The sequence below is a fragment of the Rhinolophus hipposideros genome, assembly GCF_964194185.1.
Source record: "Rhinolophus hipposideros genome assembly, chromosome: 25".
Lineage (NCBI taxonomy): Eukaryota > Metazoa > Chordata > Mammalia > Chiroptera > Rhinolophidae > Rhinolophus > Rhinolophus hipposideros.
In genome coordinates, this window is record NC_138071.1 from 14,332,290 (window position 1) to 14,398,026 (window position 65,737).

General features: G+C 39.1%; 1 protein-coding gene and 1 pseudogene across 5 annotated transcripts; one reads left to right on the plus strand and one right to left on the minus strand.

The window, feature by feature from the left end:
* Positions 1-9,323: 9,323 nt before the first annotated feature.
* KLHDC10 (kelch domain containing 10) lies at positions 9,324-60,520 on the plus strand. 4 transcript variants are annotated; one of them, XM_081038586.1, is made up of 10 exons: positions 9,329-9,499; positions 32,789-32,875; positions 46,416-46,637; positions 48,064-48,218; positions 49,372-49,520; positions 51,160-51,244; positions 52,101-52,167; positions 52,711-52,758; positions 54,563-54,702; positions 55,308-60,520. In XM_081038586.1, exons 1-10 carry the CDS (start codon positions 9,424-9,426, stop codon positions 55,515-55,517), a joined length of 1,239 nt encoding a protein of 412 aa, XP_080894712.1. In that variant the 5' UTR covers positions 9,329-9,423; the 3' UTR covers positions 55,518-60,520. The 4 variants fall into 4 exon arrangements, with proteins under 4 accessions (XP_080894711.1, XP_080894713.1, XP_080894712.1 ...); XM_081038584.1 differs by having other exon boundaries at positions 9,343-9,595; XM_081038585.1 differs by lacking the exon at positions 32,789-32,875 and having other exon boundaries at positions 9,324-9,595.
* LOC308493009 (cyclin-dependent kinases regulatory subunit 2-like) lies at positions 25,595-25,809 on the minus strand (annotated as a pseudogene). The gene has a single exon. The product of its transcript is annotated as a cyclin-dependent kinases regulatory subunit 2-like (transcript).
* Positions 60,521-65,737: the final 5,217 nt, after the last annotated feature.

Here is a 65,737-nt window from a genome sequence, read left to right on the forward strand (position 1 = left end):
AAAATTTATGACATGCTGATTTGTCTCTATTTTCTCGACCCCAATGGCCCTTAATTCTGCGCAGTAATTATACTATACCGCGTTTCCCGGAAAATAAGACCTAACCAGAAAAATAAGCCCTAGCATGATTTTTCAGCATGACATCCCCTGAACGTAAGCCCTGATGTGTCTTTTGGAGCAAAAATTAATATAAGACCTGGTCTTATTTTGGGGGAAACACGGTATTTCCCTAGTCCACTTCCTCTCTCATCTTCATATGTGACTTTTTCTATCTTTCTTCTCAAACCTTCAACGTCTCCACCTAGCATCTCTCCCCCTCCCATCCACAGACGTAGCTTGTTTCCTATTTCACTTAAAAATTAAAGCAATCAGAAGACTTCCACAAATTTCCATCACCTCATCTGTTCTCGAGCATATAGAGTATTGGGATTTTTTAAATTTCCCACATTCTCATGGTAACAGCTAGAAATCAGAGCCAGTTTTAAGTTCAATTGATCAATGATAACTCACTGGAGTGAACATGCTTTTGCAAGCCCAATCAAGGACAACCCTTTGATGCTGAAAATCAATCAGTCGTAAAGAGACTCACTTCAGTAAGCATGCCTCTGAATGCCAACCAATCAACAATAGTTTCACTCAAGTTATCACTTCTACATATGATGTCAACACACTTAGACCCCTGAAAGTTCACCAATCCCTGAATTCCCGTTTCTCAAAATCCAATATAAGATTAGCGGTCTGGTCCGCTTAAAGCCTGTGCCTGACCAGCATGGTTGTCACTGTGTCTAGTAAGCAACGAATTCAGCTTTGTTGTTCATTTCCTATATGGAGTAGTTGTCTTATCATCCTCTGATAATACTTTACCTTCTCTCCTGCAACTAAAGATCAGTGGTTCTCAAACTGGTGCATTTTTGCCTCCCAGGGGACATTTGGCAATTTCTCCCCACTCCTCTTTCCCCCTCTCCCCTTTTGTTGTTGTCTATAGTGTTTATCTTCCTATAACATACTATATACTTCTCTTGTTATGTTTATTTCTCTTCCTGTCCCCATTAGAGTATAATCTGTATAATCTTCTCAAGAGTAGGAATTTTTGTCTTCATTTTTGTATCCAGTGCTTACAATAGTGCCTGGAACAGAGTAGACACTCAATAAATCGTTTTTAAATGAATGTGTATAAACTTTCTAAAGGATTTGGACTTTCTTCTAAAACCCAAAGACAGCCGTTGAAAGACCTTAAGCAGCACAGTAACGTGAATAGTTGTGCATTTTTGGAAACATCACCTAAAAGGCTATGTGAAGAATGGATTGGAGCCAAGAGAGGATCTGGAGTGATTAGGAGTTTGCTAAAGGAACCCCTGCAGAAGATGATGATGGGTGTGGAGACAGCTGGACGTGGGAAGATTCAAGACGTATTTTGGAGCTAGAAACAATAGGACTTGGTAATGGGGTGTATATATATATATATATGGCAAGTGCGAGAATCAGTTTCAGGGGAGACTCTCTGATTTTGGCCTAAACAGCTATGTTTGTATACATTCATGTATTTCCAGATCCACTCAGACCTTGACATTTAGAGAAATTCCCCCCTTCTAACCCCTATTTCTTGGTTTGTTTGTTTGTTTTGTTTTTTGAAGTGAAAGATTGTTCAGGTACTGAAGGCAACTCCATCTTTGCTTGAATTTATTTGAAGTCCTTGGATTTTCTTTAACACCTTTGTGTTTTGTGCTGTGTTTGTAAACTTACATTCTAAAAAGACATTGTGCTTTTTTGGGGGTAAGAGGTCTTCACTCTTAATGTTGCCACCCCGGAGAACAGAAAAATGGCTGTGGGTTAAAAGAATAAGGAAGTCCTGTTAAAAAAATTATAACAATATATCCAAGACACATTCTATAAAAAAGAACAAAAGCCATCTGCAGAATATATTCTGTATAATCCCATTTATGTACACACTAAAATAGAATACCTATGTAGGTTCACATATGTGTATGTAAATACATAGAAAAAGATCTGGAAGGGTGGACATCAAACTGTTAACAGTCTTGGAGTGGGGAGTAGGATTGGATGGAGAGTGAAGGGGAGAGTTTCACTTTTTCTATATATTCTATTTATGGAAGATTACACAAGGATATATTCATTATTTTAAAAATTAAAATTAAATTTAAAGACACAGTATAATTACCCATATGGCTATTGGGCTAATCTTGGGACTATTACAACTTTACATATTATTAATATTATCTTATTTCACCTCTCCCTGCTGAGTAATAAAAAACCATTTCTTAAGAATCTACTTTGTGTAGTAAATATCTCACATTTGTATTGTACTTTATGGTTTGCATCTATTTCTTAGGACTCTAGGGGTAAGTTCTTAGTTAGAATTTTATTGGCTTCAAGTAACAAAATAACAAAGCCAATTTAACTTAAGCAAGAAGGAGAATTTGGTAGAATAGTATTTCTTAAAATTGAGTAATGTTCATTCTACCTTTTAATTTTGTTTATCCTGTTTTAAACAGAAAAAAAAAGCCTCCTCCTCAATGTTGACAAGTTATTTTTTATCGAAATGTTACTTACGTGCATAAATTATTTATAAGCTCCTTACACTTATAGTGCTTATAAAACATAAAATCAGAATAAACTTTAAATAACCATAAACTCAAAACAATTCACATTAGTAATATTAATTTACTCTGATGAATGATGTTGCTTTGCTGAACTATGATTACCAATGTTGGAGAAAAGTAGAAAATATGTCCCAGTTTAACTTCTCTATTTAATCTGCTTCACAAATCTTTGCCAGAGAGCATTCCTTTAACGTCAGTTTAATGAGATGTCACTTGACATCTTCATAAAACTGTCTTGTTCCCTGGTAGTTAAGTTAGTGTTACTGAAATCTTTATCAAATGAGTCCATAAGCCAATTATTGCTGGAATAGGGAATAGGAAGTAATATCTGGACTTCAAGATCAATATTGCAGATGTCAAAAATATCATCTAGTTTTAGCTCAGAACTTTCTGTTAGATTATTGAAGGAAATAAATACACAGATGACTCATTCATATAACTTTAAATGATTGACCATTGCTCGGTTTTTTAAAAATAAATTTCCACTCTTTATTGGACTTGGAACATTAGGACCACTGTGAAACTTGCTTTGGATCTCTTGTTGTGACATCATGCAAACTTCATTTGATATGAGAGTATATTTACATGTTATATGGCAGCCTTTTTCCTCTTCTCATTAGCCTGTAACAATTAGCCTGCAATATATTACTGCATGACATGATGTCATTTTCCTGATGTCAAGTATAAAACTAAATGTATTAAATAACAATAAACTAAAGTTGAATTCTGTTTCAGTCTTTCAGTTATAAAACACCACTAACAATAGCATTCTTTTTATAACTGATGGCTGTAAGACCAAGTGACTTGGTGCTAGAACGGTATTGCATTGAAATCGTAGCCTTAACAAGAATTTAAATCTTTTATTATATTGCTCTCAGACACGCATAATGAGACGTGCTATCATTATTGTGTCAGGTGGAAAGTATTTGGAAAGAGGGGTCTTTTCCGAGACTGTTGTTTATAGCCAGGTTCACCCATGGCAGTGGACAGCCTCCAGTGTAAATCCTCAACCCAATCACTGGAGTGATTGATCTTTGAAAACCACTGATCTTTTTACCGTCTCCATAGTTTTGCCTTTTCCAGAATGTCATATAGTTGGAATGAAATAGTAGGTAGCCTTTTCAGATTGGCTACTTTCATTTAGTAATATGATTTTAAATTTCTTCCATGTCTCTTCATGGTTTGACAGCTCATTTCTTTTTAGCGCTGAATAGTATTCCATTGGGTATACCACAGTTTATTTATCTGTTCATGTATTATAGGGCATCTTGGTTACTTCCAAGTTTTGGCAATTATGAATCAAGCTGCTATAACCACCTGTGTGTGCAGGTTTCTGTGTGGACATAAGTTTTCAACTCCCTTGGGTAAATACCAAGGTATGATAAGACTATGTTTAGTTTTTAAGAAACTGCCAAGCTGTCTTCCAAAGTGGCTGTACCATTTTGCATTCCCACCAACAATGAACAATATTCCTGTTGCTCCACATTCTTGCCACCACTTGGTGTTGTCAGTGTTTTGGATTTTAACCATTTTAATAGGTGTGTAGTGGTATTTCATTATTGTTTTAATTTTCAATTCCCTAATGATATATGATATTAAACATCTTTTCATATGCTAATTTACTATCTGCATATCTTTTTTGGTGAGGTATCTGTTAGCTCTTTTGCCCCTTTTTTAATTGAGTGAGTTATTGTTTTCTTACTGTTGAGTTTTAAGAGATCTTTGCATATTTTGGTTAACAGTCCTATATCAGATACGTCTTTGGTAAATATTTCCTTCCAGTCTATGGCCTATCTAATGAGTTACCTGCCCTAATGTTGATTAAATGTCTGCCTGAACGTTGTGAGGGAGGAGCTACTGTTTCTACAATCCATCCAGTCCTTCAGAGCAGGCCCTTTCAACTTGAATACTTAGAGGTGAGGTGTTTCAAAACCTTCCTGGACCCTTAGTACTCCCTGTTTTTTCTCGCACTCTTGCATTTTTATTATTTTCCCACTGTATTTCATTCAAAAAATATTAGTCATGACCCTCTAAACTGATTTCATGACTTAAAGTTTCAAAAATACTATGGTAGGTTAATTTGCCCATTAAAAAAATAATACACATAAAAGTGTCTGGTTTGTAAAAGGTGGTAAATAAATGTGAGCCTTCAGTCTTCTTTTCCTTGGGCAGCCAAACTTTATCTCAGCTACAATTTGCATTTTGTTTCTATGACATCTATATGTGTAATCCTTATATGTGTAAATGATTATAATTTTCCTAATTAAGTAAATTAAAGACTCATTACTTTAGGCTTCTCAATATCAGTGCTAGTTTGAGCTGAGCTGATGACACGCAGTTAATCACCTTTGACTCTTCACCAAGGAATTTTTATGATCCTGGGTCATAGTAAATATACAACAAGATAACCAATAGTGCAAGAAGTAAACATTTTGAAAGGATTGCTATACATTGATTGCTAACATGGGACTATGACCTATATTTACATAAAACATTATATTTTCCCATGTATTTTCACATATAACATTTCATTGATCTCACAATAACTGAGATGCTGCTAAAGCAAGATATTACTGCCATTTTGCACGTGATAAAACTGGGGAACAGAGGATTACACTTGTGTTCTCAACCCCGGCTGTAGATTAGAATAACTTGGGGAACTTGAAAAATATGGCCAGTGCCTGTGCTCCAGAGATTCTGATCCAAATGGCTAGATGGAAAACATCAGTGTTTTCCAAAATGGCTTCTGGTTAGTCCGATGTGCAGTCAGGTTTGAGATCCAGTGGCTTCCACAGTGCTGACTTTAAGATTCCAAGATGATAAATAAAATTAGATTTCATAATATAGTGAGTACCTTTCAACACTTCCTCAATCCTTTCCTCCCTCACTGCATTAAAGGTTGTAATTATAGAATCTGCTGGAAAACAATTCTGGAAATTTGTTTGAATCATTGTATATATTCAACATTCACAAAATAGAATTTCCTGGAAAATATCCTCAATGCAGACGAGCTAATTCCGACTGACTTGTTTTCTGAGTTAGTGTGAACTGAGCGTTCTTACCACTGGTCATATCGTCTTTATGGGTAAACCTCAGGCTGGTAGAGCTGGTCCTGCTATCTCAAGGCATTACAATAGTTCATTCTTAAAATTTCTATTATGCATCTCTAAAAAATAGATTTTCTTATATACTCTTGATATAATTATCACACCTAATCAATATAACATTAATTCTCCAATATTCTCTAATAACCTTTCAAGTCCAATTTTTCCAATTGTCCTCAAGTTGTCTTTTAAGTTTGATTTGTTCAAGAGGACCACACATATTTTGTTGTAAATTTCCTTCAATCTGGAATTGTTCTTTTAAGAATTACTAAAAAAACAAAAACAAAAAAACCACAAAACTTTATGAGAGAAAAATTCAAATATATATAAGAGAGAGACTAGTGCAATGAACTCCAAGTACCCATCATCCAGCTACACTGAACATCAACTTATGACCATCCTTGTTTCCTCTACATTCTCATCCTGTCTCCTATGCCCCCTTCCTGGATTTTGAAGCAAATCCTAGATACAGCATTCTATCTGTAAATACTTCAGTATGATTCTCTGAAAGACAAGAGCTCATTAAATAAAAATCCACAGTACCTAGAAAAATTAACAATGATTTCTGAACATCATCCAATAGCCAATCAAAATTTCCCATTAAAAAAATAGTTGGCTCGTTCTAATCAAAATGCAAACAAGGCCCAAACACTGCGTTTGGTTGCTCTGCTCTTAAAACTCTGTTAACCTGCAGGTTCCCTTTTCCTTGTTCTCCTTGAAATACAATGTTAAAGAAAACAGGCTGTTTATTCCATAGTTTTCCATATTATATATTTTGCAGATTACATCCTCAAGATAACTATTTAACAAATTATTCTCTGTCCTTTTTATTTTCTGTAAACTGGTAGTTAAAGGTTTGATTTACTCAGATTTGTTTTTTTGGTAAGACTCCTTCATGATGATTGTGTGTACTTCTGTCAGCAGATACGTGATGTCTGGGTGTTCTTTTTTGTTATGCTAGGAGCCATTGATTGTCATGGCCTAGATCTATTATTTCATTAGGGATTACCACCCTCCCATTTTGTTTTCCATGACTTATTGACAAGGCCAGGCTGGATATTGTGGAGATTGTCCCCTGCATATGTTTGATTGTTTCATATGTCGTTTAACTTTTTCCTTTGTCCCCGGAAAGTTCCTGTAACTGGATGTTATAGCCTAAATATTGATTAGATTCAAATTCATGGTTTTGGCATTATTACTTCATAGGTGATATTTTGTACTTCATGTTACATCATGTTAGCTGGTACATATTGTCCGCATGCACTTATTTTGAAGGTCCCTCTCCAAATCATGTCAATACTTAATCAAAGTATACCCACATTCCATGTTAAAAAATTTGGCTGTAACCTTTTAAAAAAGCTTTTAAAATAATTTAGTAACTTTAAATTTAGTAAGAATAAAGCTTACGTTTCGTTTCTGAAAATTAAAATTGATTATATATATAAAAACCTTTATGCGTTGGTTGTCAGTTGATCACTTAATATTAATATAATCTTATTTTTGTAGACTCTTTTTTTCCTTTGTATGATGAGGAACTTCTAATACCTACAAAGGTAGGCAGAACAGTATAATGAACAGTGCTCATGTATTTATCACCCAGCTTCAGCTTATGGTTAATGTTATTTCATCTAGCTCCCCTTCCACTTCTCCTTTCCTGTATTATTAAAAATTTTTTTAATGACGTGTAATTCACACATCATAAAATTCACCTTTTTTTCAAGTACATACTTCAGTGGTTTTTAATATATTTACTAAGTTGTGTAACCATTACTATTCAATGATTTTTAGTACGTTCACAGTTACACAACCTTCACAAGTCTCTTTTTAATCTATAGATTTTCCCCTCCAAATCCCTCTTTCTCCTTGCAATTTTGTTGTTGAAGAAACTTGCTTATTTGTCCTGTACAATTCCCATAGTCTGGATTTTGCTGTTTGCATCTCTGTGGTATTTTTAAAAAATGTTTCTTTGTCCTCTGTATTTTCTGTAAATTGGTAGTTAGATAGAGATGTCTGTTGAGATTCAGATTCAATTTTTTTTTCTACAAGACTACTTCATAGTCACGTTTATGTCCTACAGATGCGTCTCATCTTTTCTTTTGTGATGTTAGTGGGTGGTGCTCAATGGCTTGATCTCAGAATTCATTGAGGGTTACAAATGGTAATGTTCTATCATTCCCTCTTTATTACTTGGACTACTTACTCCAGTAAAAAGCAAATTTCCTTTACTATTTGGTTACTCAATGGTAGTGTTTCTTCAGAAAATTAATCTTTATTAGTTTTGATTTTTATATTTTAGAGCCATAGACTTCTTTTCAGGTCTCAAATATTTTCGTAAGCAATGCGTTATAGTGCTTACTGGGCAAAACACCTGCCCACAGGGGTTGAAGTAGGAAAATAAGGAGGCGGGGTCAGTGGCGACGAGAACTTTGCACCAAGAAGTGTGTATCCTCAGCCCCAGCAGATTTTCTCTTTTTCCTCCGCATCGCAGGAAGTTCTTCCATAGGAAACATCACGGGGAGGGCGGGGGGGGGGGTGGAGAAGGAGGAAAGAAGCCACCAGATCAAAGAACCTTGAAAAGTTTTGTCTTGCGGAATTTATATGCTTTTCCCTTATCATTCATAAACATCGGTGAACAGTCTGTGTTTTCCCACTTTGCACCGCGCTCAGTAAGTTCAAAGCCAAATTTTCTGTTTGATTTTGTTACAATGGGAATTCCTGGTCTGTACGTCTACATTTTTCTTCGACCTTGACGTTCCATACCTGTTCCTGTCTTCGAGCTGATTCAAAATTGCTACGAACCGACGTCGGGGTGTGATTGAACAAAAAACATTTACTGAGCCATCAGTCACCTATGAAAACCCCTTTCTCTTGGCACGCTGCTCGCTGCTGGGTGTTACTTTAAAAATCTTTACTAACGTAATGAGTTAGAAATGGTTTCTCATTGGGGTTCTTCATTTGGGTTCTGTGACTACTGGTGAGCTTGAATTGTTCCATGTTTGTTTGTTAACAAGGTTTTGCTTGGCACGTGGCTTATATTGAATTAGGGAGGAGTTCATCCCGTCGATTTAAAGACGAGAAATGAAACCCAGGAATACCTCCTTACATGTCAGCTTTGACTCCGCCCCTGGATTTTTTTCTCCCTCCAAGAGAGCCCTTTGTGTGTGTCAACGGTCAGGGAAAGGGATCTCAGTCTGCAAAGCTGGCAGGACGCTGTATTGTCCCCACCTGTGCGTATTATGTGCATATCCTATTCCTGATCTCGGTATTTGTGGGTAAGACCTCCTGAACCCTGAACGCGCCTGAAGTACTGGCTACCGCCGGGGCTCTTTCTGCAGGCGTGGCCTCTCTCGCTCGGCCTTCGATTGGCCCGCCTGATCCCGCAGGACTCGACGCGACGCGGGCTTGCCTAGCGCGGTGGATGCGAGCGAGGAGTAACTGCTTCTGCCTTTCTCTCCCCCATTTTTTTTTAGCCATAGCTATGGTTACCACGTCTCTCCCCGCCTCCCTCCACCAGGCAAGAAGGCAACTGGCCATTGGCTGCCTGTCACCAAGTCAGCCAGTCATTGGTCAATGGCGAAGACCGGGCGCTCCCCCTTCCCCTGTCTCCCGGGTCTCTAGAGGAGCCCAGGAAGGAGGCTCGGCTAGTGCCGGCGGGCCAGGGGCTGCCGGGACGCGGCTGCGGCACTCCTTAGCGGGTCATGTCGGCCGCCCAGGGCTGGGACAGGAACCGCCGGAGGGGAGGAGGCGCCGCGGGCAGTGGCAGCGGCGGCGGAGGTAGCGGGGCCGGCGGGGGCAGTGGGGGCAGCGGGGGTCGGGGGACTGGCCAGCTCAACCGCTTCGTGCAGCTCTCCGGGCGGCCGCACCTGCCAGGTGAGTCGTGGGACGTGGTCCTGACTGCTTGCGCACGGGGCGGGAAGGTGACTGCTACCTTTTCTTTTATCTTGGGCTTTCTTTCCCTTGGGAGGAGGAAAGGCCGGCCCCACGCATAGCTCAGGGGCTGGGGCTTAGAGAAAAGGAAAGGTGTCTTTGAGGTCAGGAGGGAAAAGGAGGAACACAGCGACAAAAAGTATTTTTGCTCTCTTGGAAGCTCTGGGTAGAGAGTTGTGTTTTCAAAGGAGAGGCCACTGTCTCATTGACATTCCCAAACGTTTCGCTTCCTCGGTTCCCAGTCTCGTCCTCTTCCGCAGTTTGCTCTCGTGAACGAAAGACATTGGCGCCTACCGGTGGAAATTATTTTTAAAAGGGTGCTGAATTGAGGAGAGAAGAGGGTAGAGCATTCCAAAGAGTGATTTTGGTAAAAACCACCCCGAGTTAGAGTTAGGCATTCTGAAACGAGAAAGGAGGATTGGGGTGGGGGCTTGTTGGGAGGTGGGTGAAACAGAACCAAGAGAATTAGGGAAAACTAGTTGAATTAATAATATTTTGGAATATTCAGAGACAGAATGGACAGTGTGTCTGGATTTGAAGGAGAGAAAATGAAGATCAAGAATGTACTTAGTGACAAAATTGGGCTCCACTACGTAAAAACAGCTGGTTGAGAATTGGAAAAATGTACCCAATGTGATTATTTCACGTTTTGGCCTACAATTCCCTATCTTCGAGTTCAGATGCCTTAAAAGAAAACAAAGACAAATCAAATCGATATGTGTGTGCAGACAATTGTAAAGAGCTACATTTGTAAGTGAATATTCAGTGTAGTAGAAGGAAGACAGGGAAGTAAATACTGCACAGAATGTCAAATATTAATTGGGCAAGCTTATTTTTATCATGAAGAGAACTATCTGGAATGATGTGTTAATCGTTCACCATGTTTTTTTGTGAATAATGTTGAAAATTTTATCAGTGATACATTTGTTTAGCTGATGAGTGTTAAGAACATGATGGTTTTTGAATTGTGTTTACTACCGTGCCTTATATTTCTGAGATGTCAAAAATTGTTATTTGATTAATTTGAGGATAAATTAATTTTGCTTATGAAACAGTTGCTTATGTTTGTGATGAGGTTATTGATGTGTGCTAGAAATGCCCATTAACGCATTTTTATGCGCTATTAAAATTAACATTGAAGCAGTTTTAAATAGTCAAATGTGTCATTTACCAGGAGTTGGGTTTGAGATGATAGTGTCCGACTGGGTATTCTAGAATTGCTAAATATGTGATCTTCAACATGAAAAAGAACAACAAAAACGAAGTCTTTTTTTCTTATCCCAAATTAATAGCAAAAACTTACATTTTTGTGTATTGACAGATTAGAAGATAAATCTCTTACCAAAGACCATCCATCACCAGCTTGCTCTCTACTAATGCAGTCTTTAGGTCTTTGACCTTAGATTAATTATACTATGGGCTTCATGTAGGCATTTCCAGGCTCCAACACCCTGGTTGGTGCACTTGCTCTCTGCCACCACCTGATGGCAGTGGAAGCCATGATTTCTGATAAGGGGCTCCGTTGTGGAGCTATTATTTGTGCATTCCCTCAGCACACAAGGCCAAGAACAGCCGTTTGTCCAGAGATAAAGATAAACGTGTTTAAACTGAAAATTCATGTTATGGGGTCATCAGCTTCTTCTTTCAGCTTTCTTCTTTCCTTGACTGGCACTTCATTCTTCCTTCCCCAAGTAGGCAGCCTCTGTCTTTTCTTCACCCTCAGAATTGGGAACATCTGATATCTCAATATATACTGTGAAATTCTTTCACACCAATGCTTTATTTTCCTAAGTATTGCATTTTAAGCTTCCCCTTCCCCCCTTGATTGAACGATTTTATTTTGAGATATTTAAAAAGATTTTAGGTGATGGGGAAGGATAGAAATGTCTAGGCCTGTTTTATGGTTGACCCTGGAGGTGAAAAAAGAAATTAAGTTTTGTAGCTAACGTTCTCTCTCTTGAACTCGAATGCCGTTTTCCATTTTTCATCTTTTTCTACCAAGACTTCCAGATACCGAGCGCCCTCATCCCTTTCTTTCTTTTTGCACATCTCTATCCAGCCTTTAATGAAACAAAACAAGCTGGTCCCCCTGGAGTGCGGTTTTCGCTCTCTTTCAGCGATAGCATCATTATCCATGCAGTTATGCAAATCTGAAACTTGGGCATCCTCCTTAACGTTTTCCTCTCCCTTGCATTTCAGGTGTAATCAATCACCAAGTCCTATTTTATTTCTGCTCTCACTCCCGTCTAGATGCTGCTGCTATCATCCCTCACTTAGGCCTTCTGCAGTAGATTTCTAAGCAGTCTCCCTGCTTCTACTCTTGCCTGCAATTGTTCTTTTTTTTTTTTAACATTTAGGCTCCAGAGTTAAAGCATTTTATTTTTTTAAAACTTTTATTTATTTAAGTGTGTTTTTCCAGGACCCATCAGCTCTTGTCAACCTAGTTGTGCAGGGCGCCCCTCAGCTCCAAATCCAGTTGTCGTTTTTCAATTTAGTTGGGGGTTGGGCAGCACAGCCCACCTTCCCATACGGGAATCGAACCGGGAATCGAACCGTCAACCTTCTTTTTTAAGGGCACGCACTCTAACCAACTGAGCTAACAGGCCTCTTGTGCAATTCTTATAGCATACTGATCTTTTGCAAGCACAAATCTGTTCCTATCACTGCTTACAATCCTTTACTAGCTTTTTATTGCTCTTAGGATAAAGCAAAAATCCTTAACATGACCTGAAAGGCACTACATGGTCTGGCCCCCCTCTCTCTAGTTAATCCACCTCATATGGTCTTGCTCTTTGATCTTTTCCCGCCTCCTTAGACATATGGCCCGTCTGCCACAGGGCCATAGCACATGCTATCCCGTCATCAGGAACCCTCTTACGCATTCTATTCTCTTTTTTTTAAGCTTTGGATCTCAGCTTGATCACACTGTGTTTTTCAGGAAGCCTTCTCTGACCTTCTGATTTGTTCTCTTCTCCCTATACACACTCATAGCACCATGTGGTTTTCCTTGGTATACTTAACCATTTGTGTGTGATTCCTTGATATACACGATTTGATACTATTGAGATATATACCAGGGGTGCCAAAAAAATGTATACAAGTGGACACTTTGGTCAACGTTGCTCAAGCAGTAGTTCACCATAATCAGAAGTGTCTGGATGCTGATGGTAACCACTTTGAGCACCTCTTGTAATTGCAGAGTCAAACGTGACTTTTATTCATCTTTTGTTATCAGTATATATTGAGTATTACAATTTTAATAGCTTTTTCCTTTCTTAAAATGTGTATTTTTTGACACTATACACACACACGCTATACACACACACTCACACAAACTCTTCAAGTATATATGTATATACACATGTACTTATACATGTACATATATATATATTTTAAATCGTAAATACGTTGGCATTATGTGTAAGTAAGTAGTTTCTTGTGGATTTGATTGATTAGTGTAGTTCAGTCCTCTACAGCTCTGTTGACTCTGGGCAAATGGATAAAAGCAAGTTCTTAAATATAAAAATAGTGGAGTAGACTCTGCCTCTATGGTGACAGCACAAATGATATTTTCTGAGACCTATTTTGAGCAGCTTCTTGCGTTTTTGCTATCTTCTGAAATACAATAGTGATTATCTGTTTGCCCCATAGGCCAAGAAATTTGTAGCTTCTTGGTCCTGGGTTTTTACTAATTCATAATCTCCATTCACAAAGTAAAGAACGGTGCTTCTTGTAGAGTAGGAATGCAGAGGTGGAGCTCAAGGGCAAGGAGATCATGGGAATAATAGAACCCAAGTTACTATTGTGATTTAACTATGTGAGTTTAATTAAATACTATGTACAGTATTAATTGGGAAAACAGGTGAAAAAACCCTGGTTGCTAAGGTAGGAACTGGAAAACTGACAAAGAGGAGGGAAAATATAACAATTGGTAAAACTGGGTAAAAATAATATTGAAATCTTACTTAAAAATTTTAAATGCGATATATGTTCAAGATATAAAATTCAAATAGTACAAAAGAACATATGATAAAAGGCAAATTGTCCTGCCTTTGATCCAGCTAATTGGCTTCCTTCTCTAGAAGCAACCAACTATAAATTTCCTGTCTATCATTTACAGAAAGATGTGGGGGGTGGGAGGGGGAGAGAAATGGTGGCATTTCTTTTGAATGGGCACTTAAAATGTTTACAGTCATGCTAATACAAATGATGATACAGTGAATATCCCTGTACATATATAATTTTGCACATGAGTGAGCCTGTCTTTAGAATAAATTCCTAGAAGTACGATTGTGGGGTCAAAGGATAAATGTGCTATTTAAATTTTGATAGATACTGCCCTCCGCAAAGGTTGTACCAGTTTATGTTCTATCGGTTTTGGGAGTGCTGGCTTCCCATACCCTTGGTAACAGAGTGGGTTATCAAACATTTTTAAATTGCCAATTTAATAGGTATATTATTCTCCATCTTTTCAGTCGGTGTGAGACCATATTTTTTTTATTTATAGCAGCTGCTTATATTTTTTATTCATCTGGTTATATTTTTTGTTCATATCTCTGTTGGCATGTTTAATATGGTTTATAGGAACTCTGTTTTTAGGGAATTTGTTTTTCGTTTTTGATATGTGTTGCAGATATTTTTCGCAATTTGCTATTTGACCTTGTTTATGGTATATTTTTATAGCAGAAATTAAAAAAAAATTTTTTGTAGTTGTATGTTTTCTGTTACTTTAGCAGGGAGAATCTGTTTCTCTTCAATTTATCATATGAATAACCTCTTAGGTTTTTTTTCTAGCTGATGTGCTATTTTACTTCTCTGCCTCACACCCAAACTGTCAGGAAAAATAGACTCTTGTTTTTTTAATAACATTTTTCTCTCGTTAATCTTTTGCAGTCTCTCTTCTGCCTCTATCGTTCTACTCAAGTACTCGTGCTAAGTAACTTCTTAATTGCTAAACCTTTTAGATATCTTTTAGTCTTCATCTTACCAAACTCCTCTAGATTTTGATTTTAACTACCTCCTCAGAAGAGCCTGGCAATACATACTGATTATTTTTAAAGGGTCTGTCTTTAAAGAGCTCTTTTTTATTCTTTTATCTCTTGAACTTCTCATTCGCTTTCCTTTATCTGCCGCTTAAAGTTGGTATCCAAGACTATGTCTGTTTGTTTGTTTTTCTTTCTTACTCTTATAGTTTCCCTGGCTGATATCATGATATCCTGACAACGCGCAATCTGTCTCCAACCCAGACCTCTTTTTCTTGGCCTCTTTGCCAATGGCTATTAGACATTGCCACCCGACTGACTGATGAGTACCTTAAATTCAACATGTCCAAAAACAATTTCTTCATCTTTCCTGCCAAACCTGCTCTCCCTTCTGTGCTTCTTATCCTGACTGATTTAATATCACATCAATTTAATGACTCAAGCCAGAAACCTGGGACTCACATTTGATTGTCCTTTTCCTCACCCCTTATCTAATTGGTCACGAAGTCTTGTCAGTTTTTTTCCTCGCCCTAACTGTCCGTTTTCCCCTTTCTACCTCTCCAACCTCGTCATCGACGCCTGTCATCTTATATTTCAGCTATACAGAAGCATTTGCAGTTAGTTGCCTTAAATTCTTGGAACAAAGTAGATTGGGAGAGATTAAAAACAACACAGTTTCATGCAACACTCCACTGGGTCATGTTTCTGTACATACCATTTCTTCTTCCTAGAGTGCCATTCTCCAAATTGTCTTCTAAGACCCACCCAAGTATATTTTCTGTGGCTTTCTTCTAGTCTCTCTTTTAATGCAAATAGCTTACCTGTATCAGTTACTATGTATCTGACCCTATCCCAGGTGTTTTACAAGCATTAACTTATTTAGTCCTCATTACCTTCTGAGGTAACTTTTTCATCCCCTTCTGTGGTGAGCACTGAGGCTTCCATAGAAGCTACATACCTTGCCCAGAGTTTGCTAACACATGTCAGTTAGGACTCAGCCGCAGTCTGTTAGACTTCAGAGCCTTGCTGTCGTGCTGCTTCTCTGTGCCACCACCTTCCATTGTATATACAAAGGATCACAGTACTTATCCTGAATTTCAAGTATTTGTTTTGAACTTACCTGCTTACTAACGACGGGCTCCTTAAAGGCAAAAATAATGTCTTACAATACAGGATGGGGAATAGAATCACCAATGTTGTAAAGATTCTGTAAGGCGCCAGCTGGGCACAGGACTTATCAGGGGGATCACTTCATTGACGGTGTAGATGCCTGACCACTGCGCTGCACAACTGAAGCTGAAGTAAAATAATGTTGTATGTCAACTATAAGAAAAAAATATATTTATAGTCATGGGAGGTGGAGTATAGTAGCATAAGGAAGAGTCGATGGTATTGTAACAGGTATATAAGATGTCAGAGGGGTAGTAGCTTGGGGCGGATTATTACTTGGTGAGGGGTGTAAATGTCTATTATGTTGCTTTGTGCACCTGAAACTAATAAAAAAAAATAATGTCTCACTCTCTGTCACCTCCTACAGAGACTAGAGCACTGCCCAGCTTACAGTAGGTTTTTAGTAAATGTTTATGAATGAGTTAGGAATCGTCATTGCCTCTAGTCATTCATGCAAGAGAGTTGAATTTTGGTTATCATGTATTACAAAAGTCTAAGTACATTTTTTAACCTAGGAATTTAGGGCATACAATTTTTATATGGTTTTTCCAAATACTTTTTTTTCAAGTACAATTTTATGTTGGGTGTTGTCAGAATCATTGTAGCAGCCTTCTATCTGTGCCTTGATTCCACCCCCTCCTACCTTTCCAGTAAATTTACATTATTATCCCTTTTCTGTCCTGTGTCTTAACTGTCTTAACTTCGCGCTCTCCGTTGAATCATTTGTAGCGTTTGGGCTTGCTCAGGTTTGATCTCTTCTGATCTCTCCCCTTTCTGTCGCTGTCAGAAACAGACCACAGTTGCTGTCTTCATCGCTGGGCCTCCCCATCACGTCTTTGAAGCAGCTCTTGCTAAAGTCACAAATGGCCTATGTGTTGTCAAATCAAGGGGATGTTTTTCAGTCTCCGTCTTCCTTGGTCTCTCTTCTTCTTCTTCTTCTTTTTTTTTTTTTTTGCAATTTTTATTGGGTAACAGTGTGTTTTTTCCAGGAGCACCCACCATCCCACGTGGGACTTGAAATGGCAACCTTGTTAAGAGCAGGCGCTCTAACCAACTGAGTTATTCAGCCGCCCCAGATCTCTCTTCATTTTGAAGCATCCATTTCCCTTGGTTTCCCTGGCCTTGGGTCTCGTTTCCTTTAGACGTACCCGGCCTCTCGTGTTTAGTCTCCGTCAGCTCTTCCTCTTCTGTTAGGCCTTCATGTATTGGAGTTCTTAGGTCTTGGTCCTATGTCTCCATCCTTCTTTTTTCAACTATTTTCAGTATCTTCTTCCAAATCCATGGTTTTTATTTTACAATTCACTTGCAAGTAAGACCACTTTGTAACTTATGCCCACGTGTCTCCTGAAAGCCATGTACTTGCTTTCTCCATTGTCTCCGCTATAACACCTCAAGATCAGCATGTCTAAACACTGAATTTGTGACCTTTCTTTAGTTTAAAAGTGAAAGGGGGCTATTAGTTTTAAACAGGGAGGTGATGTGATGTGACTTGCATTTTTTAAAGCTCCCTCTAGCCGCTGGATGGAGAATAGATTGTGGGAAATGGAAAAAGTGAAGCATAAAGGCCATTCAGATGACTATTGTGTGGCCTCCTAAAAGGGTGACGGGGCGTGGACTAGGGTACAGTGGTGTAGGGGGTGAGAAGTGATTGAACATGAGGTATATTTTGAATGTAGTATTAACAGGATTTACTGTGAGATATGAAAGGAAGAGAGGAATCAGGATGATTCCTAAGTTTTTGACTTGAGCAACTGGATGGATGATGGTGTCATTAATTGAGATGGAACAGGTTGGAAGAAGCAGGATTGTGGGCGGTCAATCAAGAGTTCTGTTTTGGCTCTGTTAAACTTGAGATGCTTATTTGACCCCTAAGTAGAAAATATTGGGTAGGCAATCTTCAATATAAATCAAACTCAAGGGAGACGTCGAGGCTCAAGATACAAAGTTTGGAATTATTAGCGTATAGATGGTGTTTGAAGCCAGTGGACTGGATGAGATCACCAAGGAAGGTTAAATAAAAATAAGGGCAGAAGACTATAACTCTTGAAGGTGAGAAGGAAAGGAGAAGCAAGCAAAAAAGTCAATAAAATAGGAAAACCAGGACTGCTTGGTTTCAGAGAGGCCATGAGAAGAACATGTTTCATAAAGGAGGGAGAGCTTGTCAAATGTGCCTGAGAACTTGAGTAAGACAAGGTTCTAAAATGATGGACTCTGTACTATTACAATACGATAGGTTATCATTGTGGGGATACTAGGCTGAGTGGACTGGCCTGGGGCTCTATTAACTATAACATGGGGAAATATATCCAGAATCTCAATTCACAAACGGACATATAAATTTCGAATTTTAAAATGCAGCCCAATTTTTAATGGCCTGTTTACTTTTTATCTTTCTTTCTTTCTTTCTTTCTTTCTTTCTTTCTTTCTTTCTTTCTTTCTTTCTTTCTTTCTTTCTTTCTTTCTTTCTCTCTCTCTCTCTCTCTCTCTCTCTCTCTCTCTCTCTCTCTCTCTCTCTCTCTCTCTCTCTCTCATTTTTTTTTTAAGGAGGGCACACAGCTCACAGTGGCCCATGCAGGGAGTGAACTGGCAACCTTGGTGTTACCAGCCCCCACGCTCTAACCAACTGAGCTAACCGGCCACCCCGCCTGTATATTTTTTAATGTTCACTTTGTTTATTCTCCGTGAACAATTTTTGAAGCCATTCTTTGGTGTTTTTAACGCCCAGATCGTTAAGACTGTTACCAATATCTATACTGGGCAAGCTTGTAGAACACATAAAAGTTATGCTACTTAAATATGTAAATATGATTTCCTTTTATTGAACTCATCCTTCCCTACCCTTCATAATATTTTAAATTAATTTTTTAAACTGAAGAACACTAAATAAACATGGTAAAATCAAATAGTATGTAAGGGAGACAAAATCTCCCTTCTCCCCTACTAAATCCCTAGTTCTCTAGTCTCTCCCAGATGTATCATCTGTTAGAGTTTCTGGTGTATTTTTCTAGAAATAGAATTTGCATATATGTGCATGTAGGTATACGTTATCTTTAATTTTGAACAAATTAGAGTACAACATAAAGTATTCTTTCTATACCTGTCCTTTTTATTTTCTTTCCTAAAAATATATTTGGGGGTTGTCCTATATGAGCACATTTAGATTGATGTGATTCTTCTTCATGGCTGAAAGTATTACGTTGTATGGACGTACAATAATGTACTAGCCACACAAATGATAGTTTAGATAGTTTCTGGTCCTCTGTTTAAAAACATTGCTGCAACACCTGGTGATAAATATTGCCAACTTACCCTTTAATATCTGTGTTTTTAAAGTTTTCTTCAAGTTATAGAACTTAAAAACTTCCACTTGGATTTATCTTTTTATTTTACTCAACTTTCCCATCCAGCTAGTCTTTAAAGTCCTTCTGTTTTATCCCCATAGAAATATTATTAGCTAGGCACTTTTACAAACTTTCTCTCATAACCCTGTGAGGAGGAGGTACTGTTATTGTCCCCTTTTCATAGAGAAGGAAACTGAGGCCCAGAGGATATGATCTTGTCCAAGACCATACATACAGCTAACATGGGCAGAGCCAGGATTTGGACCCCGGCAGTGTGGTTCCAACGTCCCTGCTCATCACCCCTATGCTGCCTGGCCTCCCCAATTCTTTCTGGGACTGCTGGCATTCAGGCCTTCATGGCCTTCAGCTGGGCTAGCCTGGTAATGTTTTTGTCATTCCCTTTCCTATTCCAGCCTATATACTAACACAAGATTAATCTTCTTTAAGCACAGCTATGATTTTACTTCCCAGATCAAAAGTGGCTTCCTGCTGCATTTAGAATCCAGCCCAACCTCCTGCTCTTCCCTTTTATATTTGCGATACTGTCAGCGAATGTGCTCTTAGCTTTCCCTCAGATGCGATCATTGAGCTGTCTATCAGACTAGATAGTGAGTTGAATGATGTTTTTTTAAGGGTTCTCTTTTTATCCACAGTAGCTCCTGCCATATGGTTTCAACAAACTGTGAACTCAGTTAATGTAAATCAGATGTGTAATTGATCAGACGCGAGCCACAAACATCTTGGTGTCACATAAAACAAATTCCTTAGAGCACACCAACCTGATGCAGGAATATGAAACTTCCTGGGTTTTTTTCCCCCCTCTTTTCCGCCTCCACCCCCCACTCCAGTTCAAGCCGTTGTTTCTCAGTCTAGTTGTGTAGGACACAGCGCCCTGGCCCATGCTGGTATTATGAGCCTTGCGCTCTCCCCGGCTGAGGCAGTTGGTCCCCAGTCATCGGTTGGCTCCTCAGAGCAGCTCTCGCCGGCTGCCGGCCGCTCACGATGGCTGCCGGCCACTCATGCTGACCCGCTCCTGGCAGCACAGCATCCCGCGGCAGCCCTTGGCAGCTCACGCTGAGCTCCGGCTGCTCTCGGCAGCCCAGCTCCAGGGAGAGCCATTGTTCACAATCTTAGCTGTAGAGGGCGCAGCTCACTGGCCCGTGTGGGAATCAAACCGGCAACCTGGCGTTAGAAGCACACTGGCCCAGGGATATGAAATTTCTAATGTGCGCCCCAAACTGGGTACTTTAGAAAGAGGTAATATATTTAGCTTCAAATACACATGCATATGCAAAAGAAATTATTGAGAAATCCTTTCAGGGAGAGAAATAACTTCTGAAAGCTACATCAAATTTTTTTCTGCTAAGTATAATTATAAGTTCAACACTTATCTCTGCATTTATAGAAAAAAATGCTTCCATGCAAATGTTCCTGTGGAATGTTATTCTTTGGCATTTTTATTTCCGAGTAAAGAATAGTTCTTCTTTCTGAATATAATGCTTCATGCAGATGTCTTACTAGAAATCATATCTACTTTGGCAGTATTCATATCTGACATTTTTTAGTTTTGCATTTAAGATATTCTTACTGGCTCTCTACTTCATAACAGAATTATTGTTAATTTTTAGAATAGCTTATTTTTTTAAATATTAGGCTTTTAAAACAACTTTTAAAATATCAGACTTTAAAAATTTGTGATTTGGTGAATATTTTGTTGCTTTTTGCCAGATTTAGTCCAACACAGGCTTTTTATTGCCTTAGGTCAAGTCTAGTTAGTTCCTTGGAAGACATTGCATTCGCCAACAGAAAATGGTGACAAGAGAGGGGGAAATGAGTTCATAAAGACCAGTTGTGTTTTCCCTTGCGAAATTGACTATTTTTTCTAATTTTAATCAAGGAACAAAATGAGTAGTAAAGGAAATAAATGACATTTCTGGATACAAGGATTTAACTAACAGAATTTGAGGATTTCCTTCTGCTGAGGCTTAGTTTTACTTGTTGAAATAGGGAGGTTTCTGTGTCTCTATAGAGCTACCATCTTTGGTGCTCCTTAAAAGAAGGGAGTTTACAAAATTTCAGTACATCAGACATTGTCAAAATATATTGATTTAAAAATCTGTTTTTCATATTTAGTCTCCTAAATCTACATTCACCCAGTACATAGTCTTTTTCTCTCTCAAGGGTGTTTTTAAGGAGAGGTTATTCTCTGAATACTCAGAGTGCAAGAAATCCAGAAGCAAGAAAAGGCCAAATAATGTGGTCTGATTCTTGAGTGGATTTTACTGTAAGTTTTTATGTCAGTATAGTTAGGATACAGCATTTAGTTGTTAGTAAAGAAACTGATTATTTTCTAGGGTTGTAGGAGGTATTCTATACTCATTCTTTTAAAAAATAAAGTTTTGCTGGAGATAAAAAGGAGGGAGGTGATGTTGAATTAAGAAAAACAGATCCTCTAGCTATGATTTACATTTTAAGACAAACACATTGACACAGATCCACATAGAGTACAAATGCAGGCAGTCTTTTTTTAAAATCTTAAACACAGAAAACAACCCATAAGCAATTAAAAAAAAAGTTTTAAAATGAATTTTTTATCTTTTTCCTTTTTCCCTGCTTCTAAAACTCCATAGGATCATAAAATGTAAAAATTGAAAAGACCTTGGAAATCATCTTGCCCTGTCTTCTACCCAGTGTGGGAATCCTTTCCACAATAGCCCTAATCTTTTTTTAAAAAACCTGCATTTTAAAGAGCTCTACTTTATTTCAATTTCTTAGATTAATGGGCCACCTTAATTACTTTTGGAAGAGAACTGTCAAATTATTTGTTGTCTCTAATTATTACAAAGAGTTGTCATAAATTCAGCTGTAACTTCTATGACTTGCTCCCAGTTTTGTTGTCTGGCAGAATATGGAATAAATCTATTTCTTCCATTTAACAACTCTTTCCAAAACAATAACTACATTCTGGGTCTAAATTCTTTTTTTATTTTTTAATCTGGGGTCCGTCAATTCATGAGTCTGTGGCTGGTCTCCAGGGGATTGCATCCTATGTAAAATTGTGAGTATATGTGCATTTTTCTGGGGAGAGAGCCAATAATTTTAATTAGTCTCAATGGAACCTGATTCCCCTCCGGAGTTAGTATGTTAGACTTACTGGGATGGACCTGGTAATCTACTTTTTGTTTTTTAAATTATTGTTATTTTTAATAAGCTTGAAATGCTCCAGCTAGTCCAGCATTTTCAGAATCATTGCACTAGGTAAGTTCTAACATTCTTGGAACATACCTGATTCCATTGAGAATTATAGAATTTTTAGAGCTTTAGAGACCATCTGGTATACATATAGTTTATAGTGTATTTATAGTTAATTCTTCCTATCAAAAGATTAAACTGGTCCAAAAAGGCGGGGTTTTATTTGAAAATTTATTTCAAAGTCTCGACTGCTATTATAAACATTAAGAATGTGATGGTGTTATTTTAAACCAGGAGCGTTCCCAGGATTTTTGTTTGTTGGATTCAGATTTAATATTTTAATCTAACACAGGTTTATGAATTATAATCCATCTTGATTAATTTTTAATCTGTAAAATTTTTACCCTATTTTAAAAAAATATGTCTAAGGAAGGAGAATATAGCTTAGAATTCAGTCATTTGTGAACACTGGTTTCAAATATCACATCTATATTTTGGAATAGTTTGAGCCTAATACAACAACTCCTGTGATTCCTCTGCCCCCTAAAGACAAAACTCCTCAACCAACAAGCTGTTTTCTCAGTAAAGTGATACTTGGACAACTAATAATATAAACCAAATGACAAAGAGCAGCTTAAGATTTGAAAATGCCTCTCAATGGGATATGATTACTTCACTTTTTTAGAAAGAAAGAAGTCTATGGTAGGCCTTTTTGCTACAAATGTCAGAGGAGTAACATCAGAAGAGACAGAGATTAAAATGAAAGAAAACAGAAAAATGAAATATGGCAGGGGAAATTAATGTATTTTATTGAGCAACAGAAATGGCAAGCAACAGCGACGGTGATTTTCATTCATTTACCGTTTATTCCCTTCTTGGGGCTAAAAATATTTGAGTTGGCTTATAAACAGATATATATAAAAATAGATTGTTTAAAACAAACAAACAAACAAACATGGGCTGTGGTTAAAAACTGAAGATATAACATCTGATGTCTGGAGGGTATTAATTTTTGCTCCAAAAGACGCATTGGAGCTGATTGTCCAACTAGGTCTTATTTTCGGGGAAACATGGTAACTGCCTCTGTCTCAATATTGTGACTCACTAAAGATACATTTCCTATGTATATATTAGGGAAATACAGTAGAAACCAGTATGTAGTCAGTAGCTGCTCACATCCTAGCTTTTGAAGGCCCTTAAAAGAATCAGTGCGTGTTCAAGTTGCCAACACAGCAATTGTTCTCTTTTTTTTTTTTTAAATGAAGTGAAGTCCATGTTTATTCAGATTTACTTAGTTTTAACCTAACATCCTTTTTCTGTCCCGCGATCCCACTTAGGATACCACATTGCATTTAGTCATCGTGTCTCTTTAGGCTTCTCTGTGATAGTTTCTGAGGTTTTCCTTATTTATCATTAAAAAAAAGAAAGCTTTTCTATTTTTCAATTACAATTGACTTTCATTATTATATTAGTTTCAGGTGAGCAGCATAGTGGTTAAACATTTATATAACTTACAGAGTGATCTCCCCTCTGGCACCATACAGTTATTACCATATTATTGACTATATTCCCTATGGTGTAGTTTACATCCCCGTGACTATTTTGTAACTGCTGATTTGTACTTCTTAATCCCTTTACCTTTTTCACGCAGCCCCCTCCCATCTGGCAACCATCAGTTTGTTCTCTGTATCTCTGAGTTTGTTTCTGTTTTAGCACAGTTGTTCTTAACCATTTTTTGCTTCCTAAAAACCTAAGGGATGGGAAGTATTAGTTATTCCAGCAGTTGCAATGATTTACTGTGGTTTTTATTCTTAATAAAGTGGAAATATGAAGGTGTAATGGAAGATAATACCAGGAGGAGAGCAGCTTCTTTGGGGGATTGGAAAAGTACTTTTGGTTGAGAATCACTGCCTTTGTATTCATTCATTCATTCATTCATTCATTCATTCATTCATTCATTCATTCTTTCTGTCTTTCATTCAACAAGTATTTATCAAGTTCCTCTAGTAGACACAGTTTTGCAGGTGCCAACTTGAATTGTGACTAAGACTATTATTGTAGAGTGGTTAAGAGTGGTTTGGATCCAAACTGCATGGGTTTGAATCCCAGATTTTTCACTTGCTTAGCTAAGTGACGTTGGGCAAAGTACTTAATCTCTCTGTGGCTTAGTTTCCCCTTCTGTAAATCGGGAATCATCATAGTATCTATCTCATAGAGTTGTAGTAAGGATTAAATGAGTTGTTGGAATAGTCTTGTTGTTAAGGAATGCAGTTGTTTATACACACACACACACACACACACACACACAATGCCATGACTAATTAAACCATAACAAAGTACGATAGAGCACTGTGACTCATATTTTAGTTTGTATTGATTTATGTTCCACTTTGTTTTCAAACGGATTTGAGACAGACCTGAAGCTCTAAGGAATACTCTACCCCCAAGTAGCACAACAGGACTAAGATATGGGTTCAGATCTTGTTTTGAAAGGCAAAAGGCAGAAATTTAAAAATGAATGTATGTAAATGGTAGGAATACATACTCAATGAACATTATTTCTCCTCTGTTTAAAAGAAAGTCCTCTACTTAACAAGTGGGTCACTGCTAGCCCAAAGTGTGCCATTGTGCAAAACTTTTTAAACGCCTCTTTCCAGAAGGCATAGTGGTCTGGATGCATCGGGGAGGAGAGTGGGGGCTGGGTTTAGCCCCCATCTCCACTTACCCACTTGGCCTGGAGCTGGCACAGTAAGCAATCTGCACGACTGTGCAGTGATTCTAAATACAGTATTAATTGTCTTCTCTTTTGAAATTCTTTATAGATACTGATTGTATAAGGCATTAGGACCCTCACGTGGCATAGCCACCTAAGTCAGAATTCTTAGATCGTGTTCTTTGTCAGTAGTTCTTCTCATTATTAAAATGTTTATCATTATTTCAGATTTATCATTTTGGGTTTTTTTTACATGCAACATACAAAGTTTATTTACAAAAGTATCAGGTAAAGTGAAATAAGCACTTGTATCAAGAGAAAAACTGCCTAGAAGAAATTTTATCTTAAACACCTTGCAGTAACCTACTTGTAGCTGCATTTAACTGAGCTCTGTTGCTGTGAAGAATACAGCTCGTGCACAGATATAGATGAATGATCTGTACTTTTTCAAATATTCACTGAATACAACTATATACACATATATCTTACATACACATATACGTTAGACGTGAAAAAGATGTAATTGACCATCCCCAGATATACTTCATTTTTGTTGATCTTTTGGAAGAGGATGTTTAAAGAGAAGAATGTGTGGTTCTGGCTCAGGAATCCTAATGAACCCAGACTCCTTCTCTCCTCTTCAGACGTCAGACGGGTTTTGGGTACTTGTTTGGAAAGTTCCCTGGGTAACATGAGATGTCTATACTCGTAGTACTCATTGAAGTACTTGCCTGAGCAGTGGATCTGCTTGTGGGCCATCCTGCCGGTAGGTGGGCAGTGTGGAGGGGGAGCCACGGGGTAGGAAAAGTGGGCGCAGCAGACCAAATGTCCACGTCTGGCCAAGGCAACCACTCAACTGCCCAGATTATCATTTTGAATGCAGTCTGCCCCATATCAGCATAATCAGTTCTTCCCTTTCGGATGTATTTATTTAATTTTTCATACTTTTTACTTTCAAATATTGTAGATTCACATGCAATTGTAAGAAATAATACCGAGAGATCTATATTCCCATCATCCAGTTTCCCTGAATACTAACATCTTGTTAGTATTATTTTTTTTAAAGATTTTATTGGGGAAGAGGAACAGGACTTTATTGGGGAATAGTGTGTGACCACCTCGTCAAGATATAGAGCAGATCCATCCCTCCTGTTACCTTTGATAGCCACAGCCTGGTAACCCTAATCTGTTCTCCATCTCTATACTTTTGTCATTTGAAGGATGTTATGTATATGGAATCATACAGTATGTAACCTTTGTCGTTGGCTTTTTTCATTCAGCATAATTCCCTCAAGAGCCATCCAAGTTGTTGCACATCGGTAGTTCATGGGTACTGAGTAGTAAGTACGCCATGGTACCAGTTTGTTTAACCATTCATTCATTGGAAGGTTTCCAGGTTTTGGCTGTTAGGAGTGAAGCTTCTGTGAACATTTGTGTACAGGTTTTTGTGTGAGTATGAGTTTCTTTTTTCCCCTGTTTGCTCAGTATTACATTTCATCAAATGCTTTTTCTGCATTTATTGAGGTGATCATATGGTTTTTCTCCTTATTCTGTTATGTGAACTATACTGATTTTTTTTTTAATTTATTGGGGTGACAATTGTTAGTAAAATTACATAGATTTCAGGTGTATAATTCTGTATTACATCATCTATAAATCCCATTGTGTGTTCACCACCCAGAGTCAGTTCTCCTTCCATCACCATATATTTGATCCGCCTTACCCTCATCTCTCACCTCCCACCCTCCTTACCCTCTGTTAACCACTAAACTATTGTCTGTGTCTGAGTTTTTTTTCCTCATTTCTTTGTCTTGTTCTTTTGTTGTTTTTGGTTTATATACCACATATCAGTGAAATCATAGGGTTCTCTGCTTTTTCTATCTTATTTCACTTAGCATTATACTCTCAAGATCCATCCGTGTTGTCACAAATGTTCCTATATCATCTTTTCTTACCGCCGAATAGTACTCCATTGTGTATATATACCACAACTTCTTTATCCATTCATCTATTGAAGGACATTTTGGTTGTTTCCATGTCTTGGCCACTGTAAACAAAGCTGCAATGAACATTGGAGCACACGTGTCTTTATATATAAATGTTTCAGATTTTTTGGGGTAGATACCTGAACTATATTGATTTTTGAATGTTAAAAGTCAGCCTTACATTCTTGGAATAAATTTCACTTGGTCATGATGTATTCTTCTTTTCAAATAACTTCGATTTGATAGTATTTTGTTTAGGATTTTTGTGCTTATGTCTATAAGGGATATTAACCTGTAATTATTTTTAATATCTTTATCAGATTTTTATATCAGGATTCTACTAGTCTCAAAAATGAGTTTCTCTATTTTCTGAAAATGTTTGTGTAGGATAGGTATTATACCATCCTTAAATGTTTAGAGTGAAGCTGTCTAATATTTTAAATTTTTTATGCAATAAAATTTTCTATTGAGATCTGTATTAATCACTTTCTGTATCATTCTTCTGAACAAGACAGAGACTTTACCATTCATCGGCTTTCCCTTCTCCCAACCCTTCTTCTTATCCTCACAGTTATTTCTGTTGATATCATCTGAGATTGTTGTTTTAAATGTTAGGTGTTGTTTTTTTTTTTTTTCCATTAGGTACTTACTTAAATTTAAAGGCTTTACTTGTTTCTCTGCTTATACTTTTGTACCCTGTTTATTATTCTTGGATTATTTTTTTTGTTCTGGATGTATATCTTGGAGCAAGTCTTTCATCAGACATCTAAGGATAGCAAAATTTTTGTGTCCTTGTACATTCCAAATGTCTTAATTCTACTCTCACACTTGAGAGTTTGAGTAGATACAGAATTCTAGGTTTAAAAGAGCTCTGAGAATATCCACTAAGTATACCCAATTGTCCCAGGACCATCTGTTGCAAAGACTATTCTTTCCCCATTGCATGGTCTTGTCCCTCTTGTCAAAGGTAAATTGATCATAGATATATGAGTTTATTTGTGGACTCTCAGTTCTATTCCATTGATACATGTGTCCATCCTTGTGCTAGTATTACACTGTTATGAATACTGTATCTTTGTACTATGTTTTGAAATCAGGAAGTGTGAGTCTTCCAATTTAGTTCTTTTTTTTTTTTTTATTGGGGAAGGGGAACAGGACTTTATTGGGGAACAGTGTGTACTTCCAGGACTTTTTTCCAAGTCAAGTTGTTGTCCTTTCACTCTTAGTTGTGGAGGGTGCCGTTCAGCTTCAAGTTGTTGTCCTTTCAGTCTTAGTTGTGGAGGGTGCAGCTCAGCTCCAGGTCCAGTTGCCATTGCTAGTTGCAGGGGCGCAGCCCACCATCCCTTGCGGGAGTCGAACTGGCAACTTTGTGGTTGAGAGGACGCGCTCCAACCATCTGAGCCATCAGGGAGCTCAGCTGCAGCTCAGCTCAAGGTGCTGTGTTCAATTTTAGTTGCAGGGGGCGAGGCCACCATCCCTTGCGGGACTCGAATTGAACTGGCAACCTTGTGGTTGAGAGCCCACTGGCCCATGTGGGAATCGAACCGGTAGCCTTTAGAGTTAGGAGGATGGAGCTCTAACCGCCTGAGCCACTGGGCCGACCCTAGTTCTTTTTCAAGACTGTTTTGATTGGCTGGGTTCCTTGCATTTCCATATGAAGTTTAGGACTGGCTTGTCCATTTTTATAAGAAAAGAAGTTGCAATTTTGATAGAGCTTGCTCAATTCTCTTTCATTTTTATCTTTTAAAAATGTTTTCTACTTCTTTTTTCTTCTCTACTGTATTCTTGTGAATTTCTTGGCTCCATCTTTCAGGTTACTAATTTAATTTGCTCATTAACTGTATTTTTTCAGTCCTTAATTAGGTTTTTTAGTTCAGTGATCAAAATTTAATTTCCAAGAGTTCCAGTTGATTTCTTTTTAAATAAGTGTTATCTTGCACATCTCTGAGGATATTAATTGTACTTGATCAAAGGTCTTATTCTATTTAGTTTAACTTTTTTTGAGTGTGAGTTCTGTTTGTCGAACGAATGTCCCTTTTTCATGTGTTTTGTGCTCATTCGTCTTTATTTGAGAGTCCTGGTTAGTTTGCCTTCGTGTGAATGTTGGACAGTTTACTGAAGCAGGTCTCCACTGATGGTGGGTAGACTTGGAACGTGCAGTGAGATGGAGTGCACCAGTTACCGGTCTTCTTTACTGTGAGTGTCCCCATTTCTGCCTCGGGGTTAACTTCCACCCAGGGATCTGCCCTGTCTCTCACCCAAGTGTTTATACTCATTGTTTTTCCCTGGGGAGTGACACCTTGTTTGATGTCACTGTTCCCATCTGGGAGCAAATACCTCTCTGTTCTATGATGTTTGACTCAAAGAGGTAAATGGGTAGGGACGGTTGACCCACTCTATAACTTCTGTGCTACCTTCCAACCAGTTATGCTGTAAATTCTGTAAATCGTTTCCGTTCTTCCTACTATCTTCTACCTCTGGACTTAGTTTACTCTGAAGGCTGCTCGGACCACTTGCAACAATACCCCTCTACTCCAAGTATATAGGATCGTGATTTCCTCCTTTCCACTGATTCTATCAGCTTCTCATCTTTCAGTGATCCCTCGTAGTTTTAGTCCACTAAGGACATTTCTTGCTTTCTTTTGATTATGGATTTATTTTAAAAATGCCATTTGTGTTATTTGTGGCTCTTTGGGGAAGGCGAGCCTACAATCTTGATTTTATCAATAGCTATGTCATATTTATAGTGAAATTAATTTAATAAAAAGGAGAAAACATTTAAAAATCTGGCAAAAAATAAAATATTGATGAGATGATTGAAGAAATTATGTTTTTTGTTTTGAAGAGTAGATGTCGTCACAAATGAAGATTGCCAGTTCAAATACATAAAAAAATTAATGCTTCAGTGAACAGAACTTCAGACCAGGAACATATTTACAGGAAACTGGAAAGGCATATATTTGCAGTGTTTCTGGTTTTTCTTTTTCTGCGCTTTTGGCTTCTGAAGTCATTGCCTACCTTATGTGACTTACCTCTATAGAGTCAACATTAGCCTCTGCCTGTGCCAGGCTTACATTGGTTGCTGAGAGCGAAACAGGCCAAAGATGTTTGCCAGAGCTCTGAGAAAACATCAAAAAGGATTTTTGATTACACCTTTGGTTCAGGAATTTTCAATGTTATTCCCCTCAGTGTTATTCTAAATTGGTTTTATGTTTTTCCATTATAAAATAATATATGTCATAGAATTTGGGGATAATATAAAAGAGATGATAACCCTCCACCTCACTCCATTACCACTGTTAACACTTTGGTATGTTTCTTTACAGTATTTTTTTTAATCATAGCTTTGAAACAAAATTAAAATAATATGATATTGTTTTTCTTCCAGTCCAAAAGTAATGCCTACTCAATGAGAAAGCTTGGAAAATAAAGACCAGCACTAAGGAGAAAAAAACAAAATCATTCATAATAACCACCCAAAGATAACTACAATTAAAATTTGATGTGTATCTTTCCTGTATTTTTCATGAATACGTAAAACACTTTTTTCTTTATTACTATGGTGTCATACTCTAGTACTATTTTGTACCTTGCGCTTTTCACTTGCTATGTATTGTGAATGTTTTCTCATGTTAGTAAATATTCTTGTATATACTTTTTAGTGTTACATAGAATATTAACATATTTAAGTATGTTTATTTAGCATACTTACTTAACCATCTCCCTATCTGTCATTGGACAGTGAAAGTGTTTCTAATTTTTTACCATTATAAATAATACCATAGTGAGTATTTCTGTCCCTATGTTTTTCCATGCATCTATGATTGTTTCTTTAGGAATAAATTCCTACAAGTGGAATAGCTGGGTCAAAGGGTATGTACATTTTAATGCTTTTGGTACATAAAATTGTCAAATTTTAAGCTAATCACCTGTTATATTCTGTCTTGTATTGCTATATAATTGTTTTATGTGTCTGTCTTGTCTCCCTAATTAGAATATAAACTTCTTGAGGGCAAGGGAAGTTTCTTATACATCTTACGTATCCTTTGACAGTGTGTGGTTTATAGTGTTGGACTTATGAGTCATCAACAAATATTGTATTGGTTTAAAGCTGTGGTTTTACAGGCTGTTGGATCATAAACCTGTAAATTAAAAAGTATATGTGTTTTGGGGATACACATAGGTTTGCAAATGTTCTATTTTTCCAAGAAAGAATATTAAAAAAACAAAACCAACTGCCATTTCCTACCACCTTCATCTCATAAAATAAAGAATGTGTAACAATAGAAGTTTCTAATCTCTGAAAAAAGGACAGGCTTTTAAATGGAACATTTTAGCTTTTAAAAAACTTGTTGCCTGGTCCATATTTTTCTCATTTTGTGTTGGGCTGCTAAATCTTCACCTTAGCCTAGCAGTGGTCTGTAGACCAACATGTGGGCATTACTGATTTAAAAGGTAAACCCTTCTGCAAAACAGTCCTTCCTCTTGCCCACGAGTCTGTCTTCTCCACAATATTAAGTACACATATACAGGTAATGCCATTTTTAATTACACAGAATTTATGTATCTGTCTGTACAAGTACTGCAGTCAACAAACCAAACCTTGCTGGTGAACATTGAAATCTATTTCCGTTTGCCAAAACCAAAAACTGTATGCTTTCCTAAGGAATTTGAGACAGGGTAAATGTGATGTAGTGAAAAGAAGGCAGGTTTTAGAGTCAGACAGCCTGGGCTTGAATCCTGACCTTGGCATTGCCACTTATGTCTTCCTCAAAGTTTTTTTATATCCCCAGTTATAGCAGTTACTTCACTGTAATGTAATTATTCGTTTAGACATCTGCCTTCCATGCGAGACATGAGCTCTTGAGGGTAGGAGTCACTGCTTTCTTTCACCCTCCTAGAGCCTAGTCTCGGGCTCAAGGCATAGCAGATGCTTAATGCAATGGCTGCTGAATCCATACAGGATTGTTGTCAGGATTAAATGAGGTAATATGTATGAAAGCTCTTTGTAAACTTAAAATTCTGTACAAATGTTCACTGTTTTTATTGCCAATAAGAGCTGTCTTTAGGGAGCTATCAAAACTTTGGGAAGAAACAAAATTAGCCCATTTAACAGTTCTATAATGCTTCACAGTTTTCTTCTGTTTTATAAGAAACCAAGTTTTAATTGGGGTTAATGTGGAGCTAATTAGCTTCCTAGGAAGGCAGATGAACCCCCCACCTTCCATCCCCAGGCCAATAAAGTGCCAAGATATTATTTCACATTTAAAGAATGGTGCGCCCATTGCTTTATCCTTTTAACCATATAACTTATAAAACGATACCAAGCCTGGAAGAGAGCGTGTGCCTACATTATGCCAAATTTATTTTAATCACAGCTTTATTTTGACCTTCACTGACTTTTAAAAATGTCCTAGTTTCTAATCTGTTTGTAAAGGTCATGGTGGATTTTTGCCACAAGATGGCATTGGTGATTATTGAATGCATGTTATATTGACCCAGAATTCCAAAAAATGGTGCACACAATTGTTTGTATTATTTGGGGATGAGTTGAAAACCTTCATCATTGCTTATATATTAATTTAATTTTGTTTTGACTCCCAAAACAGGGTTAAATGCTACTTTACATCACTTCTTTCTGTATTCAAGTATTGTTTTGTTTCCTGTTTTTCTGTCTTTAGAACTACAGTAACTATGTATTATTTGCCATGTGTTGTATGTGTCTGACTTATTGCTGATAATTGTGGTAACAGGTAAGAAGAAAATACGATGGGACCCAGTTAGGAGGCGCTTCATTCAGTCCTGTCCCATCATAAGGATCCCTAACAGGTTTTTGAGAGGTGGGTGATAACTAGAAAGAGATCTATGCTTCCTATGGGTTAAAGGGAACTTTGAATGAATTTTCTAAACTCAAAACTCTGGTTTTTAAAAGTTGTTTAAACAGCCAAAATTGGAGTAAGAAAAGTCTAGAACTTAATTTTAAGCCTGTGTTTCATACTGACCACTGTTGGAATTGTAATTTTAAGTTTTAGGGAGTTAAATCACTTAATGTGCATTAGATGGTAGAAATAAATCATCTTACTGATACCACTATTATTCCCCTATAGCCATATTAAAAAGAACTTTGAAAAATTTATAAAATGTGGTAGTAGGAAAAATAAAGATTAATTTATGTGACTGTATAAAATTGAAAACCTTTGTAAAAAACCATAAAAAATATATAAAGGGGAATTATAACGTGGTTAATATCATGACTATATAAAGAGCTGTTATAAATCAATAGTTTAAAAGCAAATACCCCCTAGAAAAAGAGTAAAAGAACATGAGTAGGTAAAATAACATTTTATCAATTCATTAAAAAGAAAGTTCAATAAATATGAACAAATATTTATTTTCACTATTTTATAAACATGATGATTAAAATAATAAGACATTTTCACCAATTAGATTTGCAAAGAATAAAAATAATACCCAGTGTTGGCAAGGTTATGGGGAAATGAAGCTCACATATTGAAGGACATGTAAATTTAACACAGCCTTTTTGAATTCAATTTGGCAATACGTATCAAAAGCCTTAAAAATGTTCACATCCTTTGACCATGTAATTCTTACTTTTGGAAATGTTGCATTCATTCTATTTTTCATTTTTTCCACAAGAGTGTACTCCATACTGAAAAAAGAAAATTTCACAAGAGGGTTGAAAATTCTGGTTCACACTATTTCTAGATCTAACAAATTGTCAGACAGACATGCTTAATGTTGTCATTCAGACTTTATTAATTTATTAATAAGCCAGTGTCTCATTTTGACTGAAGAGATTATTAAAAAAGAAAAAAACTAGGAAAAAATCTTGCAACTGCTATATATGTTTCTATATCTATCTAGTACCTAACCTATTTTTAGCAGGCAACCTCCAGAGCATGAAAAGAATAAAATCTAGCTTAGGGTCGTGTGCTACCTTTAACATTAATAAATAATTATTGATACAAATTCAGAGGTAATTTTAGTTTTATGTGACTGAAAAGCTATTGTGCACACATGGCCAATAGGCCCATTTAATTCTATAACCTCTTTTTCTTTTTTCTATTTATAAATTAGAATGTTAATTTATTTACAATGAGAAAGCTAATGGGCTGACTAAATTTAAGTATAATTAAGAAATTATTTAATTAGGATATATAATTCAATACAATACCAGTTTTGTACAAATATAAACAAAAAACAAAGGAAATGGTGAAATAATGTTATATCTGGATGGTGGGATTTTATTTTCTTTCGTATATTCTCTTTTCGATTTTTTTAATCATGGAAAAAAGAGATTAGCACAGGTAAGTGTTATACCTTTAGTTAATTTGTAAGTGCTAAATTGCCTCAAACACTGGCTGAAGATGTTTCTCACAATGCTGAGAAGAGTGAGGCGGCAGTGAACAAATGCAGCATTAGCAATGTCAAGGTCTCTAGCAGCCACCTCTAAATCAGTGGCCTTTTCTTAGTTCTCACCTTTGACCTGTTTTGTAGTGTTTGATGCTGTTGACCACCTGCATCTTCTTAAATTTTTCTCTTCTTTTGGGTTACTTTACTGTACAATCCTGGATGTTTTCTTCCTACTTCTTTGATTGTTCATTCTGTTTTCTTCACTAGCTTCTTTCTTCTACCCACTAAATGTGGGTATTGCTTCAACGTTCTGTCCTCTCCATTATCTCCTTTGGTTATCTCATCAGCTTTCACAGACTTAACTATCTTCGTTCGTTCGTTCGTTCGTTCATTCTTTCATTCTTTCAGTATTTCTTGCTTGCCTCCTAAGTAATAGGCACTGTTGCTAGCTGAGTGATCTAGATACTAGAGATCCAGGTAAAGAAACAACAACAGAATAATTTGAGTGTAATTCTTTGTGATAAGTGTCCTGATGAGGTAGTACGGTATGGGAGCATATAGAAGAGGTACCTGGCTCAGCTCATGGGGAGGACAGAGAGAGAGGAGTGGCCATCAGGATGACTTTTCAGAAGAGATGTGCTTTTAAAGGCTGAGTGGGTGTTAACAAGGAAGGGTTAAAACATCTCAAACCACGGGGACCAACGCACTCAAGTAAAGGCAATTAAGCAAAACAGCATGGTCTTTCAGAGAACTATAGCAAGTTCAGCCTAGTGGGAAAGAGTGTGGAGAGAAGAAGCTGGAGAGGGCCCGGATCAAGTGGGGTGCCACCCAAGGAGAGTTTGCAGGATCTGGTTTTTTGGTTTTTTTTTTAATTAGTGAAGCGATTTAATTGAAAGGCCAGATACGAGTTTATGACAGTTATCAAGTTGAGAAATGATGGAAGCTGCAACTAAGGCAGCTGTAGTAGGAATAGAGAGTAGGGAATTGATTTGAAATATAAGGAAGTGCAATTAGATGAGACTTGATGACTAATTGATGAGGAGGAGGGAAAAGTCAAGAAAGCTTCCAGCTTTCTGTGTGGACCATTGTGCGCGTCACCAGGTGGTACCCGGAGGGTGGAAGAGCAGACTGAGGGGGAAGAGGGCAAATGCAGTTTAATCTCCCCAAACCAATAATTGTGTATTCTCGATCAATCAGTCTAAGAGTTATTTTCAGGGAACTGTTCTTGGAAGGCCCGTCTCTGTGTTCTGATGGCACCCTCTGTGTACCTGCCTGTGTCATAGCACTTATCACACTGAATTATAGTCGTTTGTTTCCTGGTTTGTGCCTGCCATAGACTGTAAGCTCTGTAAGGGCAGGGACAGTGTGACAGTACCTTTTATTACTTTATCTCCAGTTTGTAGCGCAGTGCATGTAGTAGGTATAGCATACGTATTTGAGTTGAACTGAATTATAATATTTATAAGGCCACTGTCAGGAATGGGATGGAGCTAAAATTTTAGTACGTTCTCAGCTTCTCTCTGGTGGTGGTGACAGTAAACTAATGAGTTGCTGAGAACATGAAAATGCTATTGTTTAGTGTTTCTTTAGATTAAAAAAAAAAAAACGCAAAAAACTCATCCAGGCTTCTGAAATTCCCACTTTCAGGCCTCTCATTTTAGGAATCCTACACAGTACCTCTGTTGATACTGATTGAGCACAGTTGCGTAGGGCTTGTTTCTGCCACAGATTCGTTTGCTAGATTCTGCATCTTCTGTAAAAGACATTTCTACCAATTAAAATTGGTGTGGTGTGAAAACAATACTGGTGTAGTGAAAACAATACTGGTGTAGCGAAAACAGTTTCCATTACAAAATGAGGGCCCTGACACATACACTTTTCCATACTTCTCAGATATCACTGAAAATGACAAAATAGACATACGAAAAAAAGACTGTATTGAAATGGAAAAGGGAGGCTTTAAAACCAAATTACCTAGGTCTGAATCCAGGCTCTGCCGTTTACCAGCTGTGTGACTTTGGGCAAGTTCCTTATTTTTTTTTTGGCCTCAATTTCCTCATCTGTAAAATTAAGATGATGATAATAGTACCTGCCTCTTAGGGTTGTCATGAGGATCAAGAGAGAAAAGCAAAGCTCTTAGGAGAGTTTTTATATTTAGTCCATGTTTTACATTTAGCCAATTAATGCTAGCTGCCATTGTTCTATTATTGCTATTATACCAGAAAATTGGAGGAATTTCAGGGTAATAGAAAGCAGTTGGAATTATAATAATTGAGAAACCAGAACAGAATAAAAAGGCCACCCCAAATAGGTGTGCCTGCTGCATGCTGTAAGTCAAGAGGATTTCTTAGTGGGGCCCTTTTTCTGAAGCTCTAAGCGTAGAGTCAGCAAGTACAGGAGGAGGGAGCAGGTTGAGGGAAGATGGGACATCAGGGAAAATCATTAAGGGACTGTCTCCCAGAGCGGTTTATTTCTCTCCTCCTCCTCTCCTGTCATATAAGGAGCTCTGGCCACGGCCTTACTTCCCAGGATAGAGCTATAGAACAGCTCTTTGAGCAAAGTAGGTTGTTTGCTTTGGGGGGTTGAGCAAGTGGCGCTCTCATGGCCTGGGATTGGCAAGTGAGTGCGAGCACAAAGCAGAGCTTTAGGTAATGGACGTCCACAGTGGAGTGGGTGAGATGGGGGGAAGGAAAGGGAGCTCCATCAAAGCTTGATGTGCAGTGAAGGGCCATTCCCACAAAATGCAGCCTTTCTTATTTTGATCATAAGGCAAAACTGCATTTTCTCCACTTCTAAAGAGAAACCTGTCAGTGTATCACTTACCTATAGAGACCCACAGTCAGACAGATCTCCCACTTAGAGGTTTGGAGACAGAGTAACACAACTGTTGAGGAAATCTGTATCTCTTACAATTACTAATCAGTGTAGTCCTGCATTTATTAATATGAATAGGTGATCGAGGCCCACCAGACATTTGAGGAAAACTAGACTTGAAAGAGGATGACTAAGCTGAACAACTAAGTCAACACTCTTGACTAAGTCAAGAGTGAATTGAAGGGCGGCCGGTTAGCTCAGTTGATTAAAGCGCGGTGCTCTTAACAAGGTTGCTGTTTCGATCCCCACACGGGCCACTGTGAGCTGCACCCTCCACAACTAGACTGAAACTTCTGCTTGACTTGGAGCTGATGGGTCCTGGAAAAACCCACTTAAAATAAATAAAAGTTAAAAAAAATGAATTGGATTCATAAATAAAAAACCAACTGCTGTGGAGAAAAAGAAATGATAAAGAATTAGTTCTATATTAAAGACTTGATTACTGAAATAAAAATGCAGTTGAAGGCTTAAATAATAGGCTGAAGATCAATTTTTATGAAAATAAATATACAGACCATAAAGCAAGAAGACCAAAGAAGAAAGTACATAAGGAAAATTATACTTTGACAATCCATCTAAGTGATCCAGTATCCATTTTACAGAGTTACAGAAGGAGAGACAGTGGAAGGGAGAAAATAAATAATATGAAGAAACCTTCATAACACTGGTATAATAGCAATAATAAGAACAATGGCAGCTAGCATTAATTGGCTAAATGTAAAACATGGACTAACACTGAAGAAAACCTTTCAGTTTCAAGTATGATGAACTCACTAAGGAACAAGGTAGGAAAATGAAAAAAAACAAAAGCATCTATTTACATGTTGTTGAACTTCTGATCCCAGATATTAAAAAAAAAACAAGTTACGTAGAAAGACTCAGGACTAAGAATCAGAATCAGACTGGTATTGGATTTTTCCTCTGCAACCTGGTTTGCCTTCAGTGTTCTGAGGGAAAATTATTTTGAAGACAGAACTGCACCCAGCTTCACTAATGTTTAAATGTTTACATGGGGGTCAAAGTAAATAAGAACTCTGAAAGTTTATGACACATCTTTTTTTGAGAAAATGACTTGAAGAAGTACTCCCAGTAAAATGAAAAACAAATCTAAGAGGAAGATTTGAGTATAAGAAGCAATGTTGTACAAAGAAACCAGTAAAACTTAAGAGTTGCATCTAAAGGGACTGTGAATAAAGGAACTTAATATAATTGTTAAGAAAAGATTTCTAAATATGTAGAAGAATATAAATACATATATGTGTGTATGTAACATTCTGTAATATTTCAGATTTAAATTGGGTAGGGAGAAAGTAAAACTTCTAAATTTATAGGTGTGCTTATTAAAATTCAAATAAATTGGAAATACATTGGGTGAAAAGTGAATGTCTGTATCACAAGCATGTATACAAATTTGTACAAATCAGTAAGAAAAAGACATCTCAATGGAAGAATGTTCAAAAGGCTTGAACAGACACTTCCCAAAAGGAATAATTTAATTGGCTGATAAAAGAGGTTAAATAAGAAAAGTAAGGGTCCCACTTCCCATCTACACTCTGCACCTCATACCCTTTTCGGAGGTAACCACCATTAATAGCCAAGTTTCTTTCCAGATGTGGATTATTCTTCAAAATGTTAAAAAAAAAAAAAGTTTATGGGTTTTAAAAAAAATTAGAGTTAATAGGATGTAGACCTTCCTAGAAAAAAAGGAAAGAAAAAAGCTTATTTCAGTAAAATCAGAAGAGTGGATAAATGAAACACTAAGAAAGAGTCATAAATTAAAAATATATAAAGTGACAAAGATAAATCTAAATAAAAAAAGAAATCAAGATCAAATTGGGTTTATATGTGGAATGTATTTAGTTCACTACTTTAATAGGTTAAGGAAAAGTATGATTTTCCTGATATCAAAAAAAGCATTTAATAGTTTGATACTCAATGTGTTCATTTGTTAAAATGCATCCAACTTTACTATTATTATACATGCATTTTTCTATATATTACCTTTCAATATTTTTATAAAACCACACTCTTCTCCTAAGGAAAAAAATTTGGAGGCATTCAGGAACAAAAATTTTATTTTATTGATAGACTATCTGCAAGAAACCAACTACCATATATATATATGGTAATGTTCCATATATATATATATATATACATATATATATATATGGAACATTACCAGTATCCTCATTAAAGTGAAAAACAGGACAAAAACGCCCATTATCAGCTCCTTATTCAACTTGTTTTGGAGGTTTCAGCCAATACAGTAGAAGATCAGAGGGGAAAAAGTACTGGAAAGACAGAGCTGAAACTTGTCATTAATATTAGATGCTATGATTGTCTACTCTAAAATTCAGGATAATTAATGGTAACTAACACTAGAGTTCAGAAAATTGGCTGCATAAAATTTAAACTTGCAGAGCTAAAATACTTTTCTATATTTTAACAATAACCAATTAGAAAATAAAGCAAAAGATAGCTATCTATTCACAATTGTATGGAAAATTCCAAAGTACTTAGAAATAAAAAAAAGAAGAAAACAATGAAATTATACTGATGGATATTTAGAAAGAGGAAGATAAATGGCTAGAGATTATGTTCCTTCATGAGTTATCCCAAATAAAACTCCCAAGGGACTTTTTTGTTTTTTATTTATTTTTTTTAAAGATTTTTTTTTTGTTGGGGCAGGGGTATAGGACTTTATTGGGGAACAGTGTGTACTTCCAGGATTTTTTTTTTCCCCAAGTCAAGTTATTGTCCTTTCAGTCTTAGTTGTGGAGGGCGTAGCTCAGCTCCAGGTCCAGTTGCCATTACTAGTTGCAGGGGGCGCAGCCCACCATCCCTTGTGGGAGTCGAGGAATCCAACTGGCAACCTTGTGGTTGAGAGCCCGTGCTCCAACCAACTGAGCCATCTGGTAGGCAGCTCAGCTCAAGGTGTCGTGTTCAATCTTAGTTGCAGGGGGCGCTGCCCACCTGCAACTCGAGTTGTTGAACTGGCAACCTTGTGGTTGAGAGCCCACTGGCCCATGTGGGAATCGAACTGGCAGCCTTCGGAGTTAGGAGCATGGAGCTCTAACCGCCTGAGCCACCGGGCCGCCCCCGCCCCCCCAAGGGACTTTTTTAAAATTTAATTTTTATTTTGACTTAATTTCAGATTTACAGAGAAGTTATAAGAATGGTAAATGCTTCATCCACATTCCCCAAATGTTAACATTTGATCACATTTGCTTTATCCTGTTCCCTCTCCCCTTCCCTCCTTTCTATACATAGTACATGTGTACATATACATATTCATATACATATTGTTTTTCTGTTTGAACCATTTGAGAGTAAGCTGCAGGCATGATGACTCTTTACCCCTAAATAGTTTAGTGTCTGTTCCTGAAAACAAGATATCCTCTTATGTAATTACAGAACTAGCACCCAAATCAGGAATTAACACTATTAACACTATAAACAATGGCTAAAGTTAACACTAGTATCTGAGTCACAGACCTTATTTCAGATTTTGCCAGTTATTCCAATATGATATGCTTAACAGTAAAAGATAATCCGTATCATGCATCGCATTCAGTTCTCATGTGTCTTTAGCCTTGACATTGATGTTTTTTGAACAGTACAGACTAGTTATATTGTAGAATGTCCCTTAATTGGGTTGACTCATGTTTTCTCATGATTACATTGAGCTTAAGCATTTTTGGTAGGGATGCTACTGAAGTAATAATATTCTGTTCATCTCATTGCACATGATGTGGGTTTGTCCCATTACTGGTGACATTAACTTTGATCACCTGGATAAAGTGGTACCTGCCCAAGAAACATTTTATAGATTTTAACAAACTGATTCTAAAATTCATTGTAAGAGTAAATGGAGCAACACAGTTTTTGGAAAAGAATAACACAAAGGGGGCTTTGTCCTACTAGGTGTTGATAGATCCTTCAAAGCCATCATAGTTAAAATAGTGTGGCAATGGGATAGGAATCAGTAATTAGACAGTGGAGCTAAAGAGAGCCCAGGAGCCCATGACGATAATGTAACTAGGTAGAGGGTGGCAGCTACCTTAAATCTGCTTTGCTCAGCACTTGGAAACAACTCAGTCTGTGAAGACAAGTTAATTTTATGGCTGCTGTCCTAGATAATACGATTGCTCTGCTCTGAGAATTCAGATCTTTACCTGTGCACCTCATACAGGGTATGGAATGAGTCCCTGCGGTGGGAGACACGTAACTAAGAAGTAATATTGCGTGCTGGTGTGAATGGATTGCTTTTGCCTGAGCAGCTTGGACTGGGGGAGTAGTAATAAGGTCTGCCCGCCAGCTCCATCTTCCTTGGCTTTCCTGTCTGGGTACCTAGGTGGACAACAGAAGATCTGTCTTCTCAGGTAGAGGTAACAGTGGGCTTTATACTTGGAAATAAGTGAACAATTGAAATTAAACTGAACTTATCCTGAATTCAGGCTATTCCATATAACTAGTTAATACTCTTAGCGATAAAGGTTTTAATTTTTTTAAAATGGTTTCACCACAAATTTTTGATAGCATAATCTAGAGGTGGCTGCATTTTGTCACTGATAGACTTATTAAGCAAAAATGTTATGTGCTTTATTTGCCAGCTTTTGCATTTCAGATCCCATGGTGTTGCTTTATATTGATTGTGTGCATTCCCAAAGAGCAGTAGATTTTGTGTAAAATGTGATTAGCCTTGGATATTGGGATTTTCCTAATTCTACTCTAGAACATGTCAATTTAGTATGTGATAAAGCTGGCATTTCAATTCAGTGTAGAAGGGATGACTTTCTATAAGTTATTTGGGACAATAACCTACCCTTTTTGGGGGGATAATTAGAGCCCTGTCTCGTACAATACACAAAAATAAATTCTGGATATATTACTAGAAATAAATAAGAACATTTTCATAATTTTATAATGATGCTGAGGTAGATGTAAAGCAAGAACTTTTTTTTTTTAAGGTCCAGGAGGCTTAAAAGAAAAGATTGAGAGATTCAATTACACCAAAACGTCCATATGTTAAAAGATACCATAAACAAAATTAAAAGACAAGTAGCAGGCTAGAAGAAATACAATAAATAATTTTCTACAAATATGTGAGAAGACAACTCAGTAGATAGAAAAGTGGGCGAGGGATATGATCAGGCAGTTCTCCAAAGAAGAAATACAAATGGGCCAATAACCATGTGAACTAGTAAAAATCAGAGTAGTGCAAATTAACCCGACACCAATTTACACCCAGTAGATTGGCACCAATTAAGGTTGAAGAAGGAAGAAGAAACAGGCACTTGCATTCAGCATTGCCAGGGGTATAAATTGTTCCAGTCTTTTTGGAGAGCAATATGACTCTATAACAATATTGCGTCCATAACAATTTTAAGTGTATGTTCCTTTGACCCAGAAATTCTATTTCCAGAAATACTCAGACACTTGCATATGAATCTATGTAAAGGAAGCTCTGTTACAATATTATTTTTTAATAGTGAAAATATTTGGCAGCAGCCTAATCACTATATCTCAGACAGCTAGCTTCTTTTTCCGTTTGGGCTAGAAATTAAAGCCCATTTCCCTGGTCACCGTAAGCTCCTGCTTACTCCCTGGGGTAAAGAGCAAATGTTATGGTGAGCACCTGGACGAGAAGGTGGCCCAGACATCACAGGGACACTCTCCCTCAGTTGCCTGTTCCTTCTGGATATTAGTAACAGTTCACCTGGTTCAGTTTTAATTTTTGACTTCTACATTTTATAATGGGAGTTCTTGAATCAAGTAACCTTATTCTGTGGGTGATTTAGGAGCCAGTAATTTTTAGGAAGTGAGATTTGCACATGGAGAATTTGGGGGAGGATTCTGAGAATTACTTAAATAATCTAAAACCCAATTTCATTTTGGTCAAGGTTGATGAGCCTATATCCCACGTAAGGAAATTAATTCTTGGTCTTCATGGCATCTGTCCTGACAAATTCCCATGATTTATTCATGATAAAATTTGGCTTTTTAATATGTTAGTCATTCTAGGGCTATAAACATGTTCCAAGAAATCTCTAGGTAGTGACTAAAGAGAATGAAGAGTTACCTCTTTACTCCCAACTGTAAGACTTCTCGACAGGATGTTTAATATTTATCAAACATTGATCAGATGCCCTTTACCCAGCAGTTTAATTTGCATAGATAATGAAGTTATTTACAGAAGCCAGCAATTGAGCTAGACCACCGCTGTTCAATACAAATATGTGATCCACAAATTTAAAATTTTCTGTAGCTATATTAAAAAAGTAAAAGACAGGTGACATTAATTTCAATAATATTTTTATTTAACCCACGATGTCAAAAATATTTTAAAATTTAACACAAAAATTAATAATTTCACATTCATTTTTGCATATAAGTCTTTGAAATCCAGTGGGTATTTTACGCTTGAAGCCTCTCAGTTTGGGCCAGACTCATCTCAAGTGCTCCCTGGTCATGTGTGGTTAGTGGCTTCTGCCTTGAACAGAGCAGGACTGGACTTGAAGCTGCAGAGGACGGAAATAGTAATGGTCTTATCATCGGATCCCCAGCACCTATCACACTACCTGGTACATACCAGGTGTCCAGTAAAAGTTTTGGCTTAATATACAAATAGGTAAATATAAAACCACCTTTTCATGGACTCCCCAACCTTTAATCCATGTGAGTTAAATATAATATAATCACAAAAGTAGTTGTCAGTAAACATAATGGAATGTCTTCTCTGCTGTACAGCCATTTAGAGAAAACCCTAGAACATACTGTATGTTTGTCTTCTCATATTTTCCCAAAAGCAGTTTTACAAATTACCTGTTGGCTCCAGGTTATAAAGCAAATGGCATTCTAGAGCTTCTTAGAGTTCCTGTCTGTTGACCCTGCCAACTCTGGTATGATTTTTTTCTTTAAATTTGTTTTGCTAATTCTTAGAAGCGTTCGCACGTTCTGGGAAGACCGTTGCATAATCCAAGCCCTCCCCCCAAATCATGTCTCTCTTAAGCACAATAATAGCAAAGTCCACTGAGAGTTTATAGTGTTTACTTTGACTTTTAAGTTAAAATCAACAAAAGTTCTAGTATCTGTCATATATCTCCAACTGTTTTAGGGGGTGTGGGTGATACAGAAGAATTGTTATGTACAGTCTTTGCCCGTGAGAAGTTCAGAAGCTATTTGGAAAAGAAAAATAAATGTTAACGAAATGAGTAAAGAAAAATGAAGTTTGTAAATTCAGTGTTTCTGTGTGCCTCAGGCTTGGTGGTAGAAAAGGTGATTAAGAATACATTCCTCATTCCTCAAATAGCTCGCAGCCACCCGGAAAGATACATACATAAACCAATAAACATTTGAGCGTAATAGCCAGTGTAGTAAGTCTGAAGCAGAGGATAACATCCCCTTATCCCGATGAAGAAGCTGAGAGTCAGGGAGGGCAGTGACTTGCTCAAGGTGGTAGCAGTTAGAGGAACCTGGATTCAAATCTCGATTAATTTGAGGAGCTCCGTGCTCTTTCTCCCACACCACACTTTCTGTTTCGAGATTCCTAGAAATTGAGTTCTTCACTTGAGGTAAATCACAGCTCTTGAGTAAATTTTCTAACTGATTATAGTTTGCCTAATATATTTATTCATGTATTTACATAGTTATGGTGTAGTATAATAATGTTATTAATTGTACATGTATAGCCTAATATTTGGGTAGTAAAGGGCTAAACTTTAAAGGGCTATCGGGTTTTATTGTTGAGAAAGAGCTGTATGGGCCAGACTCGGAGGCATTTCCACCATGAGGCATTGAAGGGTAGGTAGAGCAGGCCAAGGTCAAAGGGAAGGACTGGGCTTCCCAAGCAGAGAGACAAACAGGCAGGAGTGTGAGAGGTCAGGACAAGGCCGTGTCGTGAAAGGTTCTCCGCTGCTGGTCGTGGACCTCATTTCACACTTGAGCAGTAAGGAACCATCAGAGGCTCTCACAACTGACAGGTTGGACTTGAGTGATTCAATGACTCACGGTTTGTTTTTCAGTTTCTCTAGATCTGTGCAATTTCTTTTCAGGTCTTGTTTAAAAGCAAACCTAGGAAGTGGGATCATTATGATTTAAAAAAAATAAATACTTCAGGCCTATGTTAGGTTGGTGATAAATGTTTATATAATAAATGTTTATTAGGTGTCCAGCATTGTCCTAAATATTAATTAATATTATCCTAGTATCTACTCCTAATATATGAAAGTAGGTAAGTCTTTAGGGTCACAGACAACTATAGTCGCTTCCTACTCCATCCAATATATATTTGAGCATCTTTGTTTCTATAGCTATGTAAGGGTTTGCATAGGCTGGTATAAAAAATTGTAAGGGTAATAGAAATAATGTAAAGTTTGGGGTGTTTTTTCTAACTCTAAAATAATCCCGAGATAATTTTTAGTGGACTACTTGACAATAATTTAAACTTCAGAAAGCTTTCAAATATAAGTTGTAGAAATAGCTTTTCTTACTGTAAAGCTTTTAATAAGATGAAAGATGCTCTTTGAGATATAAATATATTTTTTGTTAACTGCCATAATGTTAGGAGTGGTATTTAAATTCTACGTTTTGCTCTAACTCTTTGAAAGCCAGTTTTGTTTTTAAGTGTAGAATTATATATTGTGGGGGGAAAAATAGGTTTTATGTGTGTGTATTTTTATTTATACATGACCCATTCACATTTGTGATTATATTTATGTAGTTTTCTAATATTTTCAGTTTAATTTAGTTGACCCGTGTTTTTTTCTCTTCTAAAGAAATAAGAAAATTTGTCATTTTAGCTTTTAGAGTATTAAGCCCCTCTTCCTTCTAGTCTTGAAAATCCCCAGTTATCATCCATTTTCTTGAGCTTTAATGCTATTTTGCCTGCCTTGGGAAAAATGTTTACAGTTACCAAAATCTGAAAGTGGTCCTATGAAATAGAACTGGAGACCAGCTCCTTAAAATCTTAAGTAGTGGTGTGAATGTATAAAATAACAAGCAAATAAAAAGGACATCCATGTTATAAATTTTCCCTGATCCCCATTTAAAGCTAAAATGATTGTTATCAAATTCTGTTTGTGCTTTGACTCTGCTGGGCCATCTGTGGAAAATTGTCCCCTTCTCTCCTAGGCCACAGACCTCCACCAGCACGAAGCGGACATCGCTGTGTGGCAGATAATACCAATCTCTATGTGTTTGGAGGTTATAACCCAGATTATGATGAATCAGGAGGCCCCGATAATGAAGACTATCCTCTCTTCAGGGAGCTTTGGCGGTATCATTTTGCTACAGGAGTGTGGCACCAGATGGGCACAGATGGGTACATGCCCCGGGAATTGGCCTCTATGTCACGTGAGTGCAGGCAGTTCTGAACTTTGACTTTATGAAATGTCTGAGGGGTCTGGTTCAATGTCACATGTTCTTTGTTAATAATTTATAGTAACACTGTAATATGATTAAACCCTGTTAATGGATAGACTTTTTACTTTGGTCCTGATGTGGCATGGTGACTCAGAATCACTTGGGAGTTGCCAAGTCCTGAGTTTGAATCCAGCTGCATGCCATTGACTTGCCAGATGATGTTTAGCTTCAAGTTCCTTAGCTTCAAAGCGGGATTAATGGTATCACAGAGAGTTCAACATCAAGTGTCATATATATGCTAGGCAGAAAGGAGAAGGGCAACGGATGAGGTTTATCAGGATGATGATAGCTACTGAGCAAAGTACCTCACACTGGTGTCTGTGTACTCCTCACAGCAGCCATATCATGCAGGTGCTGGAATTACTGCCCTTGTGCAAATGAGGACCCTGAGGCTTTACAGAGACCCTCGGGTATGGCTAAGCGTGCGGGCTCTGGAGCCAGACTGCCTGGGCTTGAATCCTAGCGTGGCAAGGTTTGTTTCAGGAAACCTTCAACAAGTGGTTTAAACCACTCACCACTTCCATTTCATTGTCTATAAAAATGCAGAAGATAATAAAAGTTCCTACCTCGTAGGGTTATAGTGGAGATTAATTTAGAGAGATTAAGTGACTTTCCTGAGGTCACATAGGAATTTAAACCCAGCTCTCGAGGGCTCCAGAGCCCATGTTGTTGACTTTTATACCATATCAAATGAAGAATTGGTTAAAAAATGAAAATGCCATTGAAATACTACAGTATCGCTAGTTTGAGAGTATTTACCATCAGAGAAGGAAAGAAGGTATGTGCGAGTGTGATTGTTTGTGCATATGTGTGTCTGGTGGCAGGAACAGAAGACATGGAGAACAGCGCCAAAGTTACCAGCAGGATATTAGTGTTTCTTCTTCTCTGGTGGAGGGAGGAGTAAGATGACAGCTATAGTTTAAAACGTAGAGATCCTTCCCCTAGCAGAAACAGAATGGTCCTTTTACCCCCTTCATCTTGAGTCCCTCTGGGTCTCTGCTAAGGTGAAGATGATGCTTCCATTTCCTCTTCTTTGCTGTGTACGTGAACTTTCTTGCGAGGCAGCGGTGTACCGCAGTCCATATCATTCAGTGTTGTTATACACAGTATTTCATTAATTCCACAAATGTGTACTGAATACATGGTACATACCAAACAGTGAGGTATATGATACAGTCCTTAGGGTGTGAATTAGACCTTTTTCTGCAGAACTTGCTAGTAGTTAGATGCCAAGGGTTTGAGCTTCTTCTGGGAGCATTCAAGCAGACATTTTTTAGTTTCTCGTTATTCTGGGTTTGTGTGGGAACGCGCTGCAGATAATCGGTACATAAAGGGATTTGTGCTTCTCCTCCCCCAGTGGTGCTGCACGGAAACAACCTGTTAGTGTTTGGAGGTACAGGCATCCCATTTGGTGAGAGCAACGGCAATGATGTCCACGTCTGTAACGTGAAGTATAAGAGATGGGCTTTACTCAGCTGTCGGGGGAAGAAACCCAGTCGTATATATGGACAGGTACCAATCTGTGGCAGGTCATGGTGGATGTATTTGTCTGAATTTTTCTAGTTCTGGGGACAATGGCAGAATCTTTATATTACTACCAATTTTTTAAATGGAGAATAAATTCACTGTGGCCAATATTTGATTTTTCAGTTCTCATGTGAAATTGTAATTTATAAATCTGGTTGCTTGCTGCCTTCTTTTCTTTCCCCGCCCCCTCACTCTACTTCTAATCCAATTTGGGATTGTTATCTAGACCTGTGTGAAAGTTTCTTTGTGTCAGGGCCTCACCCCACCTCCACCCCCTCCCCCAGTGAACGATTGGGCTGCATGTGGTCTGGGTCCTGTCCTCTTTAGAGTGACAGGATTCATTCAAGAGCCTTCTGACCCTAAGTAGCAGAGTAGATGATCCCTGCATGGGGTTAAGAACTGAGCTAAAACACAGATTATGTAGAGATTAGTTTCTAGTTAAGTTCCCGTACTTCAAACCTAGGTTTGAAGAGTTGTATGCAAAAAGATAGGGAGCAACTCACCATACATCAGACACCCTTCAGGAGTTATGGGCTAAGATTGAAACAACCAGTCTTTGGCTTCTTCCTCAACTAGTTGGCGTGAGTGCTGATAAATAGATTCGGAGCTATGTGTAGAGGCACATACTGGATAACTCTGTACCCACCACAGGAGGCATTTAAGCTCTAAGTAATGACCGTGACAGTAGCCAAATTTACTCTGAAGAAGAGTCTGATAGAAAACGTCATGTTTGGGGGACTGCCAACTCTAGATCTTACCTAAGGGATTCTGGTGGCTTGTTTTCATATCAGCTCCTTCTTGAGAGCATTTTTCTTCAGACTGCTTAGAAAGGGAAGCAGTTTTCAGTGGAAATGCGCATGTCCGTGATCTATAGATTCTTTGGCTGGCCAGGACCCCCTAAGGGTCATCCGACCCCTTTGCCTATCTAGGTTGAACTTGCTTTCCAGTTGAGCAAAGCTTTACCTTTCTAAAAATAACCTCCAGGTACTCTACAATCTTTAGTCCTTTAAGGGTCTGGTATTTTAGAAGGTTATAAAATATAAGTGAATTTCATACAACCTGATTTTGGGGTACCTAATAAGTGTACATTCTTTAATATAGTGTTAACGCGTCGGTCTGGTTCCCCTTTCCTCATTAGGCCATGGCTATCATCAATGGCTCCCTTTACGTCTTTGGAGGGACAACTGGCTATATTTACAGCACAGACCTGCACAAATTAGATCTTAATACCAGAGAGTGGACACAACTGAAACCAAACAACCTATCCTGTGATCTACCAGAAGAGAGGTGAGGTTCTAGGATTAGAGCAGATTTATTCTTTCTTGCTAAGATTTGATTTTTTTCAGAATGTCGGTAATGTGGTTTGAAGAAAACCCTTTGGCCTGGTTAAAATAGTTTACTGGTTGTTAGATCCCAGTTCAGCATTAAAGAAGAGCCTTCTGTCTGATAAAGGAATGATATTTCCCTTTCAACTATAGAATTTTTTTCATGTTATTTCCTCTTATGTTTCAGTTTTCCTGTATTAGGAAGATAGTAACACTTTTAAGGGAACACCAATGGTAACAATTTTAAACTAAATTTCATGTTAACAGGCAAAACAATTACTTTCTAGTTATTTCTTTGTTTCCCTTCTTAACTTGCTTATTAGGATTCTTTGGCTCATTTGCTCGCAGCTGTGTCCTCAGTACAGGCCAGTGTGCCATGCCTACAAGGGTACTAAGTGAATGTCGATTGGATGGATGGATGATGGATGGAAGGGAAGAAGGAAGGGAGGGAGGGAGGGAAGGAACCAGGATGGGTGGTGGGGATGTCATTCATTTTAAGTGCTTTATTAAACCCTCAAATATTATGATTCTCTCTAGTTGCCTTCTAGACAGCAGTCTTTGATCTTTTACTTTTCTTTCCTAATAGCAGTTCCCTCTTAAAATTAAACTCACTGGAAAACTTAAGGACATCTTTTGTTCTGTAGTTTAAAAGCAAAGATAGTAAACAATTTTTTATTCATTCTGTTTAGACTAATCTAATATCTCTTTGTTGCCTTTAAACAAAATGGCATATAGGTGCTAAAACAGAGTTTATTTTTATTGTAGTATGTTAGTGAGCTGACTATCACAGAACTACTATGAGAGGACTTGGGAAATGATGTACTGTTACTGGAATAATTTTGATGTAATTTCTTTTATCAGGGAAAGGAAGAAATAGATTAAGTTTTCAAAGCATTTTCATATGGTTGCCTTCTTGGAATCATTTTAGGAACATGTTATAAGTTGTTTCAGCTTGTAGCTAGACTGCTTGGATAAAAGTTCTAGTAGGCGTTTCACATTATATTCACAGTTCTGTGTAGCATAATTTGTCTGATATCTTTGTGTCTGTTAAATAATTTTCTTAATTTGAACACCCACAGTCTAGGGTTTCTAATTAAATGTAGGCAGATCACTTTTTAAACCTCTATAATAATTTCCCCCCTTAGACAAAGTTATCACAAAAATGTTATATCAAATCTAGAAAATACAAATGAGAAAAATAAGAAAAACAAAATCTAAACTCAGAGGTAACCAGGGTCAACATTCTGGATGTAACCTTCTAATCGTTTTCTTTGCATATTTGTGTAACTATACATTTTTAATGGGATTATAGCCTATCTGCTCTTATATAACTGTGTTTGTGTGTTTTTTCCAGTTAATGACACGAAACCAAGGTCTCAATATCATTAATCATTCTCTATGCTGACGTTCTTATTGATTGAATTATTAAATCATTTTATGTGTATTCTGTAATTTATTTAACCAATTTACTATTATTAAATACTTAGGTTAGTTCTGATCATTTATTACTATAAATAATGATGCAATAAAAAGCCTTGTAGCTAAATCTTAGGTAGATCATTTTTCCCTTAATTATAAATGTATTTTATTGTGTATTTTAGATACCGGCATGAAATTGCACATGACGGGCAGAGGATTTACATCTTGGGAGGTGGCACTTCCTGGACAGCTTACTCCTTAAACAAGGTATATTTTATAAAAGAGAGAGAAAAAGAGGGAGAAGGCATAGAGAGAGGCATATCTTATACTAAGCAAGATAATTCTGTTACTGTAGATATTTTAATTTTTGAAAAGGTTCTTCGTCCACACCTATTTTGTGTCACACGCTCTTTATAATATAAGATTGAACTCGGTGCCTCTCATGTGCTCTCCAGTCGACAGCCACGTTATCACACACTGAAAATACTTGATGAAAATTATCCCCTGATGCTGGATGAGGAAATGTGACTAAAAGGAAGGTACAGTAGGTTGAATGGAGCAACTAATTGGAATTAGAACCAGAATTCTCAGAATGTCACATCCCTGTCATCCTCAGTGCTGTCTTCTAAAAAGAACAGGCCTTTTCAGGGCTACATGTCACTAACTTTAGGAAGCTGAGCTCTGAAGGGCTTTTCTTCATCCCTGTGGCATTTCCAAATGCACACATCCCCGGGGAAATCTACAGTAGGCTACAGAGCTCCTGGTCTGCTTCAGAACCTGAATGGTCTTTTTGGACAAAACTGCATTCCCATGTTTTCTTACCAACACTTGCCTTTTTTTTAAAATAAAAATGATGGATGTTCATTGTAGAATATGTGGAGGTTTCAGTATTCCAAACTTTTTACTTCATTTTTCTGTGATTTTTAAATATTGAGATCATACATGTGCTTAATTTTCAACTGTTTCATTTAATGTTTTGTCTTATATTAGAATTAGCAAAGATCAGAGAAAAGAAGACTTTTCAACCAAGAATATATGTTTGTCCAGGTTGTTGTTAAAAATCCAGTTTTATAGCTAGCTTAAATTATTTGTGTGTATATCTTCTTTTTTTCTCTCTTTCCAGATCCATGCTTACAACCTTGAAACAAATGCATGGGAGGAAATAGCAACAAAACCCCATGAAAAAATAGGTAAATTTATAATATTGATTCATTTATCTTTAACAAATGTATTTTATCTTTTACTTGTTTTGGAAGGGAAAATTAATTTTACTGAGTTATATGACTAGTAAAATATCTGTTGAAGTGGTATTAGAAATTACTTGTAGTCCTTAACCCAATTATTATTCTTCCTCAGCAACTGAGCAGAGACTTTTAATGGGGATTGCTGCATTCTGTGGAAGTGGGGAAATGTGGGTGAGATAAGAAATAAGCACCTAAATCAAGATCTCCCTGTCTCTTTGTGGGTAAAAGGGCTGGGGAAATCCACTAGTAACCCCTGCCCTCCGCCACCCCACTTTGTTTCCCTGACCCCTTAACATTGTACTGTTATGAGACTTCTGATGGCTGTATGTTAGTGTAAAATAAGAAGGGGTTGGAAGGACTAGTCGATGTTTGTTTAATGCAACAAAGGGACTTTTTCAGTGAGTTACTCATAGTATGTCTTTCGTTATAGCAGCATGATTCCCAGTCTTTCTGTGAATAATGGAATTTCTATGTTTATGTGTTTGGCAGGTTTTCCTGCAGCCCGAAGATGTCACAGTTGTGTTCAAATAAAAAATGGTAAGGATTTTAAATAACTTTCTGGTTCCATTTTTGTAATTATGTATGCTGAGAATGTCTTATTTCTTAATAATAGCTCCTTAAAAGAGGTATAACTTAGGGAAGAGTCTATTCCTTGTAGTTTAAACTTAAAGGGAAATCCACAAAGTTATGCCTCTCTCAGCGATTTTCATGAAGTAAACTAGTATGGTGTTTGGGTTCCTTCAGTTATCAGAGAACTCAAAAATTGGCAATAAATAAGCTTTTATTAGCCGACCTGATCTTTCAGCATCCCCCCGCAACAGATTTCTGTGGTTATGGTGGGGAATACTAATAATCCTGACCTACAGTAGAGACCTCAGTGGACATTGTATTAAAATTGTACTAACTCCTTCAGAGTGTTATTTCATAAAGTTTATTCTCTTCTCTGTCTGATACCAAATAGGATTCTTAGCTCACTCTTTGGCTATATTACAACTAAGGCCTTGTATGGCTTCCGAAAGCGGCTGCAGAGACTATCTAAGTGTAATAAATGACTCCTCTTTGGGTAACCTTCCTGTCTTTTAATTTACAGCTTATTTTATAGTTTGATATAGTGCCTTACGTTTTTTCTGGGAGGAAGTTGTGTGTAAATGAGTTTGATAGCCTGTGTCCTTTCAGCAGCTTAGTTCAGATTTCACTAGGATTATGCTGCCATCTCTAGTACAGAAGTTCTTTTTATTCTGCTTCTGCTTTTGGGATAAGATTTATAGCATTGTTCAACTTTGCTTTCTAAGAATGGAGCTGTACTCTTCTTGAATCCTAGCCAAAAAGGTTTCCAGTGTATTTTATAGTTTAATTAAGTATTGACTCGAACTTGGTCTAGACCTGGATTATGACATCTCTTCATTTGATGTTTTGAGGCCAGGCCCCGTCCGGACGGAATTCAACCTTAGTGCTGGGCATTTAGTTGGAAGGTTCACATAGTCTTTGTTACAAGTTTTCTAATTAGATATAACTAACTGATGTTAGAAAAACAAAAAAGCAACAAAACCTTTGATTTTGGGAAGGTTTTATTTCTGACAAAAATAGCCACACGGGATCGAATGGGGCTTCAAATTGTCCTCCTTGGGCTGAAGAAAGCTTGGCAGAGCCTCTTTTGTGCCCCCAAACTGAGCTTTGCAGCAAACTTTTCTCCTCAGGTTAACTGTCTGCACAGAGGACGTTTGTCTCTATGGGCAGGTAAATATCTGTCCTTTCCCAGACGTTATTTAACAGTTCACAAACTGGTGGCCTGCAGATTTTTTTTTGTTTGGCTTGTATGTGTATTAAAATTTTTTTATTTAGTGGCTACCCCTTAAAAATCAAAATGTATCCCTTTTTAAGAAATCCATATTTGCAGCTTCTCTTGAAAGATTGCAGGAGGTGGCCATTGCTGAGCCTAAGTCCTGCATGGTGTCAATCAGTGGAGCTGTGTCGCCCTCTCCCCCTACAGAGCGTGTGCACTCCCGTTTGTTCCCTGCACCCCATTTGTCTATTTTCCCTGGACCTTCCTGCTCATTCACATTCTGTGCCTGGCACCTCTAGGTACTTGAATTTGAGAACCCAGACGTGAAGCCTCCTTAGAGGCTTGTACCCTTCGTGCTAGCAAAGAGCCCAAGTAGTGTCCCAACTCTGTAGAGGGACAAGGCAGCAGCAGGGAGGCCCGCCCAGCTGAAGGCCTCTACGGAACGGGGGAGTCCACTGAACCGGGCCCAGATCAGCGAGGCGTGTGAGCTCCTACGGAACATGCTGTGGCCGTGGCTCGTTGCCTTTGTGTGATCTTGGCTTTCTCTTTTCTCGATAGATGTGTTTATTTGTGGGGGCTATAATGGAGAAGTGATCCTGGGAGATATCTGGAAGTTGAATCTGCAGACTTTTCAGTGGGTAAAGCTCCCAGCTACCATGCCAGAGCCTGTGTATTTTCACTGTGCAGCTGTTACACCAGTAAGTTTTCATTTTCATCTCTTCCTTACGTAGTTGCAGACGCTAAGGAAATCTTAGGGATATTAGCAAGAAAAAAAAGATTCTGATATTAGCAACCCTTGGATGAAGAACGTGTTTTTTAAAACTGTCTCCCAAAGCTAGCTCTTGTGAAAAGAGGGGAGGAAGAAAACGTCCTATGCAAGTATAAGAGAGCAGCATAAATGTAAAAGGCCCTGGCAGCGTTGTCACGGGCTTTCCTGCGAGGGTAGGAGAGTTTTATCCCAGCATGCCACGGCAGTGAAGATCCTACTCGTTTTTTGAACGCAAAGATCTTGATTTTCATCTCTGTATTTCCAGTTTTTGGTACAATGGATACTTAATACAGTCTTACTTTAATGTTTGTTGAAGTTGTTGAAGTGAAAAAAAGAATCTGTAAATTTTGCCTTAGGAATGCATTCATTGTTTAAATCAGTCTTGTTCCCTGCACTATGTTGGGATGAGTGAGAAATTCTTTGTTTCACCTCATTGCAGTTCAGCTTACGGTGAAGCTTTTTGCTTTACCTTCAGCTTAAGGATCTGTATGTCTCCCATTTGATTTGATCGTGTCTGACTGCATTTGTTCATAGGCTGGTTGCATGTATATTCACGGAGGAGTGGTGAACATCCACGAAAACAAACGGACTGGGTCATTGTTTAAGATCTGGCTGGTGGTACCTAGCCTGCTGGAACTGGCATGGGAGAAGCTGCTTGCGGCCTTCCCTAACCTAGCAAACCTCTCCCGAACACAGCTTCTGCACCTTGGACTCACACAGGGACTCATCGAGCGCTTGAAATGAGCATTTCTGGACTGTTCACTGATACTGGAAATGTTAACTTAAAGAGACTCCTTTATTTATGGGCAGTGTAGAATGTGCTACAAAGAGGATTGGTTACCCTGATCAAGGCCTTATTCAGAAAATACATCAGATGCCTTTCTGTACATTGGTTCTAAGTTTATGGAATCTCACTTTCCCTTGTGCTTCTTTGCTTCTCTCCCTCCCGCGCCAACACACACGCACACAGGCACACACGCACACATGCACGCACATATTCATTCACTCACGTACTCCCTCACCCTTGATGGAGTTGAGGGAAAGTCTGAAAGTACCTTAATAATGTTATGAATCAAGATAAGATAATGAATTTTTTAAAGGAACTCTGAACATACGACCCTGTCAGCCAGTGCGCTATAAATTAACGCCACATCATCAAGGAAAACAAAAATGAAATGAAAAAATTTTAAGTCCTGCAACCACAAGACGTTTTGGGGCTAGAACAAGAAGGCTAACCTTGAGAACCTTGCAGGCTACATGTAAAGCTACTTGTTTAACTTTACTATTTATTTTCAAAGAGACATCTAATTGAGGAGCTAGATCTAACCGCCGCAGGCATCGACATCTTGCTGCGTAGGTACCCAAACCTAATTTTTGACTTTGGAGGAAAGTTAAGCAGCTCAGCAACTCTTGATTAGTGATTTCTTTTCTCATCCTCATGATGCCAGCAATGGTTAGAGTTGGTTTGTCAAAAGACTTATGTGTGTGTATCGTAGTTGTGTTGTTTATTATTGCTCTTAGAAATTGTGACACCAAGAACATTTCAAATCAAGAAACTTACGGTGGTCAGAGTCCTTCCTTCAGAGCAGTTTTGAAATTCTCCTAAGCTTATTAATGGTTTCCAGTATCTCTTTGACTTCTTACTTCTTCACGGGGAATTGCAGACCCTAAATATGTGGCACAAATGCATTGGGACATAAATGTAAGCTAGTGAGAGGCCAGAGAAGGGCGGGGCAGGGAGGGCTGCTGCTCTGGGCTGTGAGCTTTGACTGTCATGTTGACCCTTTTCTTCTAGAACTTGTTTTTTTTCTAACTCTGGGCCACACGCCTGCCATTTTCTTAGGCGACAAGTTTTATCTCTAGAAAGCCAATTGGCCCTTGCTTACTCTCTTAGCTTATTGCCCCCTTTTCTGTCTGCTTCAGCATGCATGGTGCTGTGAGTAATTATCTAGTAAGGGGATAAAAGGTTTTTCAGGAAAAGCCACAGATCATCCTTCCTGAAGAGCAAAGTATCATTTAACAAACTAGCAGGAGGAAGGAATGAAACTTAGGATCATTCGCTTTTTGGTGTGAAATTTTTAGTCCTGGTTTGTTTTGTGTTGTTTTTTTAGTTCTAAAGAAGAAATGACCTAAATGCTCACGTGCTTCGCCATCAGGCTGCTAGAGCGGTTCAGGGAGTCGCCAGACCTGAGCATTGGAAGGCCTGCGGTGTATGTACTACAGGTGCTATGGGTGCACAGGGGGGCAGTGCTGACCGTCCCATTGGTCACCTCGCAACAGGAGGCTCAGATGGGGATTTAGGACACGTTTTTCCTTTAAGTGCCTCTTTTTCTCTTAGCTTTTAAACTCTTATTTTTCCTTCGTCCCAGAAGGGATCGCTTTAGCTCATGTGTGGATTTCAAATCACCTTTGAGTTATGGCCCAAAAGTTACTATCCAGTGTTCATTTCTGGGAAAGAGAAAACTGTGGCCTCTAGACTTGGACTCCTAAATTCCAGGCCTTATTATAACATCCCATCCTCGTTGGGTTGAGTTCATGGAGACTGTTCAGCAAGGTCTTGTAATAACCATTTATCTGTGAGTTTGGGTCCTTTTTGGGGGAATGAGGGTGTGGGAGAGGCAGGAAAAGGAGCAACTCCCCTAGAAGTCCCACCCCCATCTTGTCATGACCAGATCGTGTAGCATTTAACTTTTTACCACCCACTGCTGGGCTTGTTGCAGTGAGGAGTTGTCTCTAGCACAAGTCAGTCTGAGCAGCCCCATTAGTTCAGAGCAAAGCTTTGCTGCCTGACTGCAGCCTGGTCTCTGGACTATTAATTCTGGAATATATCCAGAATTAAACAAGTCACGCTGTCTAGGGTGGCGAAAGGATTTTTGTCATGGATTTATTTATCTAGGGATCAAAGACTGAGTGCTCAGCCTGTGTGCCTCTCCTTCCATGGTTCTTGGGATATAAGCAGGTCTCCCGCTCTATGACACGAGAGAGCTAGAAAGAGTCTTGTTCAACCCACATGCTGTCATCCTTTTTAAAGCCTTCTGAGGGCGGTCTTCTTTGAGGTAGACTTTGGAGGCCCGACATCCAAGACCTTGTGTTTGGCGTTTTCATGAAAGTACATTTCCTTGGTCTAAAGTGTCTTCTTTTAACATAACATTTTTTTAGCAAAATGATGGAGTACGAGCAGCTCCGAGCACGACAGAACTACACCTTGTGCCCATGCGCTGGACGCCAGATGAGGCTGTGTGATGGCTTAAATGTAGCTGACTAGGGTTCCGTGTAAGGGCCACCAGGTGTTTCAGTACATGCACAGCCAGTTTGTAAAGTTGGTCTTGGACTTTAACTCTGAATTCCCAACACTGTTACTTGATTTAGGGACGTTGATGCCTGCTGCTTCTCAGCCTCTTTGAGGTACCCCGAGCCATCTTACTGCAGTCCTATGAATTGAAGTGCAATATATAGAAACACATATGGGTATATACAGATTATATATATAGGGAGGGTGTGACTATAAAGCAGGTAGACTACTTTTGTGTATCTGTCTTGGGGAGGCCAGCTCATTACTTTAGAGACAAACTATACCAAGAATTGAGATGTGATCGGCTGGCTTAAGCCAACTCGTAGTAAAGCTGGATTTTCAAGTCCGTGTTTTCTCACTCCATTTCTGGTTCCTTCAGTTTCTTAGAGATGAGACTTTCCCCGGTCATCTTTATACTATCTCATGTTTGCATATCTTCCTGCATTTCTTTGCCCAGGGACAAGGAAGTCTATCTGTGAGAGTTTTCTAAATGGAGAATTAAAACCTAATATTTAATACTATCGGTTCTCCCATGCATATACTAATTTATCTGTGAATATCATACTTTATTAAGTAAAGAAAATCATGTTTTCTTCATTTAATAAAGCATTTTATACATTCTGGAAAAAAAAATCTATAAACCAGTATAGAATAGATTGAAATTTTAACTGTTCTTCAGGGGTCAGACTGAAACCCTCTCCACTGGCAGAATCTTCTTTTTTCAGGGCCCTAGTGACATGATACAAAAATTTGCTCTAAACTATTCGTGTCTATTACATAGCTAGATTTTAAAATACAATAAAAACATTAACATTACTAAGCAAAAGGTATATTAACAGTGACCTTTGGTTACCCAGAGTAGCAAGACTAAAGCACAGATAATCGGAATCCATGGATAATCAACGTTTCTATCAAACCATTGATTCATATGTAGTTCTTTCTCCCTACCCCTTTCCCACAGGCACCTCCTCTCCAGTGGAGTGAGGCTAATGCGTAGTTAGAAACGGAAAAGGAAGACTCACGGAGGGGCTAGAAGCCAGCGGACATGTAAGCAGCCTGACTAGCTGCAATTGGTCAATCTGCGGACAGCTGTAGATTGCTGAAATTAGGACCCAGGGGTGGTGATCCCAAGTTTAGCTGTTACTCCTCTGCTTGGACATAGTTTCCTGCCCTGAGTTCTAGTCCATCTCTCCTCTAACCACCAAAGAACTCTTAGCACCTGTGGGAAGACAAAGCAGAGCATGATACACATGACACCCGTCACTTGAACACATTTCTTTGGCTCTTAACAGATACTGCTTTCCCGCTGTTCTTGCAGGAGCCTCATTTTTTTCCTTTGAAATACCTTTTCCAGCCATATAGTAGCTTGGCACGCAGGAAAGATTGAGTTATCCTCTAAGACTCTGTTGGTCTTAACTCTGTAAAACCTCTTTGTTTTTAGGTGGTCTTGCAGATGTTTAGAAAGTAGCACAGGTCCCTGAATTGCCTGCCTGCCAGCACTCTGATGTAGCACACAAAGTCATTTTTCTTATTCTTCATTGTTCTGGCATTGAGCTCCAAGATGGAGGAGGGTTTATGGTCTTGTGACCATAAGCTCCAGAAACTAGTCACTTAGCTTGAACTGCTTTGTTTCCCCCAAATACCTTGGAACTCTAGGGGTGTTGGCAGGTCCTGAGGTGGGCTCCGTCGAGTTCCATAACCTCTGCATGCGTCACCACCAGAGCACGCCCCGTGGTGGCATCTCCCTTCTAAGGCCCTTAGATTCGGTGGAAAGCGACCTCTTCCCCTGTCTGGTGTTACGAAAAGAAATTCTGAGTTGTGCTTCAAAAGTGGTGCCATCTTTTTAGTATAATTTTCATGTTTTTTTTATTTTGTATTTTGTTTTTTTGTTGTTGTTTTTTTCACTTTTTAGAAGTTTTTTAAAGGCCCTGCCTAGTCAGTGTACAGGGTGAGCCAGAGGCGGTTCCACCTTAGTAATTGCTGTTGTACTAGTTGCACATTTAGAATACAAAGGAGGCATCAGAAACACACTGACTTTCTCTAAAGCCACTTCCTTGTACAGAGTCTGAGCAGGGACACCTCCCTGTAAAGGCACCTGCTAATGAGGACTTTACTGGAAGAACCTAGGCAAGAAAGGGAAACCTCTCGCACATGCAGCCTCTGCGGGTGAGCCTGGGAGGGGCTCTTCGTACAGGGTATGCTTAGGCCACACACGATGCTTGCCTTACTATGAAGCTATTGCCCCAGTTCTGTGAAATAGTGTGGAAGTCCTTTTGCAGTCTGGTGTGCATGCCGTGTGATCAGGACAGCTTTTCCACCTTACCTGATTTCCTCCAAGCAGGTAGGAAATATAGTGAATTTACCCTAAAATGTCCAATCTGTATTTATGTACCTTGTCAGTGTTTTGCTGTTGGTTTTCTAAAACAATCTGATCAATAAATCTTACCCAAATCTGTTTGATTCAAGGCCACCTTGATTGTCTGATGGTAATTTGTGTATGTGAGCTCACCTGTGTGATCTAAGCATCAATCCCACCCACCTCCACTACCTCCTTTATCCCCCACCAGGGTCCACTTTTCTCTACAATATCCACCCCCACCCCCTGTGGGCTCCTTCTGTCTGCTTACCACCTGGAACTCCTGGACACACAATAGTCCCGTCAACAGAACTTGGCTCCCTCAGGATGTCAACACAGATGTGGCTGTGGGGTAGGTCACACCCCCTTTTACTGCCCCATCTCATATATTCCCCAAACTACCACTAGACAAGTTTGTAAGTATCAACACTTTTCTGAAGGTCAGAGGAGCTACTGAGAATTGAAAGGGAAAATGTGAACCTTCACATACAGTCATGATTATCTTTATGATTCAAGGGAAAAGCCCCAGAAGGAGCTGAGACTTTCATCGCGGTCCTTTGGGGATGAAACCACAGTTCCTAGTTCTGGCTTTGCTCTTCCGGATGTTTTCCTCTCCAAAACCTCCACTTTGTCTCACTTCACCCTCTAAAGGATCCCTTTTCCCAGCAGTACTTTTCCCTGGTCTCTTAAGTCTATAGAAGGTGTAGACACTCCAAGACTGATCCTTCCAGATCAGTCAAGTGATCCTTCCAGAAATGCACACATGCTTCTTATTTTTAATTATTTCCATTGACAAACTATTGAAGCAAATACACCTTCCCAGGTGTATTTGATGTTACAAGATAAATCTACAAGGAGGAAAAGGTACAATTCCACAATTAATTTCTAAGACTTCCCTACATTTATTATGCAGAGTGATTTTATTTCCTTTGGTTTATTTCTCTCATCTCTTCTAAAGTAAACTCCCCTCAGACATACCAGGAAAAGGAAATGGACCCTAATGCCTTTTAGGCTGTAGACCAGCCAGCGCTTTGAAATAAACTCCCGTTTGTATCTGATTTGGCTCTTAAATAAGGCCCATCTCAGTTGGGGGAAAGGGTTTTGGTGGCTTAGTCGGTTTGGGTGCTTTTGCTCTTCCCAGCTGTGTGTATAAAATTCTAGTTTGTTGAAATGCTGTTACCAAGCTGTTATAACCGGATAGTACAACCATGTTCTCTTGCAATGATTCTTCTGCAGTAATTGAGAAGAGAGGACATAGATAAAACCACCCAGTTTCCATACTATCTTCAAAAGTGAGGCCCAGGTTCCAGACCAGCGCTAAACTATCGAGTTTTCTGCACTGACGGAAGTGTTCTATAATTTCACTGTTCAATATGTAGTAGCTACTAGCCACTGGCTACTGAGAACTTCAAATGTGGTTAGTGTGACTGAGGAACTCAATTTGAAATGTGATTTAATTTATTTAAATGTAAATAGCCACAGGTAGCTAGGGGCTACCTAAGTATTTGATAGTGCAGTTCTAGAAAGAAATGACCTGGAGAATTGGGAGACCAGGGCCTCAGTTTTCTTTTCCCTAAAATGGGGCCAATAATAGTAACACATCTCGACATTATTGGGTGGCTTAAATGAGTCCATATGTGTAAAGTGCTTAGAGCGAGGCCTGGCATGTAATAAGCACGGTTAGGTATTTATTATTGCTCTCTACAGTGGATGGAACAGGAACTAAAGGAGAAGTATTTACTTAAAATCACGGAAGTTACCAATAAAGAAGTTAAATATAAGAGGAGAAGGCAGGGGAGATAGATTGATGTACGTGAGCTAAATCCTCATCTTCCATAGCAGGCAGGTAATATAGAGAATGTCTCAAATTGAAGCAGTAATCAGGAAAGCATATTAATGAGAGCTCTAAAGGAAGGTATCCCAAAGAAGCCCAAATTGCTAACAGTAGTGAGCAGGTGAGGAGGTGAGAAAGGGCTACAGGTAGGGACAGCTGTTTTCTGTTTGTTTTCCTTTTTTCCCCCTTTATAAAGCAGAACCCTTCCCAGCTCTCAATTTAGCTCCTTTTCAGGACACGGTAAATCTGGGTCCTTTCTGAACAAGTCAGATTGTAAGTGATTGGGTGATTCAAAGGGTGGCTGGGGCTGGAGTATTAGTATGTTTAAATTCTTCATTGATTCAGATGTATTCTGACTGGTATTTGGGAATCTTTGATTTGAAAGTCAGTCTTGGAAGCTAGAAGAAGGAAAAAGTGCAGGGAGGGAGAGAAGGAATTGTTTAAAAATACACAATCTCTCAAGGTTTCAGTGTGGTTTTATCCTGTCACGCAGAGCCCATCCCTCATGATCCTGTCCATTCATAAAATCTAGCAGGAACATTATTCCAGGGCAGAAGCATTTTCTTTCATAATCTCCACGGTAAAGTGAGAGGACAGAGAGGGTTTTTTAGTGATACACAAAGCAGATGGGCGAGCCCAGCCATCCCACACAGGCCTCGGGTCTGGTCCCAAAGTTGCAAATTCAGAAGCAAGACACTTCTCTAAGATTCTCAAATACAAAGTGTGTCCAAGCTCCCCTCCAGCAGTCAGCTCAACAGGAAGGGCTCAGCAGCTTACGTCGGAAGGAAGGTGGCCAAGCCCTGCTGTCAGGAAGGGCAGTTACCAGCCCGGCTCACACCAGGGCTGGGAAGGAAAGAAGGATGGAGACAGGTGGGAGCTCTGGCCACTTACTATTTCAGGAACTCACACTAAGCCAGGAGCTTCAGAAGGGTATTGCAGATAGCAACTGTGAAAAGCAGAGGAAGCAACTGTCATTGTCTGTGTCACCATAGAAGGGACAGACTAGTCAGTTCATCTTTCTTGAACCTTCCACCTAAAGCTGTCTGGCTATTAGAACTGAGGTGGCTGTCCCTGGGACTGCCCAAGGGTGTTTTCAAAATCTGCCCCATCCCACTATAACAGAGCAAACTTATTTGCTCTGCCAACCGCAAAGGAATATATCCAGGCATCTGGGGGATTATTTACTTCCTATGGCTCATCCTGGAGGAAAAGGTAGAGTGTCAACTGAAACAGCCGTCAGATCGTGGCTCAGGATGGCAGCATCTCCCCCTTGCTCCCCCTGCACTACCCAGACTCCCTGGAAAGTAAAAGGCCAGACTTGCCAGCCTTGGAGATTGCTCCGAGTGGCACGGACCCGAGGTGCCAGGTGCATTAGAGAATTAGGACTAGAACCCCAGCCCTGCCTGACCTCACCACAACTGCAGGGCCCAGCCTCTGTCTCCTTGCATGTCAGCCAAGCATTCTCATGGTTCTTTTCCTCCTCAGCAAATCTTGGTGGTGGAATGTAAGCCTGGAGGTCTTACCCCATTTCACAGATTGCTGGGCCAAGACAAGCCAAGTTACGTGGTTTGCCAAGGTGGTTACCCAGATCCGCAAAGCCCCTGCCTGCAATTCTGAGAGGTTTCTTTTGTAAGAAATGCCACCCTATGGACGGGGCCTGTTTGCTGGTTGCCAGTCATTAACCACGAGAAGATGGAAGATGGAGAAGGGCATCTGGAGAACCGCATCCTCTCTGGCCTCCTGGAGTGGGTGGTTCTGCCTTCAGCCCCGGGCTAGGGTGGGAGGGCCCTGTTGGGAATTTTAGACGGGGCGGTGAGGGGGCGCTGGGGCTACAGTTGCCCAGTGGGGTCCCCGAAACGTCGCCTCTCCTCCGGCAGTGAGCACAGCCATCCGCCCCGGCCTTGGCCCGGTTGGGCCGGGGCCGGACGTCCGCTGCTCGTCCATGGCTGGGCTGTCAGAGTCGAGTTTGTCCAACTGCAGCAGCACGATGGCCTGGTGCTCGTATCCAAGCGTCGCGAAGAGCCGGCCCAGTGGCTTCTCTGCCTCCCCCTAGCGGGGATGGGGGACCAGCGGCGCTCCGCCAGGAGGGGGCGACCGCGCCCGGCGCCCGCCCGCCCGCCCGCCCGCAGGGCTGCGGCTGCCCTGGGGAAGGTGGGGGGTCCGGTTGGGAAGCTCGGGGCTGGCGCTCACCCCTCCGGGCCAGTGAGTAACAGCATCGAGGGCGCGCCAGCGCCGTGCCCGGTGCCCAGGACGCGGCAGTTTATGGCCCTGCCTTCAGGGAGCTTCGATCTGATGGGGAGCAGGGGACCCAACTCACAGGGAAGGAAACCACAAAAACGGGGAGCTGCTTTACAAAGACAAGATAGGGAAACGCCTTTCTGAGCATCCAGTGAATGTGCACGAGGAGCTAGAAAGCGCCCGGTGAAGAATATTATCACATGAGGGACCAGAGCATTACAGAAACTCCTGGTGTCTTCTGGAAGGGAAAGGAGCCATGTGGCCAGAGCAAGGGGGACCGAGAGGAAGAGCCTGGGAGGCGAGCACAGAGACGCAGGCCGGACAGAAGATGTAGCAGATAGTTTGGCTTTTATCCTAAGAGCAGTGGGAAGCTGTAAGCCGGAGAGAAAGCAAAGCGATCCCTCTGGCTGCCGCAGGGAGGGCGAAAGAAGCAGGCCTCTGTTCGGAGGACCTGGCGGTTGTCCAGGCCCGGCGAGGGCACTTTGGGCCGGGGCACAGAGCAGGGCTGGATTTCAGCTCCCATCACTCTTCACCCCCCCACCCCCGCCCCCAGCAGGGCGCCCTGGTGCAGCCCCGCTGTGAGCAGAGGCCCAGCAGCCTGGGGCCGCGTCACAAAGGCTTTGCTAACACCCCGCACCGGCAGGGAGGAAGACGGCCTGGGAGGAGAGGCAGGCTGACGTGGAACTTGTGGGGAGAAGGGGGGCTAGCCAGAGCCTCCCCCTGCAGCCCACCACGCCTAGCTCCAGAGGTTCTCAGGATGGAGGGGAGCGAGCCACTCTGAACCGGAATGATCCGGTTTAGAGCGCTGGCTTTCCCTCCTCCCTCTCCCCCGCCCACCGCCCTCCCTTCTTCAGCGACAGGCTGGTTTTTGCCGCAGTCCCCGACCAAGGTAAACAGAGAGGAGGGAGCAGGGAAAGAATGCTCTGTTTCCATGGCAACCTTGAGGGCAGCCGCGGTGCTCTCGGATGTCAGTGTGACTTCAGCGGGGAAGAAAAGGCTCACTAGAAAAACAACAGGGAGGACGGCCACTTCACCATGCACACGGTGGGGGGTTGTTCTGGAACACGTTGTGGGCCTGGATGGGGGCGGGGAGGAGGGGAGGCAGGGAGGCAGGCACCCTCAGAGGAACGGCGGCGGATGAGCAGGAGGGCTGAGGACACACCAAAAATGCAACAACCCCTGCTACTATGACGGCTATCCACTGGTCGCTTAAACCTCACCCCCAGGGAGGAGAAAACAGTTGC

Coding starts and splice junctions, on each gene's coding strand:
- KLHDC10 (XM_081038584.1), top strand. CDS start 9,424: ATGTCGGCCGCCCAGGGCTGGGACAGGAACCGCCGGAGGGGAGGAGGC. Junction 52,759..54,562: donor TTGTGTTCAAATAAAAAATG/GTAAGGATTTTA, acceptor TTTTCTCGATAG/ATGTGTTTATTTGTGGGGGC. Junction 54,703..55,307: donor ACTGTGCAGCTGTTACACCA/GTAAGTTTTCAT, acceptor ATTTGTTCATAG/GCTGGTTGCATGTATATTCA.